The 72,089-nt window shown below is 42.9% G+C and overlaps 4 protein-coding genes and 1 long non-coding RNA gene across 9 annotated transcripts in view; 3 read left to right on the forward strand and 2 right to left on the reverse strand.

The window, feature by feature from the left end:
- Window positions 1-8,126, reverse strand: part of ugcg (UDP-glucose ceramide glucosyltransferase) — a 22,284-nt gene extending 14,158 nt beyond the window's left edge. The window contains exons 1-2 of one of the 2 annotated variants that reach the window (XM_060037911.1): window positions 7,863-8,125; window positions 7-151 (exon numbers count right to left, since the gene is read on the reverse strand). In XM_060037911.1, the coding sequence (XP_059893894.1) occupies window positions 7-151; window positions 7,863-7,960 (243 nt within the window). In that variant the 5' untranslated portion in view covers window positions 7,961-8,125. Of the gene's footprint in view, window positions 1-6; window positions 152-7,862 lie in introns of both variants that reach the window. The other variant, XM_060037912.1, reaches the window with a different exon arrangement.
- A 9,928-nt stretch (window positions 8,127-18,054) lies between these two features.
- fer (fer (fps/fes related) tyrosine kinase) lies at window positions 18,055-44,705 on the reverse strand. Of its 4 annotated transcripts, none has more exons than XM_060037855.1 (20): window positions 44,456-44,698; window positions 43,098-43,313; window positions 41,505-41,633; window positions 39,062-39,235; window positions 38,851-38,950; window positions 38,575-38,758; window positions 37,593-37,730; window positions 32,656-32,775; window positions 31,721-31,843; window positions 30,981-31,209; window positions 30,521-30,619; window positions 29,766-30,020; window positions 29,389-29,511; window positions 29,229-29,285; window positions 28,048-28,166; window positions 27,470-27,564; window positions 23,017-23,140; window positions 22,255-22,460; window positions 20,872-20,994; window positions 18,055-20,792 (listed from the first exon to the last, which is right to left on the reverse strand). In XM_060037855.1, exons 2-20 carry the CDS (start codon window positions 43,164-43,166, stop codon window positions 20,656-20,658), a joined length of 2,604 nt encoding a protein of 867 aa, XP_059893838.1. In that variant the 5' UTR covers window positions 43,167-43,313; window positions 44,456-44,698; the 3' UTR covers window positions 18,055-20,655. The 4 variants fall into 4 exon arrangements, with proteins under 4 accessions (XP_059893838.1, XP_059893836.1, XP_059893837.1 ...); XM_060037853.1 differs by having other exon boundaries at window positions 29,766-30,023; XM_060037854.1 differs by lacking the exon at window positions 44,456-44,698 and adding an exon at window positions 43,760-44,416 and having other exon boundaries at window positions 29,766-30,023.
- Window positions 44,706-47,415: 2,710 nt separating this feature from the next.
- atp6v1g1 (ATPase H+ transporting V1 subunit G1) lies at window positions 47,416-54,730 on the forward strand. The gene is made up of 4 exons (XM_060037949.1): window positions 47,416-47,573; window positions 47,681-47,769; window positions 53,807-53,907; window positions 53,980-54,730. The coding sequence occupies exons 2-4, from the start codon at window positions 47,688-47,690 to the stop codon at window positions 54,151-54,153; spliced, it is 357 nt and encodes a 118-aa protein (XP_059893932.1). The 5' UTR covers window positions 47,416-47,573; window positions 47,681-47,687; the 3' UTR covers window positions 54,154-54,730.
- Window positions 54,731-55,772: 1,042 nt separating this feature from the next.
- Window positions 55,773-58,553, forward strand: LOC132447541 (uncharacterized). Its single transcript, XR_009523103.1, has 4 exons — window positions 55,773-56,009; window positions 56,104-56,224; window positions 57,126-57,186; window positions 57,312-58,553. It is a non-coding gene; the product is annotated as an uncharacterized LOC132447541 (long non-coding RNA).
- A 4,097-nt stretch (window positions 58,554-62,650) lies between these two features.
- rnf224 (ring finger protein 224) lies at window positions 62,651-64,483 on the forward strand. The gene is made up of 2 exons (XM_060038719.1): window positions 62,651-63,250; window positions 63,408-64,483. The coding sequence occupies exons 1-2, from the start codon at window positions 63,026-63,028 to the stop codon at window positions 63,753-63,755; spliced, it is 573 nt and encodes a 190-aa protein (XP_059894702.1). The 5' UTR covers window positions 62,651-63,025; the 3' UTR covers window positions 63,756-64,483.
- Window positions 64,484-72,089: the final 7,606 nt, after the last annotated feature.

Genomic DNA, 72,089 nt, shown 5'->3' on the forward strand with positions numbered 1-72,089 from the left:
TAGTACCTTGGGGTAGTCCAGGGTGAAGAAGGTTTCCAGGTTACTAATGAGGTTGGGGTCGACTCCCTTCAGGGGTTTGAGCAGTGAGACAGCGGGCAGCTTGCAGTACGGCTGCTTCTGCTCTGGGTGGCGCTGGTGGAGGTGGAGCCGTCTAACATACGCACACATACACACACCAGTTAACATCACACACACAGCTGGGGAGCACTCCTAGACTAACCCTGGCAAAGCGTTGACTCTTACCTAGTCAAGGGTTTAGGTTAACCTGGTACAGGGTAAACTTTGTTCCAGGTTAACCCGGTTAGAGGGTTAACTAACCTATTAATAGGTTAAGCTAGTAAATGGTAAACCTGGTAAAGGGTCATCTCTTTCCTGGGAAAGGGTTAGAGTTAGCGCTCACCCTTTACCAGGGAAACTAGTGGTGCAACGGATCATCAGACTCACCAGACTTAGATAGATTACCAAATAGAGAACACAAAGCAGAGTGGAACATTCAGTGTTCGGGGAAGCAAGGCAAAAAAAATAGGATTTTCTTCCCTAAATTGGCAGTGAAATGGCAGTCTGTGGTGAAGATCAAACTAAACTGTTTATGGTTGTTTATTGTTTATTGTTTATTGAATGGATCCCCATTAGCTGATGCCGAGGCGGCAGCTAGTCTTCCTGGGGTCCATATAGGAGCATACAATATAAAACTTCACTGGCTCTTTAAGTCTAATTTATTCAAGTTGGGCAATGGGGTTATTACACAATACTCAAATGCAACACAGATGATAGTGTGAATAATAATAATGCAACAACAATGATGCATTGGCTATTCTCTTCTACAGTGACAGACACCTCAAAGAATGCTGAATACCTCATTGCCGCCCTTTCATACTACTTTGCAGGACAAGGACATAATGCTGCTTCAAATGGTGGAGAGGTTTCCTGAGGCTGATGAAGGTTGCCGTTCCTCACCATGGTTTGGTTTCATGATTGTTAAAGGTTGGGTATGGGATTTGCGAAATGCCAGCAGATTTTGAAAATACACAACCCAAATGGTCCTACCCCCTCTCCTTCAACGCTGACTCTGACTCCACCCATTCCAAGTACATGGACGCGCAATCATTCACGAGCGAACAAACAGAAGCTTGCTCTGGGTCACGAGGTTTGAGTACGTGCACGAAGGGGTCGCGTGCGGGGCGAGGGGGAGTGCAGTACGACCGTTTGATTGACGTACTTACTGTCCAATGCAACTCGGTGGCTCTGGAAATCATTGGCTGGAGTTTTTCGAGCCCTGCCCGTTCCACAGATGATTGACTTGTTTAATTTTCATGTCAGTACTTCTAACTCAGTGGCTGTAAGTGGGTTATGATAAGGATTTCAAGTAATTTTGCAAAAATGGCCAAAAAAGCGAATTCCATACCCAACCTTTAAGCATTCATTTACTTCACAACACTACGGATGGATTCCATTTTATTATTTCCCCACAACATTAAAAGGTCTTACTTTCTTCCCATTATTGTTTGTATCGTGGTTCCAGTTTTAGTAAAAATGAATGACAGTAATTGGGAACATATCTTATGCAGGTATTATTAATCACTGCACTTAATTCAATCCCATGGTTTAGTGCTGGAAGTCTACAATTTCCTAATGTGGACGTCAGCCGGAGCTACTTGTACTGTGGGATGTGAATACCGGTTATATTATTGGTTGCTTTTGATAAGAGGAAATTGTGCAGTTACCTCAAAACTGGTTCATTTTGTATCTCAACTTTCTATGTGAGAGTGATAGTCTTTTTTATTTATTGAAACACTAAACAAGTGTTCCCAAAACACGCCCACTTGTCCTAATCTCCTCCACTGCAGAAAGCCATTGCTAAACTATTTTACACTATGTAAAACTCCAGTATAATTTAATATTCTAAATGTATAGGATATTTCCGTGAATGGAGGCTGCATAAACTCGTCTTCACTAGGCTATATAGGTCGAGAAATCCATCGGTCTTTCACTGGCGAGATTATATAGGAATATGCCACCCATTAGAATCGGGCTGATATTAATAGTTTTTAAACCACTTTGTCTGCGTTTTTCTGGCATTTCTCATTTGGTGTAAAAGCACATTTAGCCGCAACTTTTTTCGGATTTATTTTTCATGTTTGATATCCGTTTTTCTGAACAACCCATTCTTTGTGTATCCGAACAATTCCCACACTGATGAATGACAGCAGGCAGTCTAGGGGTAGATCCAAAGCTTCAATGCTCAATCCCCCCTCAAACATAGATGATGCACAGCATTTAAAGCTGGTGCATCTCTAGTGTAACTTCACTTCTGTTCTGTTCTTCTGCATGTTGCACAGGCAATTTAAATTGTCCACCGTGACGTTTCAATAGCGCATATTACATATAAACATATTAGTGAAACCGGTTAATCGCTGCATGCCTTCTCACTACAAAGAGCCATCAAGAATATTGTTTTCCAAGACTGAAATCCCAAATGTGTACAACAGGTTCAAGGTGATATGGGAAAATGTTTGGCTCGAGGCACATGGTTCGCTGCATCTACTGAACTCTCGACCAGTCGAAGTAGGCCTGCTCAACCCTACATAAGCTTCAATATCCAAAACCTCACCCAAGACTGACAATTGGAATCAAACTGTCTGGAGGGACACTTTTTCCCAGAAGATCACTCAGCTCAAAACATCAGCGTTTTTTGAGAATATGCTGGGGGATGAACAAGAAAGACCTGGCCTCCATAACCACAGACAACGCAACCGACATGATCCAGGCTTTGGAAGAGTTCCCAGGAATATGATTTGTTGTATATATATATATATATATATATATACCTGCACATTGGATTTGTTTACACATGGTTGTATTGTACTTTCATGCACATTGACATGCACATGTTGTGTTTGGTTGCTGTTTTAACATCTGTTATTTCTATCTCAACGGCACATGTTGCCATATTCAATAATGCACATATACACGATATTCATGTTAAATGTACATTCCGTTTCATCTCTACGATCCAGGCTATATTGTAGACTGCCCTTTCGTCAATACAACCAAACTAGTAGCCTGATGCACGCGAATGACTCATGACTTAGAGTCACAAGACGAAAGAGGCACATTATCGACATTACCAAAAACCACCTTGGTCCTCCTCCCAGGGAGGCGGTCCATCTGGTTCACTGAGATTTTCCTTAGTGATGGCAAATTGATCACATGTACAAAGCAAGCTATCCGTGGCCCCAGCACAGCATCAGTCACGGCATTAACTTGGTTCTTGGTGTTCCGGGGTGGCCGGAATATTGCAATTGACTCGAGCATCTCTAGCTTCAACTCTGCTACTGCACTAATGCGGTTTCACATTGGTGCCAGTGTGACCCTCATATAGCGGTGGTGTTCCCGTAGCATCAGACTTCATGTCTCCCATTCTGCTGTGGGTTAGTGAGCAGTCATGTCTGTTTCCGTTGCCCTTGAGGTCAACCCATGTGTTTCGAGGGCGACGGAGGATGCCTTGCATATGTCAACGACAATCTGGAGATTTTCATGCTCAGAGAACTGGCAAGATCTTCATACTATAGCGGACAAGAGAAGGGATTTCATAGTGTGGCTCAAGCACTTTCACTATATTTTTAAAGCCTCGGTTTACAATAGTATGGCCTCATTTCTCCAGCGATAAACATCCCAAAAGATTTGGTTTTAGCTTTGGCATGGTCTGATACTGCAGAAAAGGGCTGCTTAAATGCAGTGTGAAAGTTGTTGTGCCTTGGCTTCCGCCATTGACATACCAGGAGGATGTTGGTGTAATGTGTGACCAATGACCATGGTTGATGTACTTTTGTTCTCAAATGGCACAATGCGTACATACTAAATTGGGGAGTTATTTCACTAACAGTGATAAAATGGTCTAGATTACTATGTTGACGATCATCAAAGAGAAATTACCACGTTTAAAACAAAAAACAGTTCAAAAAGTTACAGCGGCAGTTAATCAGTGTTTCATACCATGGAATTAATGGGCGGTTCACATGCTGTCTGATCGTGGGAGGGGGGATCCGAACAGATCACGGATCCGTAACAAAACCTGTTAAGGTTAAACCTGTTTAACCCTGAACTGGTAAAGGGTTAACAATAGCTATGGCCAATGAGATGCTGTTTCACCCACAAATTTATAGACCTCATATATTTCTTACCGATTTGATTATAAACAGAATATCATCCATGTATAAACGTTAAAGGTCCCATTGCATGAAAATTTCACTTTATTTTCTAACATTATTATGAGTTCCACTAGCCTGCCTATTAGGGCTGTAACGATACGCGTATCAAACCGAAAATCGCGATACTCAAAGCCACGAACCTGTCTCGCGGTGTGAGAAGGCAGAAGCGCGATATGCCCTTTCTAACTCTTCGGTCAAATTGTCAGATTGAAATTTGCTAATAATTTGTCTAAATAATAGTCTGCTGACAGCGCCCCCTCCTATCGATGCCGTAAATATGTGACGAGATGCCCTCTCTGTGATCACAGCTCTCCGTGGCTACGGACTCCGGAGTATTGCATTTCTCCACAGCCGTCGAAGTCCTCATATGCGATATGAACGACATTTAACCAGAGTGGGCCAAGCGCGAAAAAAATTGCCTGTGTGATCCTGTCTCTATTGTTTTGTGTGATTTGACTGGCAGTTTGTCTGCTTATAGGTCGGAATGAAGCGGCCACCGATTATTGACAGGATGGGTACTTTATTCTACCGGACTCGTTCGCTTCTTCACTAGACACACGCGCTACCGCTCGCTCTCCTCGCTCGTCCACTCACTCGCTGACGTCACTCACACACGCATACGCACACTGCCATTCTCCCGCACACACATATGCTACTCGTAACACTATGCCTCGTTATTGCGACGTTCATGTTTTTCCTCATCTATTGAAAGTTAGGCTATTAAACATGTTGCATTCTATACGGCCTGATTATGTCATTATTTAAGCTACATAGCCTAATAAGAAGCGCTAATAAGGATATTTGAATAAACCAACCATACAGTTAAAGGGGCCCTATTATGCCTACCAGCAAAAAGCATCCTCCAACTGCAATCTTTGGTTATTTCTTTATTAATTTAGCTATACTTTAATAGTATTCTTTCGGTTCAAATCTGTTCAGCGTTATTGGTATTTGTTATTAAATGTTACATTAAGATAATTGGTATTTAAGTGTTGTTTAAATAAAATCCTTTTTAAATTTAAAAGAATCGTGGGATGTATCGAACCGTGGGTCAAAAATCGTGATACAAACCGAATCGTGAATTTGTGTATCGTTACAGCCCTACTGCCTATGGTCCCCTAGTGGTAAGAAATTACGTTGGGTGCAAAACGAGCACTATGTATCCAGTAGGGATGGGCATAATTAATCGATGCTCGATAATTGATCGTTAAGAAATGCGTCGATCAATTTATATTGTTATCGATTAAAAGGACGTTGTGTTGCATACTGTGAGTCTTGAAGCATTTAATTGAATATAACCCTGCCGACTGGTGGAAAGTGAATGGAAGAAGGTTCCCCAGGCTGTCAAAGTTAGCGCGACAATACCTCTGCATCCCCGCAACTTCGGTCCCGTCAGAGCGGGTGTTTTCTGCTGCTGGACTGACAGTTACAAGGCTGCGTTCGCGTCTGACCCCCGAGCATGTTAACATGCTTATATTCCTAAACAAAAATATGTAGGCTGGAGTTACTGTATGCTATGGACAACAGTCACCACCGTATGTGAGTCGCTCTTTTCTTTCTTAATGTGTTGACTCTCGCTCCGCTTGGTGCCTCTTGGAGTCGTTACATTTTGCCAAAACTGTGATATTTTAGCAACAAGTCCAGCCTTATATATGTTCAATAAGGTATTGCTTTTAGATAGACTAGTTCATGCAATTGTTTGTAAATGGGTGGCTCATCTTTTTGTTGCGAGCCTTTTCCGCGCGCCGGCTGCAGGCATTATATGTCGGCCTTTCCCCCCCCTTTTTTTTCATAACAGTTATACAGTTTAATGCCCACTGCCTTTGTTTGATTATTGTTGTCCGATAAGTTCGCTACTTATTGTAATTGGAATAGGCTACAGATTTAGTCTTGTTGAATCGTTTCCAAACCTTTAAGAGCGCCTGTAGGCGCATTGTTCGGACTTTACGAGCGCCGCATAGGCCTATAACCTATAATGCCTGTATTTATTATTTTAAAACTGTTAAACAGTTGTAGGTCTTCAAGTTAACTGTATTGTATTAATTTTGGCCCATACATTATTGTTGGAATAAAGATTTCATTGATAAAAACATTAGAAAAAAAACATAGAAAAAAGTTAATGATTAATCGATAATTGATCGATAACTCTAGCGATGCTCGATCAAGAAAATTTCTTCAAATGCCCATCCCTAGTATCCAGCTCCGCCTTTGAAAAATGAAAGCTCAGACGCTCCGATTTCGAATTTGGCCCCATATATCGTCTTAAGGGGCCAGGATACCTGCCCTTTCTCTGCCTTGCCCGCCCAGAGAATTTGGCCCGCCAATGAGACAATGAGCTACGACCGTGCGAGCGCCACATGTGTGTGAATATACACACACAACGTAAGTGTTGTACACTTCATTGTTATTTGGAAACCGTTCTGCAGTTGGTGATATGCCGCATAAAACGCAACAAAAGGTAATGTAAAACGTAAAGCTCCCATTGGGTGAAAAGACTAGACTGCATTGGGTTCTCTGACGTCTCTGTTACTTCCACAACTAAACTCATAGTGGGGGTTATCTTGGCCATGGTTGAGAAAGAATTTGGGAAAAGGAACTTTGGCTTTGAATCCCTGAAGTCCAGAATGAACCGTGACATTGAGGAGGAAGGGATTGTTGCCCGGAGAACCCGACGCAATTGTTTGAGATTCATAATATCATCCGTTGGCGCACACAGCTTTTGGCCGTGATAATATATATTATATAGATATCTATATATTATGCTATATTATTTAGGCATAGAGCTCCAGGACTTCCGCCGGAGCACCCGGAGTGTTCTCGAATATTTACAGAACAAGGCCAAAAGCTGTGTGCTCCTCCGGATGATATTATGAATCCGAGCCATTGCGATAAACACTAGCGCATGGTACCGTGGCCGCAACCTGCTCAGGGCCACACCCCCACCCGCCTCTAAAAAACGGCCAGTTTGTGGAAAGCTCATTGTGGGACTGGCTCATAGTGGCTGTAATTCTGCACCAAGGCTGGATTTCTTGAACGTAGTCAAGTACTGTATTAAAGGCCCATTAATCCATTTATAAAAGCATCCATAAAGTAGCATGCCATGAGACCTTTAAGTTTGTCATTATGGTGGTAACCCCACAGTAACATAACATATAGTAACATTCCAGTTACCACACATTTACCCCAGAGTAACATGCCTGTAACCACACAGTTACCCCACAGTAACATGTTACATGACACAGTAAAATGCTTGTTACCACACAGTTACATGCCGGTAACCCCACTGTTACATGCCAGTAATCACACAGTATCATGACGCACAGCAACATGCCAGTAACCCAACAGTTACATGCTGTTACCCCACAGTAACAGACCGGTAAACCCATGATAACATGCCATCCAGTAACCTGCCAGTAACCCAACTGTAACATGCCGGTAACCCCGCCGTTACATGCCGATATCAACGCGGTTAGATTGGGCGTAGCTCTATGAACAGCAGGGGACCATCGATACCTCCGAGTTTGCAGCTGACGTGCACCGAGTTAGCATCGTTATTAACAGCACAGTGTTGTTAGCATCAGGCATAATAATATTAATGTTATTAGCATAGTGCTATTGGCAGTGAGGTTAGCACCAGTTAGCATCACTCACACGTAGATGATGGAGATGAGGTGCATGAGCCACAGTACGCAGAACAGGCCGAGGCCGAACACGGACAGCCCCTGCATGGCCAGGTCCATGAGGGCCATGGCCGGCTTATCCCCCGGGAGGAGGCGGCTCTAGGGGCGAGGTGTGTACGGGAAAACGAGACGTCGAGCAGGTAAAGAAGTCCACGGTCGGTGTGGAAGAAGCTGCGGTCCGGATGTCTACTCCGTCGATCAGCTGACTGCTGGGTGCGACCATCACGAGACTTCCGGTCTACTGGCGGTTTGTTCCGCCCCTGAAAAAGTAACATTATATACATATTGATATAATTATAATATATATTGTTATTATTAGGGAACAAAAACCTTCTGTGTAATGCACCTAATGTTATTGCGGATTTTTGAAATTATTGTTTTACTCTTGTCCGGCCTGTTCGGCTGACTTTTTACTAGGTCCTCCTTCATGCTAAACATCCGAGTCCGCATTCATCAACAGTGCGTCGAAATGGCTCTAAATTCTCTCTTACGAATACAATTTAGGATGTGCTTAAATCGGTAATTGCAAAAAACGTGCGCAAGGCAATCGGACACACATCAGTAAGTAATCGATCTTGATAAATCCCACCAGTTCTTAAGACTGCTCGTGCACGCTCAGGCTATTTGCATTCAGAAACGAATCCAATTAACCATATATTTGCATTAAGAAACGCGTCCAACTAACCATATATGGTCAAAGGAAAGCGAAAGAGGCCCCCCACGAGCCGACCCCGGATAAGCGGTTTAAAGATCATGAGGATGTGGGCACAACGCATCACTTATAAACAATGTGAATGCCTCACCTCAGCGCCTCACCTATTGTAGATATCTGTAATTCCAGTTAGAGATATCTCAAAACTTAATTTAAGATATGTGAAAAGGGACATGTAGATATCTTGAATTGAGGTAAATTAAACTGGAATTATGACTAGTCAGAATCAAATTGTAGATATCTCTAACTGGAATTACAGATATCTACAATTCAGTTGCAGATATCAATAATTCACATAGTGGATATCTGCAATTGAATTGTAGATATCTGTAATGAGAAACCCCATAGACATGAATGGCAAACTTGACATAATTCCTCCTAGGACGAATGTCTTTGTGGATATCTGAAATGACAATTGTTGATAGGAAGAATGTAGTTGCGGATATCCGAAATGTTCTTTTTTACTAGGCAAAACGGAATTACAGATATCTGCAACACATCCAGTCTAGCAGATTTATGTCAAATTGGCTTGCAATATTATGACGTTTGAGATATCTTTACCTTTAATTCTGCCTAGTCAAAACTGAATTACAGATATCTGCAATTGTCATTTAAGATGTTTGATGAGTTGAATGTCGTTTTCAGTGCCATCATTGCAGATATCAGTCATGTTTCAGATATCAAGAATGAAAGTTCCAACTATTCAAAATTCTATTCCGACTAGTCAGAATGACGTTGTTGATATCTACAATGTTAATTCCGGATAGTCAAACTTAGTTGATAAATGACAATTCGGCCTGCCATAGTCCGAGGCATCTGGATCACACCATATATTCAGTTTGGTCGAAAGAAAAAAAAGTCAGCCCACAGACGTGGGACGTCACATCTCGCCAAGAAGATCAGCACGATCTTTGAAAACGCGTTCCATAGTTTCTCGCTGCTATCTTTTATCGGGTTTGACACCAATTTGTGTGTTTAAAATTATACAAAGGAAGAGTATTTCATTTTCTCCAAATAAAGGAGAGACGGGACATATGGCGCGTTCACGTCACTGGCAGAGTTCACATCAACGAGACCTCATGAGGCTCTTATGATTCTACTGTAAGTGAGTGTAACATAATTCACCTACAGTATTTTGTTATGTGTTTCCACTGTGTTAGGCATGTCGTTTACTGTTACCACACATTTTACTTCAGGGATCACTGTCCCTTTTAAGGATTACGAGCGTCTCATGACGTCAGAGCCCGATGCGGGATTTGTTTACTTGCAGCACATTTTGATTTCCGGTTTTCTCTCTAACTAAATAAACGAGTCACACAACTGTGCTCAACGTGCGAAATTGTATCTCTCATTCAACGCAATTTCCACACTGATGACCCCGACTTTAGTCTGCTGGACATATCCAGGGACACGACACAACCATGACCGCGAACGCTGTTACTCTCAAGCTCCCCGAATTCTGGGAATCGTCGGCGTCGCCGTACTACTACGTTGTGTCAGCTCTCGGAAATTCGACAGCATCCAGAGTGGTGAGCCTCCTTAAAAATCCTCCGGCAAGGGAGGATGCGGCACTCAAAGCCCACCTGTTAAAGACGTTTGAACTGTCGGACGCTGAGAGAGCCAGCAGGCTTTTCTCACTTCATGGGCTCGGTGACAGCAAACCGTCTGAGCTCATGGACCGTATGCTGGATCTCATGGGTGAGCACAAACCCGATTTTCTTTTTGTTCAGCTTTTCCTGCGTCAGCTGCCTTCCCAAGTGAGGGCTGCTTTAGCCAACACCATGATCACTGACTGTCGGAGGCTGGCTGAAGAGGCTGATAAATTTTTCCTGGCGGGTCAAGGGCACTCTGTGGCCGCGTTTTCTCCTGCCCACATCGTTCCTGTGACACTGGACGACTCCACACTCATCGCTGCCACCACTTCTCGTCGGCAGCAGTCTTCTGACCCCCAGCAGTCTTCAGGCCCGCAGCAGTCTTCAGGCATGTGTTTCTACCATGCAAAGTTTGGACCGAAGGCTCTTAAATGCCGTCCGCCATGCAGTTACGGCGGGTTGGGAAACGCCAGGACCGGCGCTCGGTAGTGGCCATGAGCGTCGGCCGTGCTGGCAGGCTGCTTTTCATCCGCGACAGCATCTCCGGACGGCGGTTCATGTGCGACATGGGAGCACAGAGGAGCGTCCTGCCTGCATCCCGTTTTGACATGGTGACCGACGGCCACGGCCCCTCTATGGAAGCTGTTAATGGTAGCCCCATCCGTACCTATGGAACGAGGTACATTGAATTGTGTTTCGGAGGCCACCGGTTTGGCTTGGACTTTGTTACAGCAAAGGTCTCTGTTCTCCTCGGTGCAGATTTTTTGTGTGCGCATGGACTGTTGGTGGATGTCAAGAACCGCCTTTTGATCGACGCGTCACGTTTTGTTCCTATGCGTGCACGCTCAGCTGGGCTGACTCCATACGACTGTCTAGCATGCTCTCCGCCTTAGATGACTTCCACCGTCTGCTTGCCGGTTTCCCAGCCCTCACTCAGCCTACTTTCTCCGCGTCTGCCGTGAAGCAATGTTGTTGAACACCATCTCGCCACTACTGGTCCACCTGTCTACGCCCGTGCTCGGCGCCTCGACCCAACCAAGCTTGCCGTTGCAAAGGCTGAGTTTGCAAACATGGAGCACCTGGGTATAGTCCGCCGGTCCGACAGCCCGTGGGCCTCACCCCTCCACATCATCCCCAAAGCCGGCGGCAGCTGGCGCCCATGTGGCGACTACCGGCGGCTAAATGAGGCAACGACGCCCAGTGCCGAATATTCAGGATTTTTCGGCACATCTGGCTGGTATGGTGATTTTTTCCAAGGTGGACCTTGTCCGGGGATATCATCAGGTGCCTGTACACCCACTGGATGTTCCCAAAACAGCAGTGATCACGCCGTTTGGTCTGTTTGAGTTCCTGCGGATGCCGTTTGGCCTTAAAAACGCAGCTCAATCTTTTCAACGCCTCATGGACTCTGTTTTGCGGGAGCTGCCTTTTCTTTTTGTGTACTTGGATGACATCCTAGTGGGGAGCGCTTCCAAATCTCAGCACCTGGCGCACCTCCAGACACTTTTTGAGCGGCTCAGCCAACATGGGCTAATTTTCATCCCCGCCAAGTGCCATTTTGGTCTCTCCGTCATCGATTTCCTTGGACACAGAGTCACTAAGGACGGTGCAGCCCCTCCCATCAAAGGTGGAGGCGGTCACACAGTTCCCACGCCCGCTCACTGTCAAGTCCCTGCAGTTCCTCGGCATGGTGAATTTTTACCACCGTTTCATCCCTCGAGCCGCCCAGCTCATGCGACCCTTGCATGAGGCCTTGCAAGGTAAGCCCAAGCACGCTGTGGACTGGACTGAGAGCAGGGACAAGGCTTTTGTTGCCACTAAGGCGGCCCTGGCGAACGCCCCCATGCTGGCACATCCATCTCCCACAGCCCCCATCGCCATCACCTCGGACGCTTCGGACTACACTGTCGGTGCCATCTACGAGCAGTGGGTGGGCTCAAGATACCTGTCTTGAGTGCCAGCGGGCCAAAGTGCACCACCACACTAAAGCCCCGTTGGAGTTCTTTCCAGTGCCGGAGAGACGGTTCAACCATGTAAACGTGGATCTGGTCGGCCCTCTGCCCTCCTCTCACGGTTTCACCTACCTGTTGACCATGGCTGACAGGACCACCCGTTGGCCTGAGGCTGTGCCACTGACGTCGCTAGCATCGGTCGAAATGACACAGGCATTTATCAGCACCTGGGTTGCGCGTTTCGGCACTCCTTCCGACATATCCTCTGACTGGGGCGCGCAGTTTACGTCTGAGCTGTGGAGCGCTGTCGCACAGAGCCTCGGAGTGAAACTCCACCACACTACCGCATATCACCCACAGGCTAACGGACTCTGTGAGCGATTTCATAGGTCGATGAAGGCTGCTCTTCGTACCAGCCTCAAATACAGCAACTGGCCAGGCCCATTGACTTGGCTCAGCCCCTGCGGCGCGGACGACCTCCAGCTCTGCCCCTGCCCCCTGCTCCCCTCCCTCCCGGAACTCCCACACTCCACAAGCTCCAGACATCCACCCACAGAACATCCGCTGCAAACATCCACACACAGAAACATCCGTACGTAATAAATTACGGTATATAATCGGATAAACGCTTCCGGTTTTGGACAGAAGACTTCGGCCCAATCCCGTTTCTTTGCTCACTGTCTCAACCCTACATCTCAACCCTAACCCTCATTGCTACCCCTCATTGCTACCCCTAACCGATCCCCTACCAAATGGGACAACCCTACCCTGTGACGTCATCATGGCCTCCCCGTGCCCCCTAGCAGATAACCAGACCCCTGGTAATGTTACAAGTGACAGACTGGCTGCCATTGTCTCGGGCAACGAGCAAGACCCATTGTAAAGATGTTTAACCTGAAATGGTATTTATATTTTGTAATTGGCATGTTTAAATAAAGTGTTATAATTAATTAATTAAAAAAATAATACTATTTGTCCCTCGTAATATACCATTATTTTGAATGTCACTTAGCTACATGTTAAAGGTGGTATTAGGGTGCACTCACACTAGGCCATCTGGCCGTGGCCGTTGGCCGTTTTCACACCTAACCGTGCTCAAATGGCCCCATTGTTCTCTTGCCTGCACTCACACTAGGCCGTCTGGCCGTGGCCGTTGCAGCTGTGGCCTGGCCACGGAAGGCTCTTGCACATACGTCATCACGTCGTAACACGTCATCACCAAGCGTCCGCTGCATGGACCATAATAAAGTCTGCCGCCAGTCAGAGTTTTAACAACAATGGACAACAACACAGAGAACACACCAACAGTTGAACCGCTTGACGCGATGTTTACCGTTTAATGGGAAAGAAGGCTCGTCGCCTTTATTATGTCCGTGGTCGTCGCATTGACTATACGTCATCCAGCTCAGGTTGCGTAGCGCGTGTCGGCTCATTAGCATCTGTACCGTAGCGGCCCGTAGCAGCACACCTCTCCCAAGTGGCCAAATTGGCCCGGCCTGGCCAGACTGGCCACACTCACACTGGCAGATTTGAGCACGGTTAGGTGCTAAAACGGCCACGGCCAGATGGCCTAGTGTGAGTGCACCCTTAGATAATAATCGGTTATGAACAAGAACACTTTAGAAGAAACACTTTATTTAAATAAGAAACACTGAACCACACATCTAAAAATACACACACATGCATCTAAAAATACAGACACACGCACACCTAAAAATACAAACACACACTCTCTCTCAGCTTTTGAGAGAATGGTGGAGAATCACATCTTCTCCACCATTCCGCCAACTTTGCCTCGCTCTCCTCATGCCTCGCCTGCCCCCTGGCACTCTCCTCTTGGAAGGGGTGTCTGGGGTGGTGGAAGAGGTGCCTGGGGTGGAGGAGCATGAGGGAGAGGTGGGGGGGGCTGGTGGCAGTGGACTCAACGAAGTCCTGAAAGAAAACGAATAAGAAGGAAATAGGAATTATATGCCAGAACTGGTTGATATGGCCATATGTTATGTACAATAATAGCTATGTACACAATATAGTCCTGCCAAAAAATACATTGATTAACCATGTAATATTACTAATATAATATAATATATTAGTATAATAATACTTATAGAATATTACTAATATAATATAATATATTAGTATATATACTATTACTTAGAGAATATTACTAATATAATATATTAGTATAAAGCTTATTTTTAACCTGGAGTCACTAGAACATGGAAGATCTGGATATCATACGACATGATATCCAGCCCGGTCGTATGCAGCCCGGTCTGCAGCCCGGCCGAATACCGGGGTCGGGCGGCCCTTGAAAGTCGGCCGCGGACTTTCGCGATCTTCCGCGAAAGTCGGCCACAGACTTTCGCGATCTTCCGAGAGTCCGCGGCCGGGCTTCGCAGAGTATGCAGAGTATAATTAATAAAATAATTACTAGTTAATCACAGAGAAAACACTTACATTTGTGTTTTTCCAATCCTGTCGCATCTTTTCGCCCTCCATCTTGTCTAGGATATTTCTTGATTTTCCGTTTTCTCGCAAGGTATTGTGGGAGCAAGTCAGAACTGAAGCGCTTTGAGGGTGCCCATCGAAAATCTCAATTTTGAGGGGATGTTAGCCCTCCCCCTACCCCTTAAACTACCTTTAAAATGGTAATGGGACATGGCTCCACGGCGCGTGAACGCGCAACAGCGAGAGTTAGGGCTGAGATTTTGAAGCAAGCAAAGGAATGAGATTCAACCTTGACACTCGCTGTTGACTTTAAGCTGGAGCTTATGGCTCTTCTCTTTCTCTATAGGCTATAACGTTTGCAAAAAACATTTGCCTATCTTGCAAAAATGAAACCTAGCAAGCGTTATCCACGTCAGTGTGGATTAAACAATGCTTCGTGTTGGTGTAACGTTCGGTTATTTGTTTGATGAAAAAATCTAAACTTAATGAAACTAATAGATCGGTAAAGAAATGCAAGTCTTGTGCATTTATAATTGTATCGCTGTTTTGAATAGTCACCTACCATAACCTCCAAGTGCAGCTGAACCGAACGTGTCACATAGCTTCGTGCAGTTCTGTCCCCTTTCGCACGTTGGCAATAGAATTTGCAACTCGCGCTAGCGCATTGCAAAACGACAGTTAAAAAAAATGCAATTTCCGGTGTGCTGGTGGATATTTCTGTTGGTGGATGTCTACAGCGGAAGTTCTGTGGTTAGATGTCTGGAGAGTGGCCCAACTCATTTCATTGATAGCCTAAAGTGAACTTGCAGAAAGCACTAAGAAGCGAATTTAACACCCATTCTAACATTTGCATTACGATAGATACATTTCTAATAACTGATTCATCTGATTAAGTAAAGAAGCGCAAAGAGGTCCCTAATTTTTTTTCTTCCGGTTTTATGTCATAAACTACGCAATTCTGAGGGGCGTTTCCTGAACGGTCTTATTTCGGAAGAAGGATGATTCCGGGACCTTCAAGCTGTTTTGAAGGCGGCATTGATAACAGAGTTGCCCAGTTGGTGGAGTATGGTTTACTAGTGACGCGCATGAACATGGCAGAACATGAACGTTTTACTCAATATAAAAGAATCAACCATCATATCACATACTTTACTATTGATTGACGTAGTAACCGTCTGTTGGCATCGACTTTGCTCAGTTTTAAACATTGTGTAGGTGAGAGCCGGGTCGATCGAAACACTTTTCAGTTAAACGTCTTTTTCAAAGATGACGTTACGTATACAAATAATTTCAACATGTGATCAACAACTCACATGTGTGTTCTCTTAGTTACAAGTGTAATTTAATGTATATGTTGGATCAGGGCCGACGGACTGCGGGGGAAAGTGAGGCAGTCCTGGGGGGGGCCAAGGCAGAGGGGGGCCCATGGCAATAAAAAAAAAAAAAAGTTTTTGATTTATTTTTTAAATTATCCACCAGCCCATAGTGTTAGGAGTCGCACACGGCCACGTCACCAGGTCTTCCCCCCCCCCCCCCCCCCCCGTCAACAATTCAGTGCAGGGGGCTGGTAGGGGGAATTCGGGGGGGGCATCAGTACCTCTTGTATACAGGGCCCAGGATTTGGTGCCACGGCCCTGTGTTGGATGATCGAGCTGTATTTTAACTTTGAACGTAAGTTGACATCAGTTTCAAACGCCCCGCCTAGTCGGGACGTTTGAAACACACATGCGGGACGAATGAAACAGCATATTTTAAAAATAAACTATTGGCCTTACTCTTGTTTTTATGCAACATACCGGACAACATAGTAGTGTACTCGTCATTGCTAAAATTTCACATAATTCCGCATAATATAAATAGGTTAAAATATATTTTTGGCCCGTGCGTAATTGTCAAGATGCACATTTCGATTAAAACTCACCTTTCTTCTTTTGGACGACTACATTTGCATTGAATGTACTTATTTCCCTGTCCTAAGTCATGTTTAGGGATACAAAGTTGCACATCCTTTTATTTATTTTAAACAAAAACTACCAAGTCAACCGGATGACTCCTGTTGCGTTTGAAACAAGTGTTTCAATCGTCCCGAAAGCGACTGCTGACACTTAAATCTTTCTTACCCCTAAACTTCAAAACTCTGACATTGCACACTTTAGCACAGGTTTAATTACTATTCATCTGTTGTATAGTCATATTATTATGGCATGAAACAAAAAACACAACTATTTATTACAAAAAAACTACCGCAGGAAGGATTTTACTTTGCGCTCTCGAAAACAAGTTCGGGGGATAACATTTGAACGGTGGGACGTCCTTACACGAAATTTCGCTGGGTTGGTCAGTCTTGCGTGCTGAACGTAGTGACGTAATTTGACGTGAAAGCCTTGCGTGGTTTTCGAGGGAATCGCTGTGTTTCAATCGTCCCGTGTTTCAATCATGGTTTCAATCGACCCGGCTCTCCCCTACTGGTAAACGAGCTCTAGTGTAGCCTTCCATATAGTGACAGTACAATGTGCTTCTCATAAATAAAAGCAAAAGGATAGTAGGTGATAGGCAACAAGGAAAGTGGAGGCGTTCGAACTTTAAACTGATCCTACTAAATTCTGACTGTTTATATCGGATAAAAGAAAAAATAGCCCAAAATAAGAAGAACACACTAACTTTAGATACCTACGCACCTCGTGCATATCATTTCAGGTTTATTTATTAACTTTATTTTTTTTTTTAATTTGTGAAATATTACGTTCAAACTACAACACTTTCAAATCACAATCCTTGGCCGGACCTACTGTAACACTTCAATTTCATTAATAAGCCCAAAATATTTTGGCCTACATTCAATAAGGCTATAGTAATTAATTATATTATATTTTGTCAGCAAAGGCTCCTTATACACTAGGAATATTCCTTGATTAATTAGCATTGACCTTTTAAGGACTATTAAGGGACAATCTTGTGAGGAGCATGGCGCTCGTGCACGCTCATGCACGCACGCAAAATTGAACGCATGTTGGTATTTATAATGAGAAGAGTGAGTACAGATGTGCGCCGCACGGTGCAGAAACTGCTTTTCACATCAACTTCCAAGCCAAATTAATTCATCAAAATAGTTATAAACGTAGGCTACCATATTGTCCTCCAAATTCAAACAATTTGTGAAATCTACCTATTATAATTTTTAATTAATTCATATAATGTAATAATTACTGAATTAATATACCATGGACAAATTTAGGGGATTTTGGAGATACCACAATAGTAATCCTACTATTACTACTACTAATTGTTATTATACCAAGGCCCCTGGAACCCAATGTTTTTATGGGTCAGACGGAAACGTTTAAATTGCTGGACGGATGTATTCCTGTCAAAACTGGGTTTGGGTAGCAGGAAGGTGAATCACATCACATTCATCAGGAGATGCCATGTGATCAGACCAACGCCAGTTAAAGTCAAAGATTCCAACCTTACATATTTTATTACATTTTTTAACATACACTTTTTTACATATTTTCTTTTCTTTAGTAAGAACAAACAATAATGTTAAAAATCGAATCAAATTTATATAAAATACATAAATGATATTCACAAAATATAAACTTTATAAAATTCATTTTTTTCCCAGAATTAGAAAAACTGTAAAAGTAGTTTTTTCAATCGGTTTTTTTCACGTTTTCCTGGAAATGTTGTAAAAATGATTCACGTTAGAAGCAAAACATTTACTTTGAAATCACTTAAATTAAATAAGTGTTATTGAATGGTAGAACCCCCCCCCCCCCAATATATAGTTAAACATTAAAGAACTAAAACAAATCAAACAAAGTAAACCAACGTGAATAAAAAATAACTGAAATATAATGTTACATATTTAATGAGCCGATTGGGAGGGGGTGTGGTCAGGGGGGAGAGTTAGTGTTCAGTGGGAGGGTGTGTATTCGGTATAGAGGGGGTTGGGTTGTGTTTATTGGGAAGGCGACGTGGCCTCAAAGCAAGGCAGTAAAAGAAGGTCACTTACAGGGTTAGCTGAGAATTTAGAGTTGTTTACCCATTTTGTGTTCCTTCCAGGGGGATGGACCAGAGCAGGGAGACCACTTTTCTGTCCTTCGGTTCAGCGACCCCCTTACTTACACAGTAAGCCTATGGGCACCGATGTCAATTCAAGGTTGGCTGAGCATTAGCTCCACAACTCAACTTAATACACCTTCCAGATATATCAAACATGACTCTATTTAGGTGTGTATATCTGGAATATCCTACATTAGAAAGTTGAATTCCAAAAACGAGAATGCAGTTTATTTTACTCAGTTACTACAACCCTTTTTGTTCAGGATAACCATTTCTTCTCATCACAATTGATTTGTAGAAACTGGCATTTGAAAAAAAAATAAAAATAAAAATAAATCAGGCTGCAGCAAATGTTTCTAGAATAAGCCAAATTCTCGTTTTGGAAATTTTTCTTCACATGGTTTATTCTGGATATACACAAGTAATGATTCATTTAGGCATAATCTGGAAGTTGTAATTTACATAATGCTAACCGGTCCCAGGTATGTACTGGGGGAGCAATGAACTGATCTCAATGCTTTTGTATAACCCTGGGAAGGATAGCAAAAGGCAAAAAAAGCCAGAATATTGCCACATTTAATTAATATTTGGCAACATTTTAGGGTTAAAAATGTCTAATCATTTTTGGCAAGGTTTGTTAGATAGATTTATGCTTCCATACTTAAACAATCAGAAAATACAAAACTTATAAAAACTGTTGGGAGAATGCTGGAGAAACCAGTATTGGTAGCTCACCAGCTTGCGGAAGTCCCCAATCAAAGATCTGTGCTACCAAACTTGGTAGTGTAGTGAGCCCAGGACAGGGAGCAAAAGTTTGTCCTTCCTGGAGAGGTTGGTCAGCAGAAGTAACAGCATGCCCACTTCATTACTTAAGCTGCCACAGCGGCTAGCTATGGTTGCCTTCCTTATCAAGCCAAGCCTCTCATCAGACAGTAAATCCTTCTGTCCAAGGGCAATACTTTTAACATATTCCCACCTTCAGTTAAAGGAAGTAATTTTGTAGTTTCAATTAAATTCAGTACTTTAGTAGTGTCAGTTAACGGAAGTACTTTAGTAGTTTCAATGAAACGAAGTTCTTAAGTACATTTAGTTAAAGGAAGTACTAAATATAACTACTATTGCAATAATTATTTTGATCAAAGTCAAATGGAGGTCTTCCTCCAAGGTTTTGTCTTTGCTCTTCATATAAGCTTGTGTTTCCCTGAAGTGGCTAGCGGCTAACAGTTGGCTCCAAACAACTAGTGGCTAACAGCTAGTGAGTGTTGTTTGAGGGTGTAGTAAGATAATCAAAAGCTGTATTTTGTTCCTAGCATTGTTCCTAGTTTTATCTCCCTCGATATATTCATCATTTTATTTCCAAATTGTCTCTAGCAACTGCCTGCTAGGGCCTGCTCTCCGGAGCTCTGGAAACATGAGGGTGCATCATTGATGCCCCTCATTCCTTCCTCACGCTACATTAGCCTTTTAAGTGTTTATCTTTCGATTGTGGTGGAACACAATGATTACATGTGTTTCATTCGTTAGTTAGGTTCATCTTTACTATAATTTTGTAGTATATACAAATCCAAGGACTGTATATTATTTTCCAATCTTCAGATAACCTCCAATATCCCTCATTACCTTTACTTAACAACAGCAAGTGACTTGAAGCTAGCAGCTAGAAACTAGTGGCTAACAGCTAGCATCTAAAGCTAGTGGCTAACAGTTTGCGGCTGACACCAGTGATCCTGTTAGCTCGTGTTTTGTGTTATTCACTCAAAGTGTCAGTAGAGGTGGGAGGGGGTCAGAGGCTGGGTTTAGTTCAGGGGTCCTTTACTTCTGAATAGCCGTGAGGTCCCGAAGCAGCTCAGAGTTCAGGGGTCCATCTCTTCTTCTTGATGGCGGCGAGGTCCGGCTGCAGCTCAGAGAAGGTGAATCGGTGTGAGGGGTGTTGGGGTCCATCACTTCTTCTGGAGGGCAGCGAGGTCCTGCAGCAGCTCACAGTTCAGGGGTCCCTCACTTCTTCTTGATGGCGGCCAGGTCCCGCTGCAGCTCAGAGAAATTGGGTCGCTCCTCGGCACTGTAGCGCCAACATCTCTCGATCATGCGGAACACGTCGTCAGGGCAACGCTCAGGGCGGGACATCCTGTAGCCTAGCAACGGGGCAAACAGTATTGTCAAATGGCTGCACCACGCACGGAAACCCTAAGAACGAATCTAATTGAAACTCACCTTTCTCAACCTGCTCCCTCGCCTGCTGGTTGGTCATGCCGGGGTAAGGACACACCCCCAGGCTGAAGGTCTCCCATAGCAACACACCGAAGCTCCACACGTCACTCTCTGAGCTGTACCGCCCTGAGGATCGAAACAAACACCCTCACTCATAGCCGTAAAGACAAACAAAACAAACCCCCCCCCTCTGAGCCGTAAAGACAAACAAAACGAACCCCCCCCCCCCTCTGAGCCGTAAAGACAAACAAAACGAACCCCCCCCCCCCTCTGAGCCGTAAAGACAAACAAAACAAACACCCCCCCTCTGAGCCGTAAAGACAAACAAAACAAACACCCCCCCTCTGAGCCGTAAAGACGAACAAAACAAACACCCTCCCTCGCCATAACCATACAGTGCTGGGGGAAACACTGGGGGTGTAACGGTACACAAAAGTCCCGGTTCGATACGTACCTCGGTTTTGAAGTCACGGTACGGTTCATAGTTAAGGGGAACATTTTAAAAAACTACTTGTTTGTCAACCACGGAGAATGGCCTGAGATCAGCAGCAATGAAAACACCAATAAACGTGGTTATGGCACTGGCATTTCTGATTGGTTGTTGAAATAGTGTTGTGAGCTGGGTTTGCACCGCGCGTTTTCATAGGTGATAGTAACACCTGGATGCTGCCTTTTCAAATGCGTGTGCATGTTAAAGTGCTGTACGTAGGCACGGAGAGCCCTCTCCGTGGCCGGAGAGCCTGTCGGAGACCCTCTCCGCAGCTTACGTGCGCATCCAATATTTTCTAACTATCCGTCGACGCCATGGACCTATTGGTCGACGCAACGGAGACGGCAACGTCTATGATTGGTCCTCTAACAAAATCATTTCCTGAATCACTTCTCCGGTTTGATTTTGCACCTTAATTACTTTGGACATCGTTTACTTTGCACCTTAAGGGCCAATAAAACCCCAAATAAGATTAGAAAAGCTTTGGAAGTATATTTACAACACTGCTTACATGGTTTGTAGTCAACATATAAGATCGATCGGGCGGCGAATTGCATTGCGTATCCGACATCCCGACGGAGAGCTGCTGAGGGGTCTCTGTACGTACGGAGTCGGAGTAGTATACTTTGGCTCAAAGGTCCGGGGGGAACTCCGACTTCAAGTTTTAAATTCCGCATCGCAAAACAAGCCTTTACATTTGCCATATTAACGCTATGTACGGCACAATTAAGCACCGTGGTACACGTCTGTACAAATACGTGTTTCGTTACACCCCTACTAAACAAACAAAGAAGTTATGGAACCTAACTGTGGATAAGGTTCCTTACTGTAATTGAGTCCTTACTGTATTTGAAGGCTCCTTGTTAAGGCTCCTTACTGTAGTTAAGGGTCCTTACCGTAGTTAAGGGCTTCGGGGGCGGTCCACTTGATAGGGATCTGCTTGAGGCCAGAGGAAGAGTAAACCCCGTCGTCTTCCTGACGGGACATCCCAAAGTCACTAATCTTCAGGATGTCTCGCCCACTTCCTCCACTGAAGCTTCGCCCACCCCCACCAACCCCGCCCCCCTCTGCCCCAACCAAGCAGTTCCTGGCTGCCAGATCCCTGAGGGAGAACAAACGTTATTAATATCATCCCAGAAAGACCAAGAAACCTTATTAGTATCGATGATATCTTAGCCAGAAGGGACACATTCCCTTACAGCAGCCTCGGATGAAGGCAAAGAGTCTAGAAGACTGGGTATATTAGCCGGATGAGGTTCCTTGTACACATACACCTCTTAGTATTGGGGTGCCCCGCATAAAACCCACAGGTGGAGGCACCACGAATCTCCAGAAGTCATATTATAATTTATTAAACTTCCTCAGAGATGAGTGGGAACCTTTGACTTTAATAAATCAGAAGAGCTCAAAATGGATTTATTGAATATCAAATTGCTTTCAACTAAAGCACTCTAAAGCACACAATTTGAATTAATTGTTGCAAGTCGCTTTGGATAAAAGCGGTACACAGCTTGCTTAATGCCTTTAATATAAATGTAATAAGACTTTATACATGTTCATCATTGATGAACGTGAATAACCTGTGTATAAAGTTGTTGGCTTGCAGTGACACGATTCCTGTTGATGACCGATTGATTGTATTGATGAACTTGTATTACCTGTGTATACAGTTGTTGGCTTGCAGATAAGCCATCCCTGCGGCAGCATCCAGAGCAAACTTGACGAGCTGCTTTGTCTTCAGCTCATCCCTCTTCTTCCTCAGGAATGACAAGAAGTCCCCACCTACAAAGACACCCAACCTTTAGCACTAACAACCTGACTATGAAAGGCCACCTTTAATCCTCACATGAACACATAACCTTAACCCTTAACATGAACACATAATCTTAACATGAACACCTAACATTAACCCTTAACATGAAAACATAACCTTAACCTTCAACATGAACACCTAACCTTGACCCTTAACATGAACACCTAGTCTTAAACCTTAACATGAACACCTAACCTTAACATGAAAACATAACCTTAACCCTTAACATGAACACCTAACCTTAACATGGAAACCTAACCTTAACCCTTAACATGAACACCTAACCTTAACCGTTAACATGAAAACATAACCTTAACCCTTAACATGAACATCTAACCCTTAACATGAACACCTAACATTAACATGAACACCTAACCTTAACATGAAAACATAACCTTAACCCTTAATATGAACATCTAACCTTAACCCTTAACATGAAAACATAACCTTAACCCCTAACCCTTAACATGAACACCTAACATTAACCCTTAACATGAACACCTAACCTTGACATGAAAACATAACCTTAACTTTCAACATGAACACCTAACCTTAACCCTTAACATGAACACCTAACCTTTAAAGGTCCCATGACATGCTATTTTATGTATTCTTTAATATAGGTATTAGTGGGCAACCAACACAGTATTCAAAGACGTTCCCGAAATTCAGCCGTGGTGCAGAGTTACAGCCACTCCGAGCCAGTCGCACATTGAGCTTCCCCCAAATGCGCTGTTTTGGTGTCTGTAGCTATAATGCAAATGAGGAGGAGCGAGGCGGGTCAAGGAGGAGGGTGGGGGTGTGGCCCTGAGCAGCTTGCAGCCACGGTACCATGCGCTCTGTTTACAGCGGATGTATCGCAATGGCGAGGCGCACAGCCTTTAGCCGTGTTCTGTAAATATTCTAGAACACACGGGAGTCCTGGAGCTCTATATCTAAATATTATCATATAGCCTACATAGATATCTATATCATATAATATATATTATCACGGCCAAAAGCTGTGTGAGCCGATATTATGAATCTCAAACGACCGCGTTGGGTTCTCCGACATTCCTGGTTCTTCAACGTCCTCATCAATGTGAAGTAGACTGAACCGCGACAAGGAGGAGAAAGGGATCGTTGCCGGGCAGCGCTTAGGCACCTCCGCCTCTGGCGGTGGTCCCTAAGCGGGTCTCAAGCTGGAGACATTCGCCGCCAACAATCCCTTTCTCCTCCATGTCGTGGTTCATGTTCTTGAGGGAGTCAAAGCCAAAGTTCCTTCCCCCCAATTCATTCTCAACCTTGGCTGAGATAACCCCCAATACGAGTCTCGTTGTAGAAATACCAGAGACGAGAGTCCGACGTGTTATGCGCCATAACACCAAAAGCAGAACGGTTATCCAAATAACAAGGAAGTGTACAACACTTGCATTACAGTCCTGGATCTCTATATCTAAATAATATCATACAATACATAGAAATCTATATCATTTAATACATATTATCACGGCCAAAAGCTGTGTGCGCCTCCAGACGATATTATGAATCACAAACGACTTTGTCGGGTTCTGCGACGTCTCTGGTTCTTCCACTTTCACATCAACCTGAAGTCGACTGAACCGCGCGCTGCCTGCTGCCGGCTGCCGGCTGCCCGCTGCCGGGCAATGGTGCCTCGCGGCAACCGGCGGCATGTCGCATTTCATGTACTTCAGCGAGTCAAAGCCAAAGTTCCTTTCCCCCAATTCCTTCTCAACCATGGCTGAGATAACCCCCACAACAGTCTCGTTGTGGAAATACAAGACACGTCAAAGAACCGACAAGAAACACTTGCGTTACAGTGTGTGTATTCACACACACACACACACACACACACACACACACACACACACACACACACACACACACACACACACACACACACACACACACACACACACACACACACACACACACACACACACACACACACACACACACACACGGTCGAGTCTCATTGGCGGGCCAACGTCTCTGGGCGGGCCAGGCAGAGTAAGGGGAGGAGCTGAGATTCTTGGTGACGTCATAAATACAGACATTCCAAATCAGCGCACTTGAGCCTCCGTTTTTTCCAAAGGCGAGCAGAACAGCTAGTGCTCGTTTTACACCAAACGCAAGTTTTAGCCATTGGGGGACCATAGGCAGGCTAGGGCAACTCATATTTATGTTAGAAAACCTCATAAAGTGAGATTTTCATGTCATGGGACCTTTCACAAAAACTGAATGCTTAAAAAGATGCTTTGACGCAGTCGTGAACCTGTTTTGGTTCTGCGTGGGGTTTCAGTGAGCGGACCAATCACAGCCCTTGCTGCTGCGCCGCACGTCAGGCCCTTGCGGTGGACGTAACGGGTCCGTAACCCCCTTGTGTTGCGTGAACGAGGGACCGTAATCAGCCCTCAACTCTTACCTTAAACCCTCAACAGGGACACCTATAGTTGAACCATTAACTTCATATATTCCTTGAACTTCAGAAGTTACTTCCGCCGTAGTAATTTCTGATATCTTCAAACAACGACTCGTATACGCTACCAAAGTGGTCTCAGCCAAATTCGTACTGTGTATTGAGGTATAGACGACTGTCAATGTACTGTATGCAGTGTTGGGAAGGATACTTTTAAAATGTATCCAGCTACAGAAAACATGCCCATTGTATTCTGAATACTTGGATTACTTACACATTGAATTGCATTTTATAAGTGTAGGAATGTGGCATCAAATCCTGCTACCTAAACAGGCCTATTCTGGTGTGTTCTTCTGTTCAAACTGGATGATTGTGTTAGGCCCAAGGCTCCCTGAAAGTGCACTATATTATATAATTGGCTGTAGAGGAACAAAGACTATAAGTGTATGTTTATGCAAAAGATATTTGCTATTACATAAAAAAATAAAAACACAGCTAAGTGCATAGTTGTTGCCTATAAAATCACATTCATATAAAAAAAGAGAGAGACAGACAGAGACAGAGACGGAGACGGAGACGGAGAGAGAGAGAGACAAAAAAAAATCTGTCAAAGTCAATAATCATGGATATCCAGCGGGCTGCACTCGTTGTGATATTGACTTGTTTCATACAGTTGTGGACCAGTTCAACTCCTTCTCCCTCATCCTGGTGCTGAATGTGTTAAATGCTTCGTCATTTTTGTGTGTGTCTTCCAGCACACGTTTTATGTGGGTGTCTGTCCAAATATCCAATAGACACTCCGTCTCCTCTTGACTCCATGTTGAGCCACGACAAATTTTCACCCGACGGTCCGACAATGTGCTGCTAGTCTTGGAGTTACCGCTAATCAAACAATAATTCCCATAATGCACGCGGTTGAGCGGGTGCCTGTTACGTCCAAACCCCGTACCAAGGTTAGTTTCGAAGCAAACTGAGACCAGCTCTATAGGGGGGTCTCGGCCGGCTGATTTGTTTTGCGCATCAAAGTGAGGTGGTTGCATTCACACCAACGCAAACGTACCGAACCAAACTCGTTTAGTGCGCACTAAATGCTGTTGGTGTGAAAGCACGAATAAACTGCTGAAACAGAAGTATCGTCATGTAATCCATTGATTTCAACAATGTAACTGTATTCAAAATACCAACAATTTAAATTGTAACTGCAATGGAATACAGTTAGTTATAATTTGTATTCTGAATACGTAACACCGGTACATGTATTCCGTTACTCCCCAACACTGTAGCTAGCTATGTATGCATGTATAGACTCTGTTCTTTCTAACCCTATACATGCTGGCGTCAGAGAAGGTTAAGCTTCTCCATGGTCTTTGGTGCATATATATACACAGCGATATATGAAATAGCGATATGAGCTCATACACAAGGTGTACAAGCTTAAAAATAAGTATCACAAAATTGCTGTTGGTTGTAACCATGGGGACAACTCCCTTCCCTTTCCTAAAACCCTTATTTTTATACAGGGGGTTCAGTGGAACCATTAACAGTGAGTGTGTACCTGGTACTAGCTGTATCTCTATGATACAGGGGGTTCAGTGGAACCATTAACAGTGAGTGTGTACCTGGTACTAGCTGTATCTCTATGATACAGGGGTTTCAGTGGAACCATTAACAGTGAGTGTGTACCTGGTACTAGCTGTATCTCTATGATACAGGGGGTTCAGTGGAACCATTAACAGTGAGTGTGTACCTGGTACTAGCTGTATCTCTATGATACAGGGGGTTCAGTTGAACCATTAACAGTATGGGTGTGTACCTGGTACTAGCTGTATCTCTATGATACAGGGGGTTCAGTTGAACCATTAACAGTATGGGTGTGTACCTGGTACTAGCTCCATCACTATGTAGATAGGCTGCCGTTGCGTGCACACTCCGATCAGACGAACAATGTTGGGATGTTCGTACTGCTTAAGGATCCTGTTGGAATGACAATAAAAATATAACCAAGTGGGGGTATTAGTACTATATAGACAGACACATGGATATAACAGACATAATGTATATAATAGTAAGCCAGACGAGCCCTGCTCCTTAACAACCAGACCCTACCAAGACCCCCAGCCCAGTCCCCGGCCCGCAGCCCAGTCCCCGGCCCGCAGCCCAGTCCACGGCCCGCAGCCCAGTCAACGGCCCGCAGCCCAGTCAACGGCCCCCAGCCCAGTCCCCGGCCCGCAGCCCAGTCAACGGCCCCCAGCCCAGTCCCCGGCCCGCAGCCCAGTCCACGGCCCCCAGCCCAGTCCACGGCCCCCAGCCCAGTCCCCGGCCCGCAGCCCAGTCCCCGGCCCGCAGCCCAGTCAACGGCCCGCAGCCCAGTCACCGGCCCCCAGCCCAGTCAACGCCCCCCAGCCCAGTCACCGGCCCCCAGCCCCCAGCCCAGTCACCGGCCCCCAGCCCAGTCACCTGGCCTCTGACAGGAACTTGATCTTCAGCTCTTGAGGTAAATCTTCTTTACAGGTCTTTACAGCCACGGCCATCTTGTCTCGCTGCAGAGTGCCTTTAAACACCTCCCCAAAGTTACCCTGGCAACAAAAAAATGTGATGGAATGTAAACCCAGCTCCAACATTACTGTGGTTACCAAACCAGGAAGAACATTTAAACACCTCTCCCACATTACTGTGGTTAGCAAACCAGGAAGAACATTTAAACACCTCTCCCACATTACTGTGGTTAGCAAACCAGGAAGAACATTTAAACACCTCTCCCACGTTACTGTGGTTACAAGAACATTTAAACACCTCTCCCACATTACTGTGGTTACCAAACCAGGAAGAACATTTAAACACCTCTCCCACGTTACTGTGGTTAGCAAACCAGGAAGAACATTTAAACACCTCTCCCCCAAGTGTAATTCCGGTGAAAATTGAACCTAGGGTCTTTGTTCCAGTATGTATACCCATCAAATAAGCCCTCCAGATACTTTTTTCATTGAAAATCGAGTATAGAGTTTGCCCGGCGCAATGTTTGTCTTCCATTTTATTGGTTAGGGGGCACTGCGAACGCTTCCAAATCTGCATTTTTTAACCACTAATATTGCTCAAAATAGCACCAAACCTCTGCAGTAGCATGATTAGCGTCCCGACACACAAAACGAAGCATCAAAAACGTTGTTTGCGTTAACTCTATGCTCAATTTTCAATGAAAATTTGATGGGTATACATGCCGAAACAAAGACCCTGGGTTAAATTTTCGCAAAAATTACCCTTTCAACACCTCTCAAACGTTACTGATGCAATGTTTCCCCCAGCACTGTATGGCGGCATCAGGTAGTATCGTTTGGACAGTTCTAAATCAGTGTAGTATTAGCTTTCCCATGATATAACAGTTTGTGTAAAAAACATGACGTGAAAAAGATCGCTATTTCTGTGCATGTGCCGTTATGAAATACATAAACATTGTTGTTGCATGCTAATTATTTGGGTTGGGATTGGGATGGTCTTTTGTTTAGCCAACAATGGATATGACATCTTTCTAGGGGTCTTTACATACAAGGCTTTCTCAAAGTATTAAAACATTTAGTGGGAGGTGGCATTGCCCGGGTCTGGGGATAAGCAGTTGATTTGAACTTATTAAATGATCGTACCTTGCCCAACAGTTCGCCCAAAACCACATCTTCGTGATTTAAAATCCATTTTTTATCCTGGAACACACAAACAGGTCAGTTAAGAAGACTAGGGGTTATGCAGTATGTAAACCTAAAAAGGGCTGGCTAACCTGAACTAAGAGGAGGCGACGGGGGTTACCTTGAGCACAGGGGTGTGCAGGATGACTCCGGACTTCTTGGTGATCACCTGCTTCGTGCTGAAGTGATGATCAATGAGCTGCGGGATGCTGGGAAACCCGGTCCCTTCAAACCGATACTGGTTCTACCAGAGAGCGAGCGCAAGAGAGAGAGACTCGTGATTGAACAAAGGCTCCTTCATCAATACCTAGCCTAATTCTATTGGTGGAGAGCAATGCAGGAATAGGGCAAATACGTCCTCAATGTATTTTCAAAATGACATCACCAAAGTTGCATAGAGTTGCAGATGGAACATGTAGTAGAGATTGGGTAGCATGGCGGCTGTTATTCCTCTGGCTCACTGAACATGGCGCATAGGTTGAGTGACGAGGCCCTCACCTCGGCGTACTGGATGATGAAGTGGCGCCTCGTGGCCTCCCAGTACACCGACAGGACGTACTCTCCTGGCTTCCCATGAGACTCTCTGACCAGGAAGTCTCCGTGAAGCCGCAGCAGGTCCTGGGCCTCTGCCCGCGGCACCGCCCCGTGGTACCAGTCCAGCTCCACCAGGGGCCGCTCGGACCCCCCCGACCCCGACCCCAGCCCCCCCGTGGGGCACGACGAGGAGGTGGCCGGCCCGATCACGTCGAAGAACTGCTGCATAGTGAAATACATGTCAGCTCAACATCCTCCACCTCTAAACTAGACTAGTATAACAATATTAATCACAACATGTCAGCTCAACATCTCCCACCTCTAAACTAGACTAGTATAACAATAATAATCACAACATGTCAGCTCAACATCTCCCACCTCTAAACTACAATAGTATAACAATATTAATCACAACACGTCAGCTCTATATCCTTTACCTTAAAACTAGAATAGTATACAATATTAATCACAACATGTCAGCTCTATCCTCCCACCTTTAACTATGGAAATATAACATGTCAGCTCTTTATCTTTCCATACTATAATATAACATTTTAATAACATAATTCGTAATGTTATGCTAGGATAATGTTACAATGACATATTAATAATATCATATAATAATAATAATATAGTATCATAAAATAACATAATATACTACAAAATTATCAACAATAATAAGCTTATAATATAGTATTATAATAAAATGTGTCTCTCACCGAAGATGAGGAGGAGAGGACAGATTTGGGAGAGCGGATCATCCCAGCCAGAGAGTGGCGTAGTGTGTCAAACTTAGAGATACGATCTTTACCTTTGTCCTGGGAAACAACAGTCATTCATTATTATTACTATACAAAGTTTAAAGGGCATTACAAATTGTGGAACACAATAATTTCTGGTGCAATGTGGACTCGGTAGCCAGTGGATGTCGGTATGTTGCAGACCTACTAGCAGCCAACCAAGGGCCAATCATTGTCAGCCCATCTCTTGCTGGCTAGCACCGAAGAAACTGCCCAGGACCATACAATATATAATATCTACTTATAATATATATCTATTAACATCTATCTCTCAATATCTCTAGATAGAGATCAAGATAGATTATATCTATCTATATATTTTGGGAAGCTACAATTTATCGATGTTATATACTGTATACATGCGTGTCACCACGGTTACCGTGGAGCCAACAGACTGGGCATCGTCCTCGTAATTGAGAGTCGGGGGCGGGACAACTGGGGGCAGGGGAGGGGCATCACTGTTGCCAGGGCCACTGTTGCCAGGGGAAATCAGCTTCTCTTCAAGCAGCGATTTCTGGGAAAGCAGTTTCTCCTCAGAGCAGCGCAGGGCCTGGACGGCCTGACGGAGCTCCTCCACCGACAGCCGCTGGCCGAGCAACAGCACCCCGCTATGGAGAGAGAGAGAGAGAGACAGAGAGGATGAACACGGGGAGGGGGAAGAGAGAGAGAGAGAGAGAGAAAGAGAAAGAGAAAGAGAAAGAGAGAGAGAGAGAGGATGAACACGGGGAGGGGGAAGAGAGAGAGAGACAGAGACAGAGACAGAGACAGAGAGAGGATGAACACGGAGAGAGAGAGAGAGAGAGAGAGAGAGAGAGAGGGAGAGAGCGCGAGCAAGAGCACCCCGCTATAGAGAGAGAGAGAGCACAACAGCACCCCGCTATAGAGAAAGAGAGAGACCGAGAGAGACAGACTGCATTCAAGTGCCAGCAAGGACAAGAAGTAGTTCACAGAACGACCAGAAGAGGATCCAGAGAAAATAAGTAGATATCAAAGAGAAAAGTAGCAAAATACACAAATTACAAACAGAAAGACAGGAAGTAGTTAACGGAAAGACAGGAAGTAGCCAACCGAGAGACAGGAAGCACAGCCAAATATATAGAAAGACAGGAGTGTACTGACTCGCTCTTCTTCTGGCAGCTTTGAGTCGACTCCTGCAGCTTGGCCTCCAGGTCGGAGAGCAGGGCCTCTTTACTGCTCAGGCTCTCCTGTGTCAGTGCTAGCTCCACAGTCCCCGACGACAACCTGAAACACATCTTAATGGTCAACACATAATTTGTACCTGATTTAAGTCATTTCCTCATGCATATTCATGAGAGCCTTGCTGCCCAAGCCTTGAGGAGGACTGCTAACTGGTCAAGTACCAGCTACCACCACTTATGAGGTGATGCTGTCCAATTCCCCTTCAAACTTTAATGTAAGAAATATGAAGCTTGGAGGCAAATATGTCCCTTTCTTATTAAAATGACGTTATTAAGATAAAGACATTTTGGATCATCACCGCTGCTGCTTGTCTCATCTTCTCATCTCAGTGCCATTAGAACTGCTCGTGAAATGAGGCCATATCACGAGCCGCAATTCTGTGATGGTATGATAATAATTTGACTGTTGGGGAAACTATACGTTGTTTAATCAGATTACAGGTATTGGGGAAGGGGATCTCTATTGGTGTGCATGTGAATGTGGCGAGTTATGAAATACATAACTTTTTTTCTAACATTATTATTCTTCTGTTTGGGGTTGGAATTGTGTTTTCGTTTAACAAAGGTTGCGATGGACTAAAAGTTGAGAATCTTTTAAGTTGCAGAAATTCCCAATACGATATTCATTACTTGTATTCAATTGGCATTCTGTATCTGAATTAGTGAAAATTGAAAGACTAATTGAAATCGTGTTTTTGAAATAGTTCAACATGAAATGCCATGTTTGAATTTGAAAGGTAAATTCTAAATTAATAAATTCAGATGACGTAGTATAGTATAATACTATCAGTATGATAATATATTTTTTGTGGTGCTAACATTTCCATATACAAAACTCAATGGCTATTAGCTTACAGGGCCTGGAGGTTTTCGGCGGTCAGATTGTTCCACAGGATCTCATTGGCTGCCATGTTCTCTGTGTCTTCCAAAAGAGACGCATCAAACTCCACATCGGCTTCTTCTGGCTCAGGGGTCCTGATTGGTGGAGGGAAAGATAAACCACAAATTGTAAACATCAGGTGTAAGTGTCAAGCATTTGACTTATCTTTAAGCAAACGTTCACTGCAGTTCTGATACTGTGGGTGTTACAGTAGTGGTTCGAGGTGTAACAATTCTCAAAATTCATTGTTCAGTTTACACCTTGATATACATAAATAAACAGGGAAAACATTTCTGGGTTTTATAACATAAACTACAGTTGAATAGAGTGGCAAAGTCACGCCCTTTCCGGTAGAGCCCATGGGACCCAAGTGATCGAAAAACATGAATGGGTTTCAATGGAGAGAATGTAATTATTTTCTGGTCCCAGTCTTTATATGCCCTGGATTTCACATACTTTGTTTGTTGATTTCAATGATAATTTTTCATGCAAAGAAAAGTAAAACATTTTGCGAAGAAGTTTGATAATGTTAGCTTTTGTGTGAGGCCCCTTTGTGAACTACAGCCCCTCGCTGCTCTCGACGCGAATAATATACGTCACCACCGCTCCGGCACAGACATGGCGATCTCTGCTCCACTTCACCGTTTCATTTCCAAGGGGAGGATAAAAGCATCGAAAGAGGTGAAAACTATTATAAGTCGGGGCATGTGGAGAGTTCCAGTTATGCCGATGGGGAGATTGTCGGTCTTGTCCACGCCAGTCGCAGGGAGCGTGACGTCACATGCGAGACGTGTAGTCTTTCTCATTGTGTTTTCTCTACATCCTTGAACAATTGCACAATAAACGGTCGAACTCTTGAGATGAAAATGTATCATTTAAATCCACAAACATCATGTGTGTAAACCGGGGCATATGAAGACTGGGACCAGAAAATAATTACTTTCTCTCCATTGAAACCCATTCATATTTTTCGATCTCATAGGTCCCATGGGCTCTACCGGAAGGGGTGTGACTTCGCCACTCTATCGAGAACACAAAAGAACACTATGAAGGGAACTTTATAAATTAACTTAAATTGACAAAGTTAACGAAGATGAATAAAAAAACCCTCCCATTAATTAATTAAGACCATTAATTGATTAATATTATCCAAGTTAACATTTCAATGAAGTTTTAAGTTCTACTTCAAAAACCCCATGGTGTCCTCGTTCTCAGTGAGAGGCCGGCTCCCCGTGCTGCTGACCCCTGCATCGGTCCCCCTCCCTGGGGGCCTACTGGGCTCATTGTCCTTCCATCATGGAGCTGCACTGCCTTGTCACGCTGCACCTCCTCCACCACCGGAGACCAGAGGCTCATGCTTGATCAATAGATTTGACATTTAGCAGAAGCTTTTATACAAAGCGACTTATAACCATTCACACACACACGGCGGAGTCAACCACGCAAGGCGACAGCCAGCTCGTTCGCAGTTCGGTTTAGGTGTCTTGCTCAGGGACACCTTGACCTCCTGAGCTAGGCCAACCCCTATACACACACACAGATGCATCTCAATGAATCAGAATATAGTGGAAAAGTGAAATAATTTCCATAATTCAATTTAAGAAGCGATTATAGCATATTATATAGATTCATTCCACTAACAGTGAAATATCTCAAGCCTTTATTTGTATTAATCTTGATGATTATGGCTTACAGCTCATGGAAACCCAAAATTCAGTATCTCAGAAAATTTGAATATTACACAAGAAAAAAAATATTATATGACGGCCTACTGAAAAGTATGTTCTTTTATATGCACCAAGCACTTGGTGGGGCTCCTTTTGAAGGAATAACTGCATCAATGCAGAATGGCACGGAGCCGATCAGCCTTCGGCCAGAAAAAGCACCTCTACTGAGGTGTTGATTCTGAGTCACTGTGATTCACGGATAACATGATTGTGAGTTTCAGTAGAACTACCGTGGAAACTGTAGACAGCTGTTCACTGCTCATTATCCTTGTCCCCGTTTTAGCAAATATTACATCTTCATCAGAAAGAGTAACAATGGCCTTAATGATTATCTGAATGCTCTTGCCTGTAGGGGCTTAGAAAGCCGCAGCTAAAGGTGTCTTGAGTTCCATCTAGTGGGGACATCTGAAACTTGTGAGGCGGAAGCTGGAGCACTCCATGTTCTTCCTTTAACACTGCTGCAGCATTGGGGTTACATGGGAAAGAAATACCACTTTTCTAACTAAAAGCGGGTTAACACCAATCTCCTTTCGCGAGGCCAGATTACTTTATTTGAAGAATAATCAAATGCTTGGTGAAACTCTGCCTGCTTCAACCGCATTCACAATATTCTTGGCGTCTTGCGTTGTCACGTGAATTGTGGTGTTGGTCTGTCTGTTGGTCTGGTAAAGCTCCCTGTGGTATTTCTGACAAATAGACACTTGTGTGATGGGGTGTTGTGGTAAAAAAAGTGGTGGGTAAAATAGGAATTCTGGGATCAAGGTAAGGCGGGCGACTAAATACTGGTAAAATAATTATGGTATTCAGAATATTTATTATTAGAATTATTATTATTTATTTGTATTTGGAATAAACAACCGGTAGCACAAAATGTGTAACGACAAACTGCATCCAGATAACACGCCGCAAGTATGTGTATGGGGAGCATAACTCTCAAAAAAATTGTAATCTCAAATATCACATTACTTAGATATTTACCCGTGAGTGACAGTAGAAGAAGCTAAACATTAGGATGTAACATATGGATAGAAAAAATTGTTGGTGGCATCTCTTTTTCCTATCCCCGTTACTCTCCTCTTTGTTCTTCCTCTGGGTCTCTCCTGTTTCTCCTCTCTGTTCCTCCCCTTGTCTCCTGTTTCTCCTCTCTCTGTTCCTCATTGAAATCGTGTTTTAAAATAGTTCTAACAATAACCCTGCCTCACCACTATTTGCAATGATTAAAATGACGAAAAGAGGTCTTACAATCGCTATACAAGCATTTTAAAGTTAAAGACATTTGATTTTTTTGATGTTTTACAAATCACTGTATATCCATTGGATAGGATTCCAGACACGCTAGTCACCTTTGACAGAGAGCTGGCTAGCAAGAGTAAGCCTCAGTCTACAGCTCTGCAAGAGACTATATGATTGGTCACAGATACCGTTTCACAAATACCGTAAACACTGATAATTCAGCGCAATTTTGAAATCTTTACTGTCTATTTCTGAAATGTAGAAGGCAAGTAAACACTGTTACGAGCATAGCCTCCAACACAGGCCAGCGTGTTTGAGCTTCATACACATCGCATGTCTGGAGAACGAGGTTGGCATTACCAAGTTGTCTGTAATCTAGTGCGGTGTGATTGTAATGAAGCTCTGTTGCATTGGAGGTCCACCCATCTGTAGTTGAAGCAATGCATTATGCATTGCTCAAGTCCTCCATTGATTTAGCCTTTACTTCGTAATAAAGTTTAGGCAACACAATTTGACTGAAATGCAGTCAGCTCGTCAATTACTATTGTTGTTCCAGAAGATATCCTTTTCTCGATTTCAACAACTGAAAAAGGGCAGATTATCAGTGCCATGAAAAACCTGATTGCCTTAGTAATGGATCAGTTAGCTTTTAGCCTCTAAAGATATTGGCAAAAGTTTACTAATGTTTGGGATTATTTTTTATGGGCCGGGGATATCAATGTAGGGATGATGTTTTAAGATATTCACTTTTGTATTTGAAGTGTTGCCTGTCGCCTGTGGTAGTTTTCTGAAACACAAATGTTTGGCTATATCGGTGACAGGATTTCCATTCCTATATAAACCACATGATTCCCACACTGCTGACTTGAATGTGTCCCGGGATCTACAATGTCAGTTTTATTAGCCATCTTGAGTATATTAAACTATGTGAGCATACTCTTCTTTACGAACATTTACCACAGGCATGATCCCCAAGTACTATGTACTAGGTACACCACTAGGCTCCTAAGCACTTATTGTATGTCATACTAAATTATAGTAGTTAGTGTAGCATCTTATCCTAGCTATTTCTGTTTGTATACGGGGAATGGGTTAACCTAGCAATTGTTGGTGCATGGCACTTGTTTCTATGAACATCCTTAGTGTACCGACAGACATAGATTGTTTCACCTTCTCCTGACAAATGTATCTATTGCTAAAGTCTGCTAAATGCCCTAATTGTAAATGTACTAGGTGACTGTGGGACTATGTAGTCTTAAAGTCATCGCTGGGTCGCTGGTTCAAATCTAACTAACCATTCTGTGAGACAAACATTGTTTACTACCATGTATTTACTAGGCCCCCACCACACTGTTCATACTGTAGGATGCCATTATGGTGGTATGCAACTATATTTATTCTTGAGTTTCTATACTGATCAAAAAAAATGTCTGGACATTTTTTACAAACCTGAATCCATCAGTAATACTGGTACAGTAAGGGTAGAACTGGTACTGTAAGTTTAGTACTGGTCTGGTACTGTGTGTAGAACTGGTAAAATACTTGTGGGATTGAGCGTAGTACTGGTACTGTGTGTGTAGTACTGGTAAAATACCCATGGTATTGAGCGTAGTACTGGTACTATATGTGTAGTATTGGTAAAATACCAGTGGGATTGAGCGTAGTACTGGTACTGTGTGTGTAGTACTGGTAAAATACCTGTGGGATTGAGCGTAGTACTGGTACTGTTTGTAGTACTGGTAAAATACCTGTGGGATTGAGCGTAGTACTGGTACTGTGTGTGTGTAGTACTGGTAAAATACCTGTGGGATTGAGCGTAGTACTGGTACTGTTTGTAGTACTGGTAAAATACCTGTGGGATTGAGCGTAGTACTGGTACTGTTTGTAGTACTGGTAAAATACCTGTGGGATTGAGCGTAGTACTGGTACTGTTTGTAGTACTGGTAAAATACCTGTGGGATTGAGCGTAGTACTGGTACTCGGCGACTGGGTCGATGCTCTGGATGGCATCCTGGATTTCCTGGTGAACACGAACCATTTCCTCCCCAAGAAGGCTGCTAATCTGGCTGTAGTCCTCCAGAATCCACTTCCTGTTGACACCAACAAGTGTCAAAAGTGATCGTCACTCACGCCAGGGGTCAGCATCGCTATTTTCACGTAAAGGCCGACCTCTAGTCAACGGCATGCTCGACGATATGTTGCTATGGGGTGTCCTATTGTTTACAAAGTATGGAACGCATTATATTTAAATCAAATAATCTTCCATTATTATATATTATTATTCTAGTAATGCATTTAGCTTTAAAATGATTGTCCAAATCTCCCATCTTTATGTTTCAATATACAAACTTTCTTTATAAGTGTCATTATCCTAACTTTATTGATTAATTATATATATAAATGACACGATCAGTACCGACATTTAATCCTTCATTAATCCTCATGAGGCAGATTTACTCAACTCTGGAATCCACACTAGGACCATCCTATCCCATCCTGCCATTTATATACGTAGTCATGGATACCAAGCTTGTCAAAACCTAAAAATGTTTTGAATTAACTCAATTGGTTATACGCTCAAGGTGACATGCACAGCCAGGAAGAGATGCCTAAATGAAGAAGGTGCATCTCACTGAGCTGTTGTGATTAACATTGCATGTCTACATGAAGTGCAGGACACGACGCTTAGGACAAGCTTACCCCCCCGCTAGGCCGGGACGCACGGGTCTCGACCCCATGCGCCGTGCCGTAGGGAAATGCTCCTGCTCTAACCGATGGCAGCTGTATACTGAGCCTACTGATGTGCCACAGACACGCGGCAAAGATATTAACATATTTTATGCGCAAGCGTACAATAGCATCTTTGGTTAGCATCATTGGTTAGCCTCTTTGCTCTAGCGCTAGCATGTTGCAGGTTGTGCTCGGTGGTCTTACAGTGCACCGGTCATGTCCTCCTGCATCCTCTGCAGGGAGTCCAGGAGGCGGGGCAGGGCGTGGCAGCGGTGGTGCTCCTGGTGGAGCCGCGCGGTGCGCACCGCCAGCACGTACTGGTTGTGGAGGTTGTGCAGCTTGGCGGTAGCCTTGTCGTAGCGCTCACGAGCACGCTCCGCCTCTTTGCCTGAGACAAGGAGCAGGATTAGGATGATCTGTAGATAGCCGCACGGGCGTGCGCACACACACACACATACACACACACACACACACACACACCTTTGACCATGGCTTCCTTGTACTTTTCTTTCGCGCTGTGGGCCTCTCTCGTAAGCTGACGATATGTAGCCTTCAGCTTCTCCAGATCGGCCTTTGTGACCTGGAACGATATTTGAGCGTTGCATTTCTTTATAGAGAACATCTCCACATCCAGACCGGAGGGCGGGAGAGTTAGGGTCAGGTTCAGGAGTCATGGGTCAGGGTGAGGCACCTTGCTGCGCTCGCTGTCCAGGGTGGTGTGGAGGGTCTGGTAGCTCCTCTTCACCTGCTGCTTGTCCCGGATCAGCGTGGCTAGGCGATGGAGCGGCCCAGAGTTGACATCGTCCGCATGGCCCCGCATGACGCGCCCCAGCTCCTCCGTCTGCTTCACCAGCTGGGTCCATGACTAGAGACACAATCAGCCCCTAGCTTCAGCCCTATGGTCATCATAGCTGGGTCCACCCCCTAGCTTCAGCCCTATGGTCATCATAGCTGGGTCCACCCCCTAGCTTTAGCCCTATGGTCATAGCTTGGTCCATGACTAGAGCAACAGTTAATATTATGACATTGGACAAGTGCCCAGCTCAACAGGGTATCGACTGAGGTGCTTCAAATTAAACAAAAATAATACATAACATTGAATTGTTTACAGTAGAGGCAAGATGTTATTTATGGACCATGTCACTATGAATGATGATCTGAAGATGGTGCCCTGGACAGCTACAAAGGTGGGCTGGTGCGCACTGTTTAGAGAGCCCAACAGAGGAGCTTCTTCCTGCGACAGCTGAACAAATTCAAACTGCTGCAGAAAATGGTGCTCCAGTGCTACACGGTCATCATTGTACCTTTTCGAAGAGGTACTTAAATGGTTGTTTATTCGCTTATAGTTTTTTTTTATTGTTTAGGCTATAGCTTTTAAAATAAGGACATTTGTTTAGTTGTACTGTTCAGTTACTTGCAAATTGAACTTAAAAAAACAACATGAAAAAGACTGAGGATCATGATCCTGCCTGAAAGGAATCGTGATATGGTATTTCTGCCACATCGCCTACCCCTACTTCACACTTTTATTGGGGCTCACCTGTTTTGAAGCAGAACAGGTTTTACTAGACATGTCACCGCATGTGCATTTTAAAGAAAATGCGTTTGGTTGCACCAACTCGTTGTGTGTAATTCTGACATCCTAATGCGACCGCGGCTGATGAGCGAGCACGCCGAGTTACAAGTCCCTGGGCCGCTCTGAAGGGGCCTTGCTATTGATGGAACATTGGGGCTGATGGCTTAGGTTTGATTGTGAGTTATGCCGTTCCCAGTAGCAGAAGTAGTACTTTGCTTTTTGGAGGCCTGCTAATGCGCGGTTTCTATACGTGTACGCTGTTTGCCTTCGGAACGGTTGAAGTCAGTGTTTTTTTCCCCATTGACTGAATCTAACCTGACGGATATTATGGGTCCTTTTGACAACCTTAAAGCAGGAAAACGTTCCTTGTTCAGCCTGGCAATCTGACATTTCAGGTTTATTGAGCCGATCACCGATCACGTATTTAGGGCGTATATTGATAACAATCTGTTGTCAATCGCATCACTTTAGTAAGATATTGTCTGTCAGTCATTTGTGTCAATTAGCCAAATTTAAAATATTTTCCACACAAATAGTGCCATTGGTACTCCACTCCTCTGCAGCGGCCTGCAGACTCCCTCTGGTCTCTGCTGGAGGTGCTGCCCCCTTCTCAGATTGGATTTGATGGATTTTCACATTTTCCGGATACATTTTTTGGCCGTCAAACTGGATGGGCATCACCAAGTGTTTTCGTCTTAAGCACTTGGAAAAAATGTAATGTAACTACAGCTGGTTACTTTATACATACATTTGTAGTCTGTTGTAAGGCTCCCCGACGTCAGAATTGTTTAGCTTTCGTTCTAGCCACCTTGGGCTGAGGCGGGCTGATGTCATCACATATCGTCGTATATATTAGGGTTGTTAATCGATTAAAAACAATTAATTAATTGCACAATTAGCTTTGCTTCTACTTTTTTTCCGTTAGAGCCAACAACAAACAGAATAAAAAAGTTTTACAAGGTGGTTATTTGTTTTATATGATCGTCAACATGGTAATCTAGGCCATTTTTAACGGAGGAAAAGGCATAAAAATCCAAAAAAGTGACAGTGTGTTCCCACCTTGCTGACAGTGTCCTCACCTGGCTGACAGTGTTCTCACCTGGCTGACAGTGTTCCCACCTTGCTGACAGTGTCCTCACCTGGCTCACAGTGTTCTCACCTGGCTGACAGTGTTCCACCTGGCTGACAGTGTTCTCACCTGGCTGACAGTGTTCTCACCTGGCTGACAGTGTTCTCACCTGGCTGACAGTGTTCTCACCTGGCTGACAGTGTTCTCACCTGGCTGACAGTGTTCTCACCTGGCTGACAGTGTTCTCACCTGGCTGACAGTGTTCTCACCTGGCTGACAGTGTTCTCACCTGGCTGACAGTGTTCTCACCTGGCTGACAGTGTTCTCACCTGGCTGACAGTGTTCTCACCTGGCTGACAGTGTTCTCACCTGGCTGACAGTGTTCTCACCTGGCTGACAGTGTTCTCATCTGGCTGACAGTGTTCTCACCTGGCTGACAGTGTCCTCACCTGGCTGACAGTGTTCTCACCTGGCTGACAGTGTTCTCACCTGGCTGACAGTGCTGCTGTAGTCCGGGTTCTGGTTCTCTGTCTGCCGGCTCAGATTGAGCAGCATGGCGGCATACTCCTTGTCACTCTTCACGCGCAGCGTCATGAAGCGCTTCACCGTCTCCAGCAGCTGATAGGACAGAGACATGAGAGCCACGGGGTTAGTCGGTTGGGGACAGGAAATGGTTGACAGAGACAGGAAGTGACTGTAAGATGAAGGTCATTTTGAAAGGACCTCTAAAATGTTTATAACTTATGTATACCAAAGCATGGGTTTCCATCCTCTTTAAATAACGCAACACTGTGCCTTTTAACAGTTCCAAATCAATGCGCTACAAATCCAACTACAACAAAGGCCAAATAGAACTATAGACGAGATGTTATCATGACATCGCAAAATGTTTTGAGTAGGTTGAGCCAATTAAAAAAAAAACGAAAACCTAAAAAGGTTATAAATTAGGTAACAAACATTGAATCAGTTTGTAACGGATATTTGGCAGAACAAAGCACTCTTGGCTTTTCTCCGTGGTTTAGTCCTTACAGTAAACACAGATTACAATGTATTCTAACCATGAATTTGAAACTGAGCAGCATGTAGAAGGCGGATGGTTCGAAGTTAAGTTAGCAAAAAACTATAAAAAGATACATAGCTAAATTGTTGTTATGTTATTTAGCAGGTAGGGTTAGCAATTAGCCCTAAAAATTGAGTGGTTAGAGCTAGCAGTTTGTGGTAAAACGTAGCCGTTGGTGAATCATCGCACATCACGGAATGCCACACCACGCACCGAAACGCCAAGCCACGGAACCCCACGCAAACGACACACCACACACCAAAAGGCGACGCCATGCAACGCCATGCAACAGAATACCACACACCGGAATGCCACGCACAGAAACGGCACGCACAGAAACGGCACGCACAGAAACGGCACGCAACGGAGTATGTTACATTCCGTTTCGTGGCGTTTCTGTGCATCGGAACGCCACGCATCGGTAAACCACACATCGGAACGCCAGGAACAGAAACGCAATTCACAGAAACGTCATGCACAGAAAAGCCAGGGACAGAAACGCCACGAAATGGAATGTAACACACTGTAGCGCTGCATTGTCCCTGACAAATAATTAATAAGCTCCACGGAACGCCACGCACCGAGACACTACGCACCGAAACGGCAATCACCGAAAAGCCACGCACCGGAACGCCACACACCAGAACGCCACGTACCCGGAACGCCCAAACCGGAACACCACGCACCGGAACGCCGAAACACCACGCACCGTAGCACCGTAACGCCGCGCACAGAGACGCCACGCCATGGAACGCCACACACCTAAACGCCACACCTCGAAACTAGTGGTGTGTTTGTTTGGTGTTTGATAGAATTAGCCTAGCCACCTGTGGTTAGGCGCTTACCCCACCACTGGTGGTTAGGGGGGCAATTCAATGAAGCACCCTGTCCTTCAGATCCCAACTCCCCACCCCACCTTCAGCCAACCACCTTCAGCTCCCCACCCCACCCTCAGCTCCCAAGCCCACCTTCAGAATCACATCCCCTCAGCCAACCACCCCTCCCTCAGCTCCCTGGCCTACCTTCAGCTCCCAGTCCTGGAGTTTAAGGAGGCCTTCATGGGAATTCCGAAGATCTTTTCCGAATCCCATTTTCTCCTTGTTCCTTCCACACACAGACACACACACACACACTCTCTCACACTCATACAATACACAGCCTAATTAAGCCTGCTAGCCTTAGTGCAGGCTAGGTAGCTAGAGCATGGGTGAGTGAGGTCAGGTGCGACATGGCTTGGCCTGTGGGGGGGGAGAGAGAGACACCATTACTTTTTGACAATTTGTTGACACAATCTACAAAAAAATTACACTTTGGATTAAAGCATCTGCCAAATTAATAATGTAAATTGAAAGCATGTGGTAAGGATATAAACCAGTATTAAGTGATATTAATTGTGATGATTGTGTATGAATAGGTAAATAGATAACAATAACAATGCTAATGTATAATCTTCGTAAAAGCAGTCGATTAATAGTCTTTATCATTAAATGTGACAATATGTGTGCAGCCATAATGAAGTGCTTTGGTATATATATACTGATCAGATATTTTACATTCACTAAACCCTTGGCTAAAATAGTACAGGAGTAATAATATATGATAATATAATCAATCATAGATACTTATACTATAACCTAGTAGATAGCATTAAACTTGATTGCGTATAGAAAGTCGACAGACTCACAGAAAGTTTGTGAATCCAAAAGCTTGCTCTTGGCTTCTGGTTGATTTACAGTTAATAGCAAACCCTTTATATATTTGTATTAGTTGTATTTTCATTGATAGTTGAAATAATATCACGTAATACTGGTATATCAAATCAGACGAGGTTATCCGTGAATAACATTGTTGACATCAGCATTCAGCTACTAGGGGAGTTAGCATAGTTAGCACAGCAGTTAACCCCAAGTATATTATACAATAAAATAATAAATATATAATATTATACAAATGAAGTATACAATATAACGTTAAAACTGTGATGTTATAATTAACTAAACGGTCTGGAGCTTCCAAATTAAACCAACTCCAGTCAGTCCACCCTTGATGACAGCTAACTAGCGCCCCGCTAACGGATCTTAAAGAAATAACCCGAGGTTCACTTCTATTGTAGCCCGGCGCTGTTCTTTACATAGCAGACACCTTCGTCCAGCTTTCATTTGTTTAGTCTAGCATATATGTTCTACACCGTAGCCTATCCTCCACCCCTCCGGTGTCCCATATCGGTGCTACACCTTAGCTTAGCCTCCACCTCCTGTATCCCGGAGGAAGGGAGGTGCAGTCAGCGGCCGACAACACGGTCCTCCTGCTCTACAAAGATCCCTAACCCCAACCCGACAACCAGCACATCACAGCTAGCTGCTAGCACGGGCCGGCTTACTTTTCCTTTTCTTTCTTCTGTTCAGTTCTTTTTGTTTATTCCGCTATCTTCTCTTCTTGCCAATTATTCCTCCTGTTTTCCTTCACTTTGACCCTTGACCCCTCGCAATCTTTTCCCTAGGATTGAGGAGACGTGACCCCTCCCTGCTCTCCCTTTCATTGGCTCAGCCTGACGATGACGTTTCTCCCGTAGCTCGAGCTGAGGTTTTCGGCTAGCCAGGGAACATGAGGAATCTGGGAGCTCATGTTTAATTTGCTCTGGCATATCTATAGCCCCCCCTCCTGTTCAAACTGATTACTGCCGACCGGGCCCTGGTCGGGCCAATCACAACTGTCTATCTCAGGGGTCAGCAACCTTTTCAACATGCAGTGCCAGTTTGACATTTTCTCGTTAATGCAACAATATATTAAAAATTAAGCTGAATTATGACACAGCGACAATAAACATTTCCAGAAGACCTGGAATTGTATTATTTCCATATAGTCCACGATCATGCATCAACATTTTAAATGTTTTTTTTGTTGTTATATTTGCAACATGGGCTTACAAATTATAATTACATATGTCCGATCTTAAAACCCCATTTTCAGAAAGTCATTCAAAAACATATTTGCTGTGAGAAATGTAAAAAACGTGAATATATGAGAATGTTGGACACATCCACATCAATATCTTTAAGACATGTACAGCTTTGCAAAACCATGTGAAGGCGATGCATACAGGCCACAACCACACAGATGCGATGTGAAGACCACTCTGTGTTTCTTTGTGCTTTTGTTCATGCAGTATACATTTCCAGTATGTACTTTTCCGTTCTAATTCACTATTCGGTCTGTTCTAGCGTGTTGCATTGACTGGACTGGATGCCTGGACTCTCCTCATGGTTAACCGGCCAGCACCACATCAACAATTTATTATGATGTGCATGTATTTACCTTTATGTCAATTATGGCACCCATTGCACTCCTGACCATCCCTGGAAGAAGGGATCCCCTACTATGCATTTCTTCTCAAGCTTTCTTCCTTGCTAATTTCAAGGGAGTTTTTTCTTGCCCTTGTGGGGGCTTGGGTAAAGGGGAGGTGTCATAAATATTTGGCTTGTTAAGTCCTTTGAGACTGGAATGGTGATTAAGGGCTATACAAATAAAATTGAATTGAATTGAATTGAATTGAATTGAATTGAATTGAATTGAATTGAATTGAATTGAATTGAATTGAATTGATAAAACCCTCCGCCCTTGATCTCTGAGGTCAGAACAATCAGTGTAGAACAAGAATCCTCTGCCTCTGATCAGCGCTGCTTTTGAGTACCAAAAGGGAGAAAGCTCTTCAAAAAGCCTTCCACCTGGTCCAGATTAAGGGGGGAGACAAGTTGAAGATGACTTTTAACACCCGTTACAGCCATTTAGTACTTGGTTATGCCTTTTGGCCCACTAATACGCCTGCTGTTTTTCATACCTTGGTGAAGGACATTCTTCATCAGGGATTACAGAAGGATAGATGAACCTTCACAAGAATTGCCTCAGATGTCATCCTGTTCGCTTGTACTCCTGAGGCTGAACAAGCATTCTCCAACCTCTTTTTTTTTTTTTATATCTTATTGGAAGTACATTCAAACAATGAATGTTTGAATGTACAATTCCAGGTTAGCATGTCACCACCTACATTTGACCAGTTTACCAGCCCAACCATCCACCCCACCCAACCCTACAGGAAAGAAAAACAAACAACATTGAAACACATTACATTATTAAAATTAAATTAAATAAATAAAAAAGAATGTACAGTACAGAATAAAAAAGAATGCATACACGTATACCAACGCAATACAGAAACCAGAGCACCTCTACTAAAGCCTGCCAGTGTTGGGTTCAGGGGGCACAGTGTTCAGGAATCAGCCACAGAACAGCACCCCCATACAATGAGGTATGCACTCAGTCCGAGGGGAAAGCAGTTAAAACGTTTCTGAAGTATGAAACAAGGGTGGCCACTTTTTAAAAATCGCTTGGTAGACCCTATTACTATAAACTTGATTTTCTCTAAACGCAGAAAATACATCACATAGGCCTATGTAGGCTAGCTAGGCAGAGAATTAGGAACTTCCAGCTTCGGAGAATTCTCCACCTGACCAGTAGCGATGCAAAAGCTATCATGTCAGCCTCATTGGAGGTGCAAGGGAGGGGTTCAGTAGATAGGCCTACACCGAAAATGGCCAGTAACGGGCAGGGTTGTACATTATTCTTAAGCAATGTTGTATTCCATCAAAGATGGGACCAATAGGGGAACACGTGTGAACATACGCGTGAGGTCCACCTGTAGACTACCGCAACGATTGCATTTGGGATTGGAGTCTGGGTAGACTCAGTTCCTCTTCCCATCTGGACTTCAATTTGGAGACTGTATCAGCGTTCAGAGACATGGTATTTTGATAAACGCCGGCTTTGAACCGTCCCTGGGTAGGGAACATCTCAAAAAAGGTTCTCCCATAATGATTCCTGCTAGGGATTGAAAGGGGATTGCAATACGGAACAAATTTGAGCATGGCAAATTTTATTGAAGACATTATTAATCAAAACTAGAAAAAGTGTCACTCTCCCAACTTACACACACATCCAACGGTTACCAGTTACCGAAAATGATGGAAAGGAAACTATTGGACCACATTATACAGTTGTCAGTTGTATATATATATATATATATATATATATATATATATATATTATATATATATATATATATATATATATATATATATATATATATATACAAACATATACACAGGTATACACATTTGATAGAGAAACATAAACGATTACTGTTATACCATTACATCGATTATTACACATTATTATTAAAAAATCTGTTCTTTAAAGGTGTACATGAGTGTGGTACGAAGAGAGAGACTGGAATACGAGGCTAAGATAATGTGAAATAACTTTTTTCCCCGAAGATAGACCTCGGGACAACGGATCACATGACACTCGCTGAGATCACGTGATTCTATATGCGATCAGGTGACGTGGTGCTGATCAGCTGACTTGAGCTTCAGAGAGGCGAGTGCATAAAACCATCACTGACCTTCAACTAGTCTCCTGTTTTTACTCCCTTCAACGCAAAGGTAACGACAGCTTTACTTTATTACTGGCTTCACGGCGTCAAGGATGTTCTTATCTTAATGTATTATCAATGCTATGGTTTTCAACCTTCTACGTCATTGTATTAAAGAGAGAAGATGGCGAGCCAATCGCAGGGTATCCAGCAGCTGCTGCAGGCCGAGAAGAGAGCGGCTGAGAAGGTGGCGGAGGCCCGCAAGAGTGAGTAATGTATAGGAACATTTATATCTAGATTTACTGATAATCAAAGGTATATCGGAATATATACCGTACAAATTTCATCGCGTAATAATCAGCCGAGAAAATCTTAGGAATTAGACACTTATTCGTGTCATAACGGGATTTAATAAGGTGATAACCTGTGTCGTATTTTGATTATTGATTGTTAAACGCTCAGATAAACTGCGGGGGGAGCACTATATACCTCGTGTCGTGGGGAGCACTGTATTCCTCGTGACGTGTGGAGCACTGTATTCCTCGTGACGTGGGAGCACTGTATTCCTCGTGACGTGGGAGCACTGTATTTCTCGTGACGTGGGGAGCACTGTATTTCTCGTGACGTGGGGAGCACTGTATTCCTCGTGACGTGGGGAGCACTGTATTCCTCGTGACGTGGGAGCACTGTATTTCTCGTGACGTGGGGAGCACTGTATTTCTCGTGACGTGGGGAGCACTGTATTCCTCGTGACGTGGGGAGCACTGTATTCCTCGTGACGTGGGGAGCACTGTACTCCTCGTGACGTGGGGAGCACTGTACTCGTCGTGACGTGGGGAGCACTGTATTTCTCGTGAGGGGGGAGCACTGTATTTCTCGTGACGTGGGGAGCACTATTCCTCGTGACGGGGGAGCACTGTACTCCTCGTGACGTGAGGAGCACTGTATTCCTCCCGACGTGAGGAGCACTGTACTCCTCCTGACGTGGGTGTGGCCAGGAACGAATGAACCCAAACAAATGGCCCATTCCTCATAATGGATGATATCTAGATTACAATGTTGGCAATCGGACACAAACCCATGATATTTGTCCCTAACCATTTGGTTAGACTGCTGCTTAACTATTTACCGGAGCCACCAGTTAATTTGTCTGACAGACAACATTGCAGGTTTGAAACTGCTTGAAACATTTGCTTCAGTATAAATGCCGGCACTGTTCATGGAGGTTTTGATAAATCCAGCAGCCGTTACACAAACATATCTTGCGGATCTCCAGTCTACCTGGGTGGGCGTGTTCCTGCTACGTGTGGAGGGTTTTCAGAGAGAAGGGTATTCATGTGTGTACTAGGGCTGAAAGATTAATCAAATTGGAACTGACATCGCGATGTAATGGAAAGTGATTTGCAAAGGCTACGATAGAAATAAAAAGTATTTTTGGGGGACAGGTTACTGACAGGAGATCAGTAAGATTCATATTTATTCTTTTACAATTAAAAAATGTCAATAGTTGGATAAAAATGTCAATCAATTAATCTCAACACCTAGGCCTAGCCTAAAGGAACAGTTTGTACGTGTTGACTGCTTCCAATGTTGTGTTGATCATACTAAAGAATGATATATTGCTTCTTTAGTGAATGATACAAAACATAAGGAACTTTAAAAATAAATCTCATACTAAACTGCAATAGCAGTATTGGTAGAAATAATCGCAATTCGATTATTTCCCCTAATCGTTCAGCCCTAGTGTGTACCCATGCATGTTCCAAGTCCCCCTTGTGTCGACCACCGACTTGATGGGAAGTCAGGACAGATCGTCAAGGCCAGTCTCGTAGTTTCTGCCAAAGTTGGCCCCGACATTAAAGTGGCATAGTGGTTAGCCTGAAGCTGGGACATTACAAAGGTACAGTTTCCTCCCATCCTCGGAAGCCAAGCAACAAGGCTCTTTTCCTCTGCTCAGCTCGCAATCACCTTCGCACTCTTGTCACTCGCTCGCTCCAATTTTGCTTTAGTTTTGTCATAATTAGGGCTAAACAATTAATCTAATCAAACCGGCGTTGTAATGGAACGGGATTTGCAATCACAAAGGCTGCTCTACAAAAATCACATCTTTACAATTCAATAGTTAAATATAGATGTCGTATCAATTCATCTCTACTCAATGACCTGGCCTAAAGTAACAAGCAGTTTATATGTTCACTGATTCCAATGTTGTGTTGGTCATACTATAGAATAATTTATTGCTTGGTAAGTAGGGCTGTAACGATACACAAACTCACGATTCGGTTTGTATCACAATTTTTGACCCACGGTTCGATACATCCCACGATTTTTTTACATTTAAAAAGCATTTTATTGAAACAACACTCATATACCAATTAACTTAATGTAACATTTAATAACAAATAATTTGGAACGCTGAACAGATTTGAACAGAAAGAATACTATTAAAGTATAGCTAAATTAATAAAGAAATAACCAAAGATTGCAGTTGGAGGATGCTTTTTGTTGGTAGGCAAAAACCCTCAACTGTTTGGTTGGTTTAGTCAAATATCCTTATTAGCTTTTCTTATTAGGCTATGTAGCTTAAATAATTACATAATCAGGCCGTATAGAATGCAACATTTTTAATAGCCTAACTTTCAATAGATGGGGAAAAACATGAACGTCTTAACATGAACGTCGCAATAACGAGGCATAGTGTTACGAGCAGCATATTTGTGTGCGCAAGATTGGCAGTGTGCATTTGCGTGCGTTTGCGTGTGTGAGTGACGTCAGCGAGTGAGTGGACGAGCGAGGAGTGCGAGAGGTAGCGCGTGTGTCTAGTGAAGAAGCGAACGAGTCCGGTAGAATAGAGTACCCATCCTGTCAATAATCGGTGGCCGCTTCATTCCGACCTATAAGCAGACAAACTGCCAGTCAAATCACACAAAACAATAGAGACAGGATCACGGAGGCAATTTTTTTCGCGCTTGGCCCACTCTGGATAAATGTCGTTCATATCGCATATGAGGACTTCGACGGCTGTGGAGAAATGCAATCCTCCGTAGCCACGGAGGGCTGTAATCACAGAGGGGGCATCTCGTCGCATACTTACGGCATCAATAAGAGGGGGCGCTGTCAGCAGACCATTATTTAGACAATTATTAGCACATTTCAATCGGACAATTTGACCGGAGAGTTAGAAAGGGCATATCGCGCTTCTGCCTTCTCACACCGCGAGACAGGTTCGTGGCTTTGAGTGTTGCGATTTCGGTTTCGATACGCGTATCGTTACAGCCCTATTGTTTAGTGAATAATACAAAACATAAGGAACTTTAAAAAGAGAAATCGCATACTAAATAATAATCTAAATAATCGCAATTAGATTATTTCCCTTTATCTTTCAGCCCTACTCACAATGGCCCTCATTTATCAAACGAAAGTAGAAATGAGCGCAAATCTGAACGCATGATTCATCTTACGATAGGACCCACGTGAGATTTACGAAACCTTCGTATCACACCAATCCCAGCGTACGAAGGATCTTGGTGTTGATAAATACGGCGGCTGAGATCGATCGTAATTAACGTAACACGCCCATATAAAAGCACGTCTTCAGAAGTCTCGCCCCTAACTTTTACGACATGGAGAAACGTCCAACGGTAAAATAGAGGAATTTTTCCGAGATCCAAATGGAGACGCTCGGGTCACTGGTGGATGCGAACCGTCTGGTTTTATTTGGTAGCCTATAGCTGGCATTAAAGGCCAGCAAAAGAATGCTATATGGAAGGAAATAACTGTTGCAGTGAATAGTGTTTCCAATGTTCGTCGGGCTACGGAAGAGGTTTGTTAATTAAATAATAAATTAAATGTACAACTTCTGTTATCCAGCTTAAAACATTTCACATATATGCTATTGTTTGCATTCCGTTAAAGTTATTTAATTCCGAATAAGGTGAAGAAAAAATGGTCCGACATGAAGCTCGGCACCAAAAAACGTGTTGCGGCTGTGAAGCCGGCCAAGCAAGAAACGGGAGGAGGCCGGTGCAGTGCGACTGCAGCGTAACTCACCGAGATGACTCTGACCATGTAGTGCGCCCTGATGTAGACGATGCCCAACGTTGCTATTTTGGAAAATAAAAGAATCGTGCGTACCCCCAGGCCATCGGGCTACCATGTTCAGGATTGACATTCTGGCATCGCAAATAATCGGAACATTAACTGAATGGTAGCTTTTGCGGTTGATGTACGCGTAATCATTAATAGATGGTTCATACGCACATGGGTACAATCAACCGCACCAATCACATTTGGAAACCTAGCAATAGCATAAAAATCCCGTTTGATTCCAGTTTGCTGATCGTTATTATATGGGAATTTAATATAACGTTCGGAGAGGGACATTATAGCTGCCAAAACTGCTGGCATGGTTCGGCTAATACTTGGCTGGGAAATAGCAGACCTGTCCCCGATCTCCCGCTGCAAGATCCCGGTGGCCAAAAATCCCCAGGTAGAGCAAACCTGCACAGGTATTGCGTTTGATCGCCTAGTTTCTCGCCTTAACTGTGGCTCCAAAGCATTGCATAGCTCCATCAGGAGATGCCTTGGGAGACAAACGACTCAAGAGCCATTCATCGCCCTCCTTAAAAAAATCGGCGCGGTCTCGAAAAACTCTCTCGTCTGTGCGTTGAGGTCCTTAACAGAGCCAGATCTGCCATCGCTGAGACACGACCACCTATTTGGCAAAGCTCCTGTTAATATAGACAGCTGAATAAACATTTCACCTGTCACATTCTAATTATTTTCATAGCAATACTGTTTTTAATTAGGCCTGACTTGATTGTAATTGTTTGAACGGCTGGGCTAATTCCAATTTATTTAGTAATTAATACAGATGTTGAACATGGGCTACTTGTGCTGCACTATTCATCATTGAAATACCCGTATGTTGCGCCAAAAAAACTTGCGTACACGAGCTCAGACCTGACGTGAGATTTCATCGCAGCCTGCGCTCACCTTCAAATTGATAAATGCCAAGCTCAACGTTGAAATGAGCGTACGTCCATTTTACGCACGTTTTCTGTCGTACGCTCGTTTGATAAATGAGGGCCAATATCTCTCCACACGGTATTTTAGAAACAAATTGCTGAAGTGAAAGTTCTGAGCAGCTTTGCATTCTTAAGTGGGTATATATTGTGTGATATACCTGCATGTAGGGATGGGAATTGATAAGAATTTCACGATTCAGATTCTGCTTATCGATCCGATTCCTTATCGATTCTCTTATCGATTCTCATTGGGTGAGAAAATAAGTATAAATGTGTTTGTTTGTATTAAATCTCTTTAATATCTGATCAGAAGTGCTTCTAGTATTAGGAAATTGTACATTTTCAAATCAATTGGTCTAGACGAAAAAATATATAAAAATATATGCCATCATTATGTGCCATACAACTAAAAACACAGACTGAAAACAGCCAAGTAAGAGCTTGTGCCTTTTGGAATGCTAACAGTGCTCATTTGCATTCAACTTGTAACAAAATTCAACTGACATAAACAAAATGAAGCATTGATTAGACAGAGATTTATTAGATGGGCCTACCTATTAAACCGTTGGAACACACAAGACCGGAAACCATAGCAATGCCGGTAAACAAATCCCGAGAATCCCTATGAGAGCTCCCCGCGCTACGGCCATCCGGAGGCGACAGAGCTGTTGGCCGTGATATTATATATACAATTATAATATATTATATACTATTATATATATAGAGCTCCGGGAGTCGCAAACTGCAACAATCACTTTCTCCTCCATGCCGCAGTCACCCCGGACTGCACTGCACTGAGTTTGACGGCTGAACGCTGATTGGCTGTTACGTTACACATGTCACTCAGTTATCACGCTGTTGAACGCTGATTGGCTGTCATCACGACAAAAACTTGTCGCCGGTTTTCTCCCGCGAAAATTTCGCCCTTATACGCGTCTCTACGTTCACTTTGTATGGGATCTTGTCGCCCCGTCGCGTTTGGTGTGAACACACAATGCGATTCTTCCTCGGCGGCGCCATGTTTGCTGCGTTCTGAACCAAAACAAAAGCAGCGTGTGTGTGACGTCATGACGCATTTGCCGCGACCGGAACCGATAAGCGGAATCGTTAAGCAGGCTTGCTAATGATTCCAAGGAATCGGTTGACTCGGAACCGGTTCTGAACAAGAACCGGTTCTCGATTCCCATCCCTACCTGCATGTCACATAGACTACACCACTTGTGCGTAATAGTCGGTGTGTATTTGTGTCTAATTCTGCGTGTATGTGTTTGTACAGGGAAGAACCGTCGTCTGAAGCAGGCGAAAGAGGAGGCGCAGGCGGAGATTGAACAGTACCGCCTCCAGAGGGAGAAGGAGTTCAAAACAAAGGAAGCTGCTGTAAGTCTTGTCAAAATAAAGGTCCTTTAAAGATGGATTCAGATCAGAATTAAAACAGTTTTTTTTGTCTAGGCTCTGGGTTCTCACGGCAACAGTGCGGTAGAGGTTGACCGCGACACCGTGAGCCGCATGCAGGGCATCCAGGCCAGCTACCGTGGCAACCGGGAGGTGGTACTGGGAGACCTCCTACGACTTGCTTGCGACGTTCGGCCCCAGGTCCATGCTAACTACCGCATTGCTGGCTAGACCTCCGGACCAACACACGAACGAGGGGCCAGGTGGTCAAAATAGATTAACTCTCTAAATGTAGGATTTGGGAATTTGTCAAAAACAACGAAATGTCTCTTAGCTGAGGCCATGCTAGGCTATGACATTCGATCTCTCTTAGCTGGGACTATTCTGACTCTATAATATAAAGCCTAAAAATTGGTGTACCGATACTTAACGTGACCATTGACCACCTGGATGAGTGAACAGGTGAACCTCTCCACCAAAACAATCCCATTATGTATATGTTTGTGACCAAGCTCTTGGTTTTTGTCTGCGTTTTCTTTTGTAGGGGTGTTTACGTCTTTAATGATTCCATTGTGAAAAAATATATATGGATGGATGTATGGTAATGGAAATCTGGTTGCTAAATTAAAAAAAACGTATTGGTTTAGCCGATATTTCAAGATGTATGTTTTGTTACAGTGCTTTTGTTGCTTGTGATTCGTAAAGTTTTGCTCTCTTCCTGTTTGTGATTTCCGCCATGTTCTTTGGTGAATGGTTAAAAAAATGCTTAATGTTTGAAACTGAATGAAAATAAATTATTTAAATTTTGTTTTGGTTTATTAGTTAAGAATCCATTGGAAAATATATTATCATGCAGTCAGTAGTGACATGAATTGTATAGTATATTTAAAGCCACAGTAGTTTTTTTTTATTTATTTTTTTTATCCATCAGTACCTCATCACAGGACGGCTTTGGCCGTTCTGTGATATCTACAAGATTAAATTGTGTCTTGTAGAGTTATTGTGAGAGAGAACCCATATATATCCATGTTATGTATTTCTCATATACATTTTTTTCTATATTTAATCAATGTTATGTATTTCTCCATATTATACGTATATTTGGAAAAATACATTGCAACATACATACATGCAAAAATAATATAAATCAAGCAATCTGGTTCCATACCACCCGTGGCACAGTAAACATACCATGGCTATGACGTTTCATTCCTTCCAAGAAATCAGTATCACTCCGTGTCTGAGAAAAAAGCCATTGTCAATACAAAGTGGCTCCATTTAACCAAATGGAGCCTGACAAACGATCATAGGCTGGTTAGGACGAGACCTTCTGGCCCTAAGTGGCCGAAAGTGCAACACCCCCCAGAGCTATTGTTAAATTTGGAAACCAAAACTCGGGAGCGGGGAGCTCCATCCTCACCGTGCCATGCAACAATCCAACAAGCAGTGTTCAAAGTCATCCTTCTGAAGCTGGACATGTTTACACTGATGGCAACATTTAATGCAGATTAATGTAAATAAATAGCCAATAATTAAATCAATATAACACTGGCCTGTGATGAAAGATAAATATGAAAGCTGCTAGTGTGTACGTTGCATATAGCAACCTCCTTGCTCTATGTGCATGCAGCCAAGATGGCCTGCTTATATATATATATATATAATATAATAGCATATGCTACACTATATGTATGAAGATATATATAGACATACATACATATTGATATTTATATAATAGTATATACTACATTATTATATATATATATATATATATACACATACAAATACATATATATAGAAAGAGACACACCTAGAGCTACTCACCCACCCCCACACAGGTATATCTCAGTGGGAGGAGTTTAGTGACAGGTGTGTCCCTTTCTTTCGCAGCCACAGAAACCAAGAGCATACCTGTGAAGAGAGAGAGAGAGGCAGAGAGAGGGAAAGATAGATTGGAGAGATAGAAAAGGAAACCGAATAAAGATGTTATGAACGTGTTATTGAAAAGAGCAACATTTCGAGAGAAATAAGTGAAAACAGAAAAAATAAGGAAGATCCACGGATTGTTTTCTCTCGCTCGACCGGAAGTAAGCTTAACTTCGACCGAGTGGATTTAATTGTAGAAAGTAACTATTTAAACGATCTACATGGTTTAAATCTTTCCCTTTTCTTTCACCTAAGAGAAGAGGACTTGCACCACCGGAGGAAACTAGAGGACAACAGAACGAGGGAATTCCGGTAGTTTAGTAGGAATATCTCTGGCGGTTTCGGGCCAGAGGTGACGTCACCACGTCAACGCCAGGTGAGAAAGGTTTCACAATATTAACAGAAAGTGTAATTAAATCTATCTATAGATCTCTCTCTCTGTTGTTCTCTCTCTATTTATATAGACTGTATATGTGTGACAATGGTCTGACTGAGCAGAAACAAACAAGCGTCTAATTGAGTTTGGTTTCTTCCGTCTCATCATTTTTTTTATTAGCATCAAATATCAATCTATCTTTACATAGATACATAGCTATCAGAGGTGGAAGTAACTAATTACATTTACTCAAGTACATTTATTGAGTAGATTTTTGGGGTATTTTGTATTTTTTCAGTAGTTTTTAAAAACTGTACTCCTACGTTTTGGTTGAAGTATTGTACTTAGTTACATATTAAACCACACAAGTTACTGAGCAGAAATTGCAGGCAAGTATGTCGAGAACGACAAAGTGCATGCTGCATTGGCCTGAGAATTTCTGAGTTCACCTAGCAACAAGCCTACCTTTCAGCCGTCAGTGCAGTCAATCAGTAACTAGGGTGTAGTCGGTAGGCTGAATGCTTAATGGATGACTGTCTTGTTATGTCAAATTTCAAAATTAAACTTCAGTTATGGACTTTAAATAGTTTTAGTCGTTTTGTGTAGTGTTAATATCAAAGATGTCAAGCATATAGTGTCATGACAGTCATTCAAGTCAAAGTAGGCTATAGACTAAAATAGAAAAGTTTGAAAAGAGTACTTTGTACTTGTACTTGAGTATGTAACTGTACTAGAGTAGTTGAGTAGCTTTTAGTAGTACTTTTTCCACCTCTGATAGCTATATATATATATATATATATATATATATATATCTATCAGAGGTGTATGTATACATGCATGAAGGGTTTAGTGTGGTATGAATAGTTATAAGACATTTAAAACCTGCTTTCCTTCTTCACAGGAAACACAGTTTCCTCAACTGTAAACTTTGGAGGGTGTGACTTTTCGGCCTTTAAACAAAGGTAAGATTACTGGATAGAATTGTGTATGCTATTCAAACAAAAATGCTCATGTTAAAATTCTCTGTCAAAATTATATTTTTATTATCTACAAATATATTTTTTCCTCTCACGTTTGTACCACTCAGCCATCAAAATGTCAGGCATCAGCGTTTCATTGGACAACCCCTATGGAGATGTGACCATTCCACGAGCCAAGCTCCGTGGTGACCAGAGCCTGGTGATTGGGAACCCTGTGGCACTGGGCAACCCCTATGCTAAGACAGAGGGTGGTGAGGCACAAGCCCCGCCCCCTTACAATGTCAAGTTGGCGGAGCCAGAAGAGGAGATGCGTTGCCGTGCCTGTTGCTACCGTTGTCGCCGTCGGAAACAGTGATGGAGAGAGTGGAGGAGCTTTGGACAGAAGAGGAGTAGAGATGGAGATGGAGAGGGAAGGAGGAGAGGAGGAGAGGGATGATGCATAGAGCTGACTTGACCAATCAAGGCAGCTCCCGTTAGGGAGGTGGGGCTTCTGGTATATTTAAAATCTGGGAGAAATGTAAAGCTTTGATGTTTTCTGACTTTCCTCTATCTTTGTCACAGTTAAAACTGGTCTTACTGAGCTGAAACATAGAAGTGTTTATTTCAGTTTGGTTTCATACATCTTGTTCACATAATTTTTCCATTTGTATTTAAATGTTGAACATATTAACTGACATGTACATGTAGCTCGATTTCTACATGTATGTGTTATATTTGTCTGCTTATTGATGTAAAAGGTATGATGTATGATGGTAAAATGTAAGAATATTATAGATCAGTCATTGTGTCTTAGCCAATCAGCCATGCCCCCATCCTCCTTAACCAATGAGAATAATCAACCAAACATGCCATGATAAGGCCCATTCAAAATAGGTCTTTGCCAAATATGAATTATAATAATATGAATTATTATATGTAATATTAGTACTCTATGAATATACATGCTGTTACATGTGTGCCAATGCATCTATTCATGGAGCAGACCATAAATTGTATTACATTTGCATTTATACGGTTAAAGCACCTATGATCAAATATTGTCGTGTTTAAAGTGTGCAATATTCACCTTTTGTTATGTGAAGGACTTATTTATGTATGGTTGTGCCAACATAGAACGTTATTTTATATATTTGAATAGCATTTTACTTTTATCAAATTGCTACCTGAATTCATATTTATGTAGGCCTGTAGTGAAACCTAAAAAAGCTTATTCTATGAGAATGTAGTAATGTGAGTATTTTAAGGAATGCAAACGTTCTACATTTTTACATTTGTCCTGCTATTGCTGTTTTCCTCTTTTTTTTTTCGATCTTCTTTAATGTAAAAATAAAGCAGAATAGCAAAAAATGTATTCCTTTCCTTTTGCATTGTTAAAAGGTTTTATTTATAGCTGCTCTGTAAAGTAGCCTATGTCTTGAGGCTGCCCAAAATGAGATTACGTAGGCCTACTTTAAATATACGTTGCAATTTATGTTAAGTAGCCAGGTGCCAAGTGAACGAGTTTTTTTTATTGTAGTTTATTAGGTAAAAAAATTATTTGTCTTTTGTTATTTAGTCTGTTAAAGTAAAACTATAGGTCATGGCTTACATGTAAAAGTAATTTTATATTGAATACGATGGTGCGATGCGTTTTTCCCATGTCAATAAAATTATAAGATCATGGAAATAAATGGGACTGTACATGTATGCGTTCCCGTTATGTGAAAAAGGGAGTTTAATTTGCATTGCAGAAGGGTAAATGTTTTACAGATTTTGAGCCAGGAATAAACCCAACGTGATACACAACCTAAACAACAGAATACATCACCTCCTGGGCTAGATCTATAGAATAGCAAAGCTCAATGCTCTTCATAAGACACGATTCAAGAGACCAGACGTCTCACTTCAAAGTCGTTCTGTGCCCCACATAGCCCTCCATGTTAATCATCTTGCCTTTAAGAATGTTTTCCGTCTGCCTTTTACTTTATTAATAGCATTCACGATTTAAAAACAATAAAGCTGCCTTAATGGGTCGTGATTATCTTGATAAACAAAATGTTTTTATAAAAGGAAGCATTGGAATGTGTTTTTTTTTTCAGAAGAACCAAAGTGAACATAGACCTCTAACTTGTCGGCCTAGTCAGTCTCAAAGCAGAAGAAATGTCATCCCTTCGAAAATCAAATTTTTTATTGGAAGAACATCGTCTTTCAATACTTCACACCAAAAGCACCGGGGTGGCGCGACTCCTTGTCAACGTAGAGACGCGAAGGTCCGTTCACACCAAACGCGAAAGGGCGACAAGATCCCATACAAAGTGAACGTAGAACAGGAATCGGGCAAATTATTTGCTACTGTGCGTTCACATCAAACGCGACGGGGCGACAAGATTCCATACAAAGTGAACGTAGAGACGCGAATCGGGCGAATTTTTCATGAGAGAAAACCGGCGACAAGTTTGATTTGTCGCACCACACTTTCGCCGTGCACAGGCGAGCGCGCTCACAAGGATTTGTGGCGCGACAAATTTGCACGAGTTGAAATATTTCAACTTAGACGCGTATTTCGCTTGATGACAGCCAATCAGCGTTCAACAGCGTGGCCACCTCGGCCACGCTGTTGAACCTCAAGGCCAATCCGGGGTGAACCACAGCATGGAGGAGAAAGTGATTGTTGTCGTTGTGACTCCCAGAGCTCTATAAATAATAGTGTATAGTATATATATTAGTATATATAATATCACGGCCAAAAGCTCTGTGCGCCTCCGGATGGCCGTAGCGCGGGGAGCTCTCGTAGGGATTGGGCTTCGCGGAGTGTGTTTGCCGGCGTTGCTATGGTTACCGGTCTTGTGTGTTCCAAAGGTTTATTAGGTAGGCCTATCTAATAAATCGCTGTCTAATCAATACTTCCTTCACTGCCTCTTCCGTGGTCATTACAATATTATGAATAGTCTGCGTCGGGTTCTCCGACGTCTCTCCCTCTTCCACAAAAGGTAAAGACATGCAATGGTGGTTATCACGGCCATGGTTGAGAACGAATTGGCGTGAAGCACCGTTGGTGGGCAAAAAAAGTGCCGCGCGACAATACTTCGGCAACAACGCAAACGGGCAACAAATGTCGTTTTTGTCGCTAGAAAAACCTGCGGCGCGACTTGATGAATGGATGCCCACGGGCGAGCGCGTTCACAAGGATTAGTAGCGCGACACGACACTTGTGAAATGTTTGAACTTTGCCGCGATGGTCGCGTGAAGACAGCCAATCAGCGTTCACTCCCGGAGTGTCGTCACGTAACAGCCAATCAACCCTGGCGTCCAGAGTGAACCTCAGCTTTAATGTGTCATGATTATCTTGATAAACATTTATTAAAGGAACTGTTGGAATGTTGTTTTGCAGTGTGCCCCACAAAAACACGTATTTCTAATCCGTCACAAATAGGAATAAATGTCATTCCTGGGTCACTAAAAAAAGTTTTATTTGAAAGAACATCATCTGTTACGTAAATTAGCGCTCAGATGGCTACACAATGCAAAGACTTGATTCAAACAACATGCAAGCTGAGTAGTTTCAGGGATAGCAGCATCCTTATGAATCACAATGGCAAGGATAAAAAAACATTGCATTAACTAACAATCTAAACTCACTGATTGAAGATTTCCAAAAAAAATCATATTCATCACTAGAAATGTTATCAAAAGGCATTTTAATGCTGAAAATATCTTAAATATCGCATTTTATTTTTAAAATAGAGATTAAAACAAATGTCATCCATTTTGATGTGGCAAAACGCATTTTCTTAAAAAATTGCATTCCGTGTCAGTTTCAGATGCCACTAAATACTACACAATGGACCTTTAAGATTATGGAGTAATTGGCAAAAAGAGAAGACGGTAGTCCCGATAGAGGGATACATGTTTCTGTTTCATGTTGTATTTCATGTAAAATATACGACCGACAAAGTTCTCCTTTAAGTTGTTGATGTTATTCTTGTCTCATGCATGTTCATACTTTCCTCGACAAGGGGACTTATAACTATCAAACAAAGCTGTTTAGAAGTAAGAGCAAAGGAAATCATTGCAGTAGACCGGTTTAACGCTACAATTCAGGTTCCTCTCTCAGCATATCTTGGGGCGCTATGGTAATGGTCTAGGACTAATGGTCTAATGGTCTAGGAATAATGGTCCTAGACAGCCAGGCCGTCCACCAGAACAGTCAGAGCCAATGTTCACTTATGACCAAGATGGACAACTATCCCATTTCATGAGAACCAAATAAAAGCCCTTAAATCAGCACCTCACCTTTTAATTATATCTTTATATTTTAACAATATAATTATAAAGTAATCATATCATAGGCTATGATATGATTATTTTATACATATATTGTATAAGGGGCAATCTTGAAGTTTACGGTTACGTCCTGTTTTGCATAATTTTTCCCAGAGATACAAGCTGTTTATGTATTCATATTTATAATGAATCACTGGTTAATCAAATTATTAGTTCAGACAGTAAATCATTTTACATAGAAAGAGATGGATGTAGATGGAGGGAAAGAAATAGACAGTGATAGAGGGAGATGGACAAAGGGTAGAGTGACAAAAGGTTGCTAGGCAACCACACTGCCGAAGTAACTTGAACGACAAGCTCAGATTACACATACTCACACAGAGCCCTCACAGGACTTGTTGGTTTTAAAGGTAAGAAGTTCATCGTATATTTTAAAACATCTTATATATTACATATTTTACTATTAACATTTAGATATTCTATAACTGTATTGATATTGATGAAAATACTTACTGAATATAGGTTAGGCCTATATGTCTATGTGAAAGCATTAATCGTTAGTCAAACTATGTGATATTTCAATTGAATTGAATTGATAAATCATTATCACATTTACTCCATCGGGTGAGTTTTATTAAAACTAAATAAATTGTTATTATGTTATTATAAATGTTATTATTTAGTCTCATTAGGGTTATTTATTTCATCGGTTTTAATTATAACAACATCAATTGTTATTATATTTGTATTATTTACTTATCATTTAGTAATTTAGTAGTAATTTTATAAGAACAAAAAACGTCATCATTATTTTTATAATTTTGTAATTTAAGCAAGTATACAATCCTTTCCATTCTTTACCTCCTTCTTTATTTCTTTGAACCTTTTAATTGAAAATGTATGAACATGTTATTTAGATTGATTTCAAAATGCTTGCCTTTTTCAATTGCTCTGCATTATATTCTTTTCAGTGTAAAGAACTTTTAGCTGCTGTATGAAGGGTTCTATATCCAAAAAAATATTGTTATTATAGATTTTCTTTGTATTATTCGAATTGACAGAATAAGTTAACGATGTGGTTTTGATCTGTAACTAAATGAATTGCAGCATTTAGTTTGAAATACTTTGTTTGCTCTCATACTTTCTGATTATTTTATTATTTCCAGGTACATTAATTAATTAGTTAGGTGATGAGCCTCAGATCACTAAGGTATCCAGACATCTTTCCTGAAAAGCTATCTCCTCCATGGAACCTAAAGGAAGTAGTCTAGACGCTCTAGCCGAATCTGCTCTTTTCACAGGGGTCTATCAAAGGTGAAACTGTTGGAGAATTGTTTTGGATTAATATTTTTTACCCTAGATGCCTTAAGTCCTGAGATACCATAGGTGCTTAGATAACTTAGATTAGTTCGTCAGTTCGTTAGTTACTCTTGGTTATTAGATACCTCACATCCCGTAGTTCTTTAGATACCTTAGGTCCTCATCACCGAAGATCCTAGGAGACAAACAAATCAAAGAACAGGTCTGTTATGTGTTGGCGTCCTGTCTTAAAGCTGAAATGGTTGAGGAAGGGGCGGGGCCTCACCTGCCCGGAGGGGAGGAGTCTAAGAGTGGCCGAGGGGCGGGGCCTGATCTGGAGGCGGGGAGAGGACGTGGTCGCCGGGACTGCATCGTTTGCTTTGGCGCCTATGACTTGTTACAGCGGTTACCACGACGACTCAACTGTGGTCATACCTTCTGCCAAGCATGCCTGAGCCGACTGGACACAGTCATCAACGAGCAGGTCACCAAAGCTTCTTCCTGTCGGGTCACAGTTGTATTCCCTTCTGAATTATAGTATCTCACTTCCTGTCGTAGTTCTCACTTCCTGAAAAAAGTTCATATTATTGGTAAATTGGGATTTCCGTATTGTAATAGTTTCCACTACCTGTGTCCTGTAGGTGTGGCTTCCCTGCCCCCAGTGCCGTCAGAACACGCCCTCTCCGCGCGGAGGCCCCGCCCACCTGGACCTGGACCTGCACTGCTTCCTGGCACTGCGGGATGCTCGCTCCCAGGAGATGGGGTCAAGGGTAGGCAGTGAGATCACAAGCAGGATGACCTTTGATGAGGCAGGCTTCAAAGGGGCAGGTTTGGAGGCGTGGTCTGGGGGCCCAACAGAGACACGCCTCCATTATCGCCTTGGCGGCGGTCTTGGGGGCGAGGCGATTGGGCTGCCAGGAAACGTCCCCCCTCGATGCTGCAGGTTCTTCCACTACTGCTGCTGCTGGCTGTGTTGGGGACGGAGCTAGCATAGTGGGAGGAGTCTTCCAATACCACGGTCTGTGTTGGGGCCAGATCTAACAGAATGGGAGGAGCCTGTGGATCAAGAAAGGAAGGGCCCAAATAAGGACAAACACGTCAAGTCAGAATAACTGGGACAAGATGGAGCTGAAAAGGTCGAGAGATGTCTTTAAAAGATAAATATTAAAATGATTTGTTGTATATAACAATAATATATTAGTTGTATATAGTGTTATAGATGCAATAATACATCTTTATCAGAAATGTCAAATTAATATTTCAATCTATTTATCATATTGTATTCTGCTCTAGTTGTAAGAGCCGTCTATACCGATATCTATTGAATATACAATATTGTACTATTTTTTTTACATGCTCTATATACAAGTTTGTTTTAATTCATGTCGGATCCTATTGGAAGGAATAGGAATTTTAAAGGTGCACTATCCAACCTTTTAAATTGCATGTTTTGTCAGTAGATGTCCGAATAGGATGTAAACATCATCCCCAACCCCCCAACCATCACATCCACTTAACCAAAGGAAAGTACCGGAGTGCAACTATGGCCCTTTTGACGCTTCAAACCAGCATAGTACATTTTACAGTAGGCTAGTGATGGGGTAGCCCAGAAATTTCCCGAAGCGTCAAGCGAAGAAGTAGCAAATGTATTTTTGGAAATTGTCTACAATCATATACAGTAATTTGTAAGAAAGTGCTTGATTTTCCTTCTACAAAATATTACCAAAACAATAGGTAACAAATAAAGAACTTCTTGAACATCAGTTTTGGATTTTCACTAACAATTCATTGGAAATAATGATTATTTTTGGATGAACTGAACTGAATCACTGCCTGAAACGATCCGTCCATTTCATTCAGTTGCATGTGATTTGTTCGCAGGTAAACGCTCACTCACTGAGGGAGAGATTCAAGCTGTGTTAGTTTGCAGGCGTTTACAAAAGTGTTTACAAAAGCAAATACAGAGCTGATTCAGGTTGATAATATGTTTTGTAAATATTCACTAACATTGCTCTTTGACTGCATCCAGATATATGACATTCTTTAAATTCATATAATATGCACAAGCTAACATTTAAAGGTCCAGTGTGTATAATGTAATAGCATGAGTTCACCACCCAACCTTGGGCACATGTAGAAAGGATCGTAATTAATTACATTAGTATCATTAGAGCAACCACATTCTGAACAGAGGTTCAGAGGTTCAGACTGCACACTGTGCTCCTGAAACAAATATATTGTTGCTATTATTATACATACATGAAACATACACATGAGCAATCTGGCATTGCACCATGGGTGATGAGGAGTGGCGTCTCTTAGTGAAGGCTCTGCCTTTATGTTTATGTTTGTATGTTTTGTAGAAAAATGCAAAGAACTCCTCCAGGATACAGTGCCGATGGGTGAGTTTGCTGAGCTCACTCAGATACAGCAAGATGATCAAAGTTACACTGTATCCTTCCCGAAGCTGGACAAGAGAGAGACAGTTCCAGCTGCGTCTCACTGGCACAGAGTCGGCGCTAAGCCAAAACAACATACCAAAGTGAATCAACAAGTTCACTCAACGCCACTGAAATTAACCCTGCCACTGAAGAACCGGTTCCTGCCACTTCAGGAGTCCACGAACGCGCCTGCCACCCATGCACCCCTGAGCCCCGAGATGCGTCCGGACGGACAGTGCGGACAGAGACGGAACAACCAGTCGCCATGGAGGCGAGCTGCGCATGCCTCGGCCACCAGTGCACCCCTGACCCCTGAAATGTGTCCGGACAGACGGTACGGACAGAGATGGACGCCACGGAGGCGGGCTGTGCATGTGTCTGCCACCGTCCAACAAGGGCCCATCTCAGAGAAAGCAGATGAACCAGACACTCTGATTATAGGAGACTCAATCATCAAGGATATAACCGGTAAGAAGATCAAAACATTCATCTTCCCATATGGAATGGTTAGTGATATCAACCATAAACTAGCCAAAATCATATTGGAAAACCCCAAAATCTCACAGATTATTGTGCATGCAGGATTTAATGACATTCAAAGAGAACAGTCAGAACTTCTGAAGAGGGATTACACTGATCTATTGGATACACTGGACAAAATACACATCAAGTCATTCATCAGTGGACCCATACCAGCAGTTGACAGGGGAATAAACAGATTCAGTCGTCTACTTGCACTGAATACATGGCTTTCCAGAGTCTGCAATGAAAGAGGAAGGGGCTTTATTGACAATTTCAACTTATTCTGGGGGCGCAAATATCTTTTCAGAGCAGATGGCCTACACCCAAACAGGTTAGGCTCAAAACTGTTGAGGGACAATCTTCTCTTCTCGCTTTCCCACAAATCTCCATGGTCTGACGCACAGGCCACAGTCAGAGCACAGGTTGAGAAGAAGCGAGACTACAGCCTCCACCACACATCTACTCTGCCACTATCTGACACACAGATAGCAGACAGCTCACAGACCTTGAAGATAGACAACAGCCCGCCCGACGCCATCGACACTGTGCCTTCCCCCATCGCTGACGCTGGCTTGGCGAGGAACGGCCACCCCCCTCCATGGTGTGACGCACAGGCCTCAATCAGAGCACAGGTTGAGAAGAAGACCTTGAAGAGAGACAACAGCCCGCCCGACGCCATCAACACTGTGCCTTCCCCCATCGCTGATGCTGGCTTGGCGAGGAACGGCCACCCCCCTCCTACTCTGCCACTATCTGACACACAGATAGCAGACAGCCCACAGACCTTGCCATGGTCTGACGCACAGGCCACAATCAGAGCACAGGTTGAGAAGAAGACATGTATGAGCCGGATTATCAAGGCACTGAAATTAACCCTGCCACTGAAGAACCGGTTCCTGCCACTTCAAGAGTCCACGAACGCGCCTGCCACCCATGCGCCCGACGCCCTCAACACTGTGGCCAGCTTGGCGAGGAACGACCACCCTCCTCTGCATTACTACGATGACCCCCAGCCTCATCTCTCCCATAGCTATCTCTCCAGCCCCAATGTCCCCTACCTTTGTGGTGACCTCCAGCCTCATCTCTCCCATAGCTATCTCTCCAGCCCCAATGTCTCCTCCCTTTGCGATTTTCCAGCCGAATACAAGAGACTGGAATATGTTGGCAGCAAACTTATATCTGGGTCATTGATAGCATCGCCATGTCATGGTGACAGGCTGATAACACCCAAGAGGATGGCGCCCCAGCCCCCCCACTATACTGATAGTAGTCATGAGTATTACTGAGACAAAAAAGGGTTCAGCCGTAGACACAGTATAAAGGAAGTTTCACATAATCTGCTGAACCCAAGGTTGCCTACGTCAAAGCAGGGCAACTTTCGCATTCATGCTGTAACCACTAAGAGAGTAAACAAAGGGAAACTTAGACACACTGCTAACCTCACAAATCTCATATCTATTGCCTCCAAACCAAAAACAACCTTAAAGCCTATCAACAACACCATCAGGATGGCTCTACTTAATGTGAGGTCTCTTAATAACAAATCATTTTTAGTTAATGATTTTATTACCACTTCTAAACTGGATTTTATGTTTTTAACTGAAACATGGCTGGAACAAATTAACAGTGCAACCGTTCTGATAGAGACAGCTCCTCCCAACTATAACTTTTTTGATGCATGTAGATCTGGAAAAAGAGGTGGAGGGGTTGCTGCTATATTTAAAAATGTATTTCAGGGGAAACAGATGTTATTTGGTGATTTTCCATCGTTCGAATACCTTAGTGCTGTATTGAAATGCTCCCCCAGAGTTCTCCTATTAATTATTTACAGGCCACCCACATATTCTGCAAATTTTTTAGATGACTTCACAGAATTATTGTCTAGCATCTCCACAGAATTTGACTGTCTAGTTATAACTGGTGACTTCAATTTTCATAATGATGATTTGAATGACAAGTATGCAAAAAAACTTTTTGCCATTTTGGACACATTTGAACTGTCTCAACATGTGAAAGAGGCTACTCATTGTAAGGCGCACACTCTAGACCTGGTTATCACAAAGGGCCTCAATGTTTCTGATCTCTCTGTGACTGATCCTTCCTTGTCTGACCACTTTTGTGTTTTCTTTAACATATCTTTTTTTCCCGATGTACAGACAAAATCAAACACTGTCAAAAAACGGTATATCAATGAAGATTCTAATGTACTTTTTAAAAAGGCCATCTCCTTGCTACCACCTCTAAACCCATGTTCTCCTGATGATCTTGTAGAAATGATCTTGTCATAGATGTCATTGCACCTTATAAGGTTAAAACGATTTCTGGAAAGCAAAAGGCACCCTGGAGAAAAGCTGCTTCTGTAACAGCACAGAAAAAGGAATGCAGGAAGGTTGAACGCATCTCGCGTAAAACAAAACTTCATATTCACCATGATATCTATAAAGAGAGCCTCCGTGCCTACAATTTAGACTTAAAAAATGCTAGAGAAACATTTTTCTCCAATATCATTAAAACCAACACTAATAATGCAAAAACCCTATTTGCAACTGTTGACAGACTGACCAACCCTCCAACAGAAATTCCACCTGATCTCCATTCCACGCAGAAATGCAATGAGTTTGCAGCTTTTTATATTGATAAAATTGAAGGTATCAGACGCGCCATCAATATCTCCACTTCAAACAAAAATGTTGGACTACCACCCTGTTCAGGCAAAAATTACGTGGCAAGGATGGCATACTTTAATGTTATAGACTCTCAAAATCTTGTGGAAACTGTGACACAACTAAAGCCATCCACCTGTTGCCTTGATACTATACCTACCAACCTCTTTAAGAATGTTTTCGACTGCCTAGCAGTAGACATATTGCCGATAGTTAACAACTCTCTCCAGTCAGGCAATTTCCCAAAAGCTTTGAAAACTGCAGTTATTAAACCCCATTTAAAAAAGCGGAGCCTAGATGCCTCTATTATTAACAACTACAGACCAATATCGAATCTACCCTTCATAAGTAAAATCATTGAGAAAGTTGTCCTCTAAATCACAACTAAATCACTTCCTGGCATCAACTGGTTGCTATGACACCTTCCAATCAGGATTTCGACCCCTACACAGCACTGAGACCGCCCTTATTAAAGTTGTAAACGACATCCGTCTTAACACAGACTCTGGCAAAACCTCTATACTAATGCTACTTGACCTCAGTGCTGCATTCGACACTGTAGACCATACATTACTTCTGGAAAGGTTAGAAAACTGGGTGGGGCTTTCAGGCACTGTCTTAAATTGGTTCAGGTCCTACCTACAAAATAGGAACTACTTTGTTTCCATTGGCGACTTTGTATCAGAATCAACCAACGTGACCTGTGGAGTCCCACAAGGTTCGATCTTAGGACCCTCTTTATTCAACATCTACATGCTCCCACTAGGGCAAATCATGCAAAATAACAATATTGACCATCATTGCTATGCTGATGACACGCAAATCTATGTATCGCTATCACCAAATGACTATCGGCCCATAGATCTGCTGTGCCAGTGCATTGAGCAAGTGAAGGAATGGATCTGCCGAAATTTCCTTCAACTAAATGAGGAAAAAACAGAGATAATTGTATTTGGTTCTAAAACAGAAAGGCTTAAAGTAACCCAACACCTTCACTCTCTGTCCCTGAAAACCTCAATCAAAGCCAGAAATCTAGGGGTTATCATGGATTCAGATTTACATTTTGACAGTCACATCAAATCAGTTACAAAATCGGCCTATTATCACCTTAAAAATGTAGCAAGACTTAGAGGGCTCATGCCCACCGAAGACTTACAAAAACTTGTACATGCCTTTATCACTAGTAAGCTTGATTACTGCAATGGTCTCCTTACAGGTCTCCCAAAACAAACTCTGAGGAAGCTTCAGCTTGTTCAGAATGCTGCTGCTAGAGTTCTAACAAAGACCAAAAGATTTGATCATATTACCAATTCTGAAATCGTTACATTGGCTTCCTGTAAGTCAGAGAATTGATTTTAAAATCATGTTGCTTACCTATAAATCCCTACATGGTTTAGGCCCAAAATATTTAACTGATATGCTTCCACTACATCAGCCTTTTAGACCCCTAAGAAGCTCCGAGACCAATCTGTTAATTATCCCCAGAGTAAACACAAAACATGGGAAAGCAGGATTTAGTTACTACGCAACAAATAGCTGGAATAAACTCCCAGAGGATTTAAGACTTGCCCCAACTCTGAGCACCTTTAAAACAAGACTGAAGACTTTTATGTTTGCTATAGCTTTCTGCTAAACAACTTTGCCTTTATTTTCTATTTTAATACTAAAATGCCTTTTTAACTTTCTATTTTTGCATATGTTTTTCTTTTACTTGCCTATTATTTTATTTCATTGTATGACACTGTTTATATGTGAAGCACTTTGAGTCTGCCTTGTGTATGAAAAGTGCTATATAAATAAAGTTGCCTTGCCTTGCCTTGCCTTACCAAGCCTCGGGCAAAACAAATAGTCTGTGCAATGCAACTGAATGGGAGAGGAGTAGGAACCCTGTATGCTCTAGAGATATAACTTTGTTCAAAACATCAATAGCAAGCATAATAAGCAAAGTACCTGAACTGAAATTACTCGTCGTGTTTCGAATCTATATGCACCTAATTTGTGACATGCCGACAAATGCACAAAAATGTGAAACATACTATTGGCAACAAAATCACAGTCAAATCGAATTGTGTAAGCAGTATTTCTTCTCTCAAGATGAGGCAAACAGTGTATCAGTCAGAGATTTGTTTATTTTGAACAAATATTCAATTATCATCATCATTCAAAGAACACAACCATATATTCAAAACAATGATTAAAAATAAAAATATTTGGTATACAATGAACAAAATTATGTACATTTTACAACATTCTTGATATACAGCGATATTCTCTCGTTGGTGTTTATGGACACGATTGTAAATCAGCAATTGGAGTTGCTTTAAGTCATGCTGCAACTTTACTTTTTGTGATTCATACTGTATAGATAATAAACCCTACATTCAGTCATTCATAATGTATAGTTGATAACCCTATATTCAGTTATTCATACTGTATAGAAGATAACCCCTACATTCAGTCATTCATACTGTATAGATGATAACCCCTACATTCAGTCATTCATACTGTATAGAAGATAACCCCTACATTCAGTCCTTCATACTGTGTAGAATAGATGATAACCCCTACATTCAGTCATTCATACTGTATAGATGATAACCCCTACATTCAGTCATTCATACTGTATAGATGATAACCCCTACATTCAGTCATTCATACTGTATAGATGATAACCCCTACATTCAGTCATTCATACTGTATAACCCCTACATTCAGTCATTCATACTGTGTAGATGATAACCCCTACATTCAGTCATTCATACTGTGTAGATGATAACCCCTACATTTAGTCATTCATAGGCCTACTGAAGGCGTCAGAATGCTACATGGAGGATCCCTGCTATGTAGAACAAACACAGCAGTAAATCTGTGCGCACAGATTTACACATCAAGGTATGTTTTCTACCATGTGACCCGAGGGGGGCTCATCGCAGGCTTCCTCTATATGTTTGCTGTACCCTACTGTCCACACCATTTAAGGCAGCTAATTCTCTGTTGCGCCCAGCTCGTTAAAGAGCACAACAGAGAAGGGAGGTCCACACAGAGACAGATAAATGTCAGATAAATGTTTCTAATAACTCAGTTTAAACCACTGAAAACAACAAATCAGCTATCAGTAGTGTAGTCTGTTGTTTGAGGGAAATGTTAAGTTTAACTAAGAGTAAGCAACGAATGCTAAAGGAACAGAACCAAAACCCCAGACAAAACTCCGGTGGGTGGAAGGCCCGCACCTGCCTTTCAGGTGGGAGGGAGCGGCCATGTTGGATCCCTCCATCTTATGAAGGCTTCCGGAAGGTGAGCGCAACCCCTCAATGAGGTGGGAGGGGCCAGGCAATCAGCTTCCCTGGAAGGAGAACAGAGGCCAGCAGGAACAGGGAAGCAGGACAGCTCAGGAATGTCACACCTTATGCTGGGGTAGAAATAATAAATAATCGTTCTTTTTGAACAAATCTGTGATCCGGTCCATACAATTCCTTTCTGCGAGTGGATCGTTCCATTTCCTTATTTCTTTCTTGGATTTACACATGTTCAGTTCTTCTATGATCCGGTACTTACGGACAGCAGGCTATCTAGGAGTGGATTGTTCATTTTGGTTTTGGTTTTGCCCAAGAACATCACTTTGAGACCCTTTTTCTATGTGATGGTTGCATTTGGATACTAAAGTAGATCCTTAGACAGATTGTTTCTTCATGTGGCA

The sequence above is a fragment of the Gadus macrocephalus genome, chromosome 19 (genome assembly GCF_031168955.1).
Source record: "Gadus macrocephalus chromosome 19, ASM3116895v1".
Taxonomy (NCBI): Eukaryota; Metazoa; Chordata; class Actinopteri; order Gadiformes; family Gadidae; genus Gadus; species Gadus macrocephalus.

What these genes read in the sequence shown, in the direction of transcription:
- fer (XM_060037853.1), bottom strand. Translation starts at nt 43,166, where the DNA reads ATGGGATTCGGAAAAGATCTTCGGAATTCCCATGAAGGCCTCCTTAAA. An exon ending in AAGTTCCTGTCAGAGGCCAG is followed by an intron (nt 27,565 to 28,047) that starts GTGACTGGGCTG and finishes TCATTCCAACAG; the next exon opens with GATCCTTAAGCAGTACGAAC. An exon ending in CCCCGAAGCCCTTAACTACG is followed by an intron (nt 20,995 to 22,254) that starts GTAAGGACCCTT and finishes TTCGATCCTCAG; the next exon opens with GGCGGTACAGCTCAGAGAGT.
- atp6v1g1 (XM_060037949.1), top strand. Translation starts at nt 47,688, where the DNA reads ATGGCGAGCCAATCGCAGGGTATCCAGCAGCTGCTGCAGGCCGAGAAG. An exon ending in GGTGGCGGAGGCCCGCAAGA is followed by an intron (nt 47,770 to 53,806) that starts GTGAGTAATGTA and finishes GTGTTTGTACAG; the next exon opens with GGAAGAACCGTCGTCTGAAG. An exon ending in TCAAAACAAAGGAAGCTGCT is followed by an intron (nt 53,908 to 53,979) that starts GTAAGTCTTGTC and finishes TTTTTTGTCTAG; the next exon opens with GCTCTGGGTTCTCACGGCAA.
- rnf224 (XM_060038719.1), top strand. Translation starts at nt 63,026, where the DNA reads ATGGTTGAGGAAGGGGCGGGGCCTCACCTGCCCGGAGGGGAGGAGTCT. An exon ending in ACACAGTCATCAACGAGCAG is followed by an intron (nt 63,251 to 63,407) that starts GTCACCAAAGCT and finishes TGTGTCCTGTAG; the next exon opens with GTGTGGCTTCCCTGCCCCCA.